General features: G+C 46.1%; 6 protein-coding genes, 3 long non-coding RNA genes, 2 other non-coding genes and 2 pseudogenes across 21 annotated transcripts; 8 read left to right on the top strand and 5 right to left on the bottom strand.

Annotated features, from left to right (window-relative positions):
- Nucleotides 1–5,093: 5,093 nt before the first annotated feature.
- LOC120645181 (magnesium/proton exchanger 1) lies at nt 5,094–9,308 on the bottom strand. 3 transcript variants are annotated; one of them, XM_039921956.1, is made up of 10 exons: nt 9,113–9,308; nt 8,695–8,892; nt 8,002–8,439; nt 7,732–7,907; nt 7,360–7,478; nt 7,111–7,253; nt 6,605–6,729; nt 5,941–6,157; nt 5,717–5,846; nt 5,094–5,614 (listed from the first exon to the last, which is right to left on the bottom strand). In XM_039921956.1, the coding sequence occupies exons 3-10, from the start codon at nt 8,354–8,356 to the stop codon at nt 5,317–5,319; spliced, it is 1,563 nt and encodes a 520-aa protein (XP_039777890.1). In that variant the 5' UTR covers nt 8,357–8,439; nt 8,695–8,892; nt 9,113–9,308; the 3' UTR covers nt 5,094–5,316. The 3 variants fall into 3 exon arrangements, with proteins under 3 accessions (XP_039777890.1, XP_039777892.1, XP_039777893.1); XM_039921958.1 differs by having other exon boundaries at nt 8,695–8,875; nt 9,113–9,306; XM_039921959.1 differs by lacking the exon at nt 8,695–8,892.
- A 4,453-nt stretch (nt 9,309–13,761) lies between these two features.
- LOC120646404 lies at nt 13,762–14,381 on the top strand. The gene is made up of 3 exons (XR_005664419.1): nt 13,762–13,850; nt 13,975–14,073; nt 14,163–14,381. It is a non-coding gene; the product is annotated as an uncharacterized LOC120646404 (long non-coding RNA).
- A 1,411-nt stretch (nt 14,382–15,792) lies between these two features.
- Nucleotides 15,793–19,284, top strand: LOC120645183 (WD repeat-containing protein VIP3-like). Its single transcript, XM_039921960.1, has 2 exons — nt 15,793–16,273; nt 18,375–19,284. Exons 1-2 carry the CDS (start codon nt 15,929–15,931, stop codon nt 18,996–18,998), a joined length of 969 nt encoding a protein of 322 aa, XP_039777894.1. The 5' UTR covers nt 15,793–15,928; the 3' UTR covers nt 18,999–19,284.
- Nucleotides 19,285–19,633: 349 nt separating this feature from the next.
- On the bottom strand, nt 19,634–19,829 carry LOC120646614. Its single transcript, XR_005664515.1, has one exon. It is a non-coding gene; the product is annotated as a U2 spliceosomal RNA (small nuclear RNA).
- A 1,940-nt stretch (nt 19,830–21,769) lies between these two features.
- LOC120646603 lies at nt 21,770–21,966 on the bottom strand. Its single transcript, XR_005664504.1, has one exon. It is a non-coding gene; the product is annotated as a U2 spliceosomal RNA (small nuclear RNA).
- A 2,386-nt stretch (nt 21,967–24,352) lies between these two features.
- On the top strand, nt 24,353–26,739 carry LOC120645184 (nitrile-specifier protein 5-like). The gene is made up of 2 exons (XM_039921961.1): nt 24,353–24,557; nt 25,289–26,739. Exons 1-2 carry the CDS (start codon nt 24,534–24,536, stop codon nt 26,261–26,263), a joined length of 999 nt encoding a protein of 332 aa, XP_039777895.1. The 5' UTR covers nt 24,353–24,533; the 3' UTR covers nt 26,264–26,739.
- A 7,795-nt stretch (nt 26,740–34,534) lies between these two features.
- On the top strand, nt 34,535–37,339 carry LOC120645186. 5 transcript variants are annotated; one of them, XR_005664170.1, is made up of 6 exons: nt 34,535–34,997; nt 35,172–35,344; nt 35,445–35,887; nt 36,009–36,176; nt 36,464–36,696; nt 36,785–37,339. It is a non-coding gene; the product is annotated as an uncharacterized LOC120645186 (long non-coding RNA). The 5 variants fall into 5 exon arrangements; XR_005664173.1 differs by lacking the exon at nt 34,535–34,997 and having other exon boundaries at nt 35,073–35,344; nt 35,445–35,557; nt 35,685–35,887; XR_005664172.1 differs by lacking the exon at nt 34,535–34,997 and having other exon boundaries at nt 35,064–35,344; nt 36,299–36,696.
- A 310-nt stretch (nt 37,340–37,649) lies between these two features.
- On the bottom strand, nt 37,650–40,306 carry LOC120645187. Of its 4 annotated transcripts, none has more exons than XR_005664178.1 (4): nt 39,726–40,306; nt 39,173–39,253; nt 38,361–38,452; nt 37,650–38,123 (listed from the first exon to the last, which is right to left on the bottom strand). It is a non-coding gene; the product is annotated as an uncharacterized LOC120645187 (long non-coding RNA). The 4 variants fall into 4 exon arrangements; XR_005664176.1 differs by having other exon boundaries at nt 37,650–38,274; XR_005664174.1 differs by having other exon boundaries at nt 37,650–38,452.
- A 2,187-nt stretch (nt 40,307–42,493) lies between these two features.
- Nucleotides 42,494–45,014, top strand: LOC120645188 (translationally-controlled tumor protein homolog). The gene is made up of 5 exons (XM_039921962.1): nt 42,494–42,652; nt 42,990–43,063; nt 43,691–43,816; nt 43,894–44,051; nt 44,744–45,014. Exons 1-5 carry the CDS (start codon nt 42,625–42,627, stop codon nt 44,859–44,861), a joined length of 504 nt encoding a protein of 167 aa, XP_039777896.1. The 5' UTR covers nt 42,494–42,624; the 3' UTR covers nt 44,862–45,014.
- Nucleotides 45,015–45,026: 12 nt separating this feature from the next.
- Nucleotides 45,027–47,272, top strand: LOC120645189 (annotated as a pseudogene).
- Nucleotides 47,273–48,288: 1,016 nt separating this feature from the next.
- LOC120645190 lies at nt 48,289–48,663 on the top strand (annotated as a pseudogene).
- Nucleotides 48,664–48,927: 264 nt separating this feature from the next.
- On the top strand, nt 48,928–49,326 carry LOC120645954 (translationally-controlled tumor protein homolog). The gene is made up of 2 exons (XM_039922654.1): nt 48,928–49,071; nt 49,162–49,326. Exons 1-2 carry the CDS (start codon nt 48,928–48,930, stop codon nt 49,324–49,326), a joined length of 309 nt encoding a protein of 102 aa, XP_039778588.1.
- A 1,143-nt stretch (nt 49,327–50,469) lies between these two features.
- On the bottom strand, nt 50,470–59,348 carry LOC120645191. Of its 2 annotated transcripts, none has more exons than XM_039921963.1 (5): nt 59,060–59,348; nt 56,662–56,872; nt 51,028–55,766; nt 50,845–50,900; nt 50,470–50,742 (listed from the first exon to the last, which is right to left on the bottom strand). In XM_039921963.1, exons 1-3 carry the CDS (start codon nt 59,240–59,242, stop codon nt 51,043–51,045), a joined length of 5,118 nt encoding a protein of 1,705 aa, XP_039777897.1. In that variant the 5' UTR covers nt 59,243–59,348; the 3' UTR covers nt 50,470–50,742; nt 50,845–50,900; nt 51,028–51,042. The 2 variants fall into 2 exon arrangements, with proteins under 2 accessions (XP_039777897.1, XP_039777898.1); XM_039921964.1 differs by having other exon boundaries at nt 50,470–50,754.
- Nucleotides 59,349–68,507: the final 9,159 nt, after the last annotated feature.

The following is a 68,507-nucleotide window of genomic DNA, read 5'->3' on the forward strand; positions in this document are numbered from 1 at the left end:
CCGCCCGGCGTCGCCGCCATCCTTCCAGTCGCCTATTACCCGTTCAGCCCTTAGCGCGATCCGTGACCATTGGAGCCGAGTCGAGCTGATGGCTGGCAGCTCAGGGTTGATGCAAGCGTTAGTGTACACTCTGACACCATCCATTGCACTCTGCTTTTTCTTTAACAAAATCGATATCTGCTGCTCTACTCTACTTTTTTGCCCCTAGATGCTTGCGTGTTGATGTATCATCATACAGTCAAGACCCCAAGTTTGGGCAGCGGACGGTCCGCCGCTGCTCTGCCTCAGCGTGCAGGGCACACATCGCGGCGTGCCGCGTGTCGGCCTCGCCGGCGTCCATCCTCATAACACGCATCGGCGATCCTCGTTCCGCACGCGCGCCCTTATCCGCAGCCGTCATCGTCGACCTTATCCCCTCTGCCGCGTTCCCCTTCTCCTCCTCTTCTTCCTCGTGCACGAGCCGAGTAGAGCTGCTCTGTCGCCGCCCTGACCAACGTCGCGCCGCCGTCCTCCGATTCCGCGGGCCAGAGCTTGCCCCGCCTTGTCCTCCACCTCCCTCGTTCCTCATCGAACTCGATTGAACCCAACCCCGATCGGAATCGACTCCGCACTGGCCGACCTCCATTGACGCCGCCGCGAGGAGCTCCGCTGCCAGCCTTGATTCGTCCTCTCCGGTGAACCTCCCCTCGATTCCTCACATGGGGAGCATCTCCTCCTTCTCCTCGCTCGATTCCCCTCCTTACCCGGCCTCCTCCCCCTCCGTGCAGGGCCGCCGACGAGCGCCTCCGCCCGCCGCCGCCCAGCGCCGTCGCGCCGCCCCCTCGTCGCCGTTCTCCGCCCGCACCGCCGCTGGTGAGCTTCGCCGCCCCCTGGGACACACCGTGCGCGCCTTCCCTGCTCCTCTCCGGCCCTGCTTCGCCGCACCGCCCGCCGCCCGCACGCCATGGCCGCGCCCACGCCACGGTCAAGGCTCGGCCTTGCCTTGACCCAGCCTGGGTGGGCCACTGACCCGTGGGGCCCGCTCATCAGCCTCTGGGCTGGCTGTTTTTGGTGGATCTAGCGTTTTCAAGTGTGTTTGTTTGAGCAGCAATTTTGCAAAATCCATAGAAATTCGTGTATAGCTCAGAAAAATGTGAAACTTGTTTTGTTGTATTCATCTAGCTTGGATCTACTTAGAAAAAATATTGTTTTTCATGTTATCTTGCCGTAGATTTATTTATAGTTTTATCTTTCAAAAGCGAGTTTAACGCTTAGTTATTCGAGTTCTGCTCTAAAAATGTCAAACAAAATTTTGCTAGACTTCTTGCGAAGTGTTCTTTCCAGTGGTGACAACTTGTTCATACATTTCCTAGCTGTGTATTAAGGTTTTAGTGTGTTTCTATTTGCTCTGTCTGAAAATGGTTTAATGTAGAACTTTTTGCTGAAAAGTGATAAAATGGTGAAACTAGTTTTGTTAGCTTTGTTTTCATTCTTAGTATCTGTGGTAAATTTCTTGGATTTGTTTAGTTAAGTTTACATACCTTTTCTGATTTATCTTGTATAGGACAGCTGAAGCTTGTTGTTTTTGTAAGTAATTCTAGGAAAATCCTTTTACTGCAAGTCCAATTTTCATGAGTTCCTTGTAATGTCCTCTACCTGCTCAATTTAATTTATGATTTATGCTTGTGGTGTAAGTCATTTCTTAATTCTCGCTCTAGTTCGTTGCTCGCATGTTCTTTGGTGATCGTTTGTCGTCGCATGTGTTTGTATTGTGTATCATCACATTTTGTGCCATTCTTTCTTCATGCCATATCCTCTTGCATAATCCATGGCATCAATCTAATGCATACGCATCACTTCATGCATTTTAGTGACCGAACCATCGGAGGTCGAACCTGTGGAGCCCACCGAGTCCGTTGAGCCTGAGCCCGAAGTCCAGTTCGTGGTCGAGCCCGAAGCTAACCAAGACAAACAGCTAAGCATGATTCCTTGCTCCTATTTAATCTGAGTTAGTTATCTCACTGGGTAAGGTTGGGTTATATAGTATGTATGTATTGCATTCTTGTACCTACTTTCATGCATTAACTTTCCTTGAATTATTATCCATGTCCTTGCCACTTGTTAGTCAATTAATTACTTAACTTGACTAGATGCTTAGCCCTGCTTAGAATACTTATATCGCTTGCTAGGAAGGAATGTCTTGGAGTATCACACTGGCCGATAATCCTTGATTGCACTGGTTCGTTGGGGTAATATTGGAGTGGTAGTACCGAGATTCGAGCGGAATGGTAGGGCCTAGAGAAAGCAGTCATATGGACATAGTCCGCTTGAATTGTTTAAGGACCGTCTGTGGATGCCATCGGCTTTGAGCAACTTTCTGTACTACCACATATCCAAATAATGGTACGGATGAGTCAATTACCTCCTTTGACTTGATCATTGAGGACCGGTCCTAAATGCGTGGCCAAGGAGCTATGTAGAGAGGCTTAGGGGTGTCCCGGTGGACCTAAGTGACTCTCCGCACAAGCTAGGCGTACCCTCAACGGTTGAGCCTTGTTGGGAACGGTTGACGTGAGTACCCCTTTGCCCGACGTGATCAGTTGGGTGAGCCGCATGGTCATCGCATCGTGTGGGTAAAGTAGTACACCATTGCAAGGTCTTAATCAATTCGAATTACCGCACTCTCGGTTATGAGCAAGCTCTTGGTTCGTCGAATTCCTCATAGAGAGTTTCGGTTATGTTGGTTTTGGTTCATGTCGCATCTATGATCATTTATATTTCATATCATGCTTTGAACCAACTAAAATTATCTGGGGTGGACAACATTAATTAATTTTGCTAGGTGATAGTCCAAAGATCTCATGCTTATACAATAATTATTTAACCTTAAAGCTTTTACTTGAGCCATTGCATGATCCTTGTTTATTTAATCGCGTAAGTCTTGCGAGTACCTTTTGTACTCAGGTTGCTTTCTAAACCTAGTTGCAGGTGAGCCGGAAGTGGTGTTCGGTCACTTCTACCCCGCTGATCCAAGTGCGGGGGAGGAGTAGGTCGTTGTGGCCGTGATGGTGTCCTTGAGCAAGACATCATCATCTTAACATGTTTTTATCGTAATTGAGTTCCGTGAGAGTATGTAAATTCAACAAACTTTAAAGTTTCTGTTTAATATGCCGTTCGTGAGCTCAAGGCTTGTAAAGGAAGGTTGAACCCACCTATATCGAACTTGTAATATTAAGTGTGTAAAATTGCTCATTGTGGATCATCGGCAATGTACGTGCTTGTATAACAGTACGTGTGCTTAATCCTGGGCATGTGGCACACACGTACCGGGACTACCGGATTTGCGATCGTTTTAGGTGAATTGTGTTGATTAAGTGCCTATAAGATGAGAATTAACACGTGGCGTGTCGAGAGACGGACACATGTTAACTCTCATCTTAATGGATTAATCAATAATTTTCACCTAAACCGAGTGCAAATTGGGCGGTTCTCACACATACGGTCATTAAACTACTGGTTCCTCGAGTAGTAATTGGGTGATAATTGATTGGAATTTGAGGCCTGTTTGGCTGTCGACTGTATTCGGTAAAAATTCTCTCTTCTGAACTCTGTTTTTTTTTTGTCTGAGCCAGAATTCAAACATAGATTTGTTGCAGTCCCGCTCTTGCAGTCCCGCTCATCAGTACTGTTCTTCTCTGCTCGTGGTACTCTTTTTTACTCTCTTGCGGCACACAATCATGCTGCGTCACATGGAAGATGTTTTTTCTCGTGATTATGAACTCGATTAATGGGTGATCTGAGAATTTTTAATTATTTTCGTAGGAACAAGAGTAGTCCATTCATTTGGCCTGCGTGTGTACCAAAGCAAGGAATAGATGATGATTATACCTCAGCTCTTTTAGGTGACTAACTAAAAGGTCATCTCAAATTTGTGAAGCAGCATCAGAATGCTATCCCTTAATAAATACCACACATGTTCTCATTTCCGCTCCTATTAGCAAAATGTGATGTTGGTTCAGCTGGCTACCACTTCCATGAGATATTGAAGGTAGACAAATCATGCCAGTGCTATCGGTTTCTTCCACATTACAATATAATGATGGAAGATCTATCCCTAAGCACACTCTTAAAATTATCTATGATCTGAATGCAGCATTTTACCTCTTACTCTCCAAAATTGTCAGCTTCAAATGTACAAAAATTGAACGAGCAACATCGCTTTGCAGTGACAACATCCAGAGTAATATTAAGATTTTCATGAATACAGGTAAAACTGTAGTATGAGCTGTTCCTTCTGGGACACAACCTTTATTTTAATGGATTTTTTCTTATCACATTTTTCCTCATGTTCATTTACAGCGTACATATACTTCTCTTTTCTAACTTACATCTTGCATATAAACAGTCTAGTACTCAGTACTCAATAAAAAATTAAGTGCTTCAGACTATTAAAGACGAATAGTAGTAATAATAGTTTATAAGACATTAAAGACTATCTATATACACTCCAACTACTAAGGCCAACATGATTGTTCATTGCAATCAATAGAAGTAATTAGAACTGGCTTGGTTGATCATAGAGGTGCTGTCTGAGAAGTGTATCAGTTTGTGTGTATGAAACTATGTTTCCCCATTCATAAATACCTACTATAAAAATCTTCATCAGTGCCAGTTCCTGACTCTCATCCGTGCCAGTTATCCAACCAGCATAACAGAGGAGACATCAACACTTGCAAATATCCATGCCAGTTGTGCAGCCAGCAAAGATGCATAGTATCCTACTATCCTATTGAGATTCTTCACGCGATGTTGGTTTCTTGTCCTTACACCATTATTAATCATGTTGCTAGATTAAGTGAAGACTATTATAGGCTTTCAACAGTACTGAAAATGTCATTAGAAAAGTTGTACTGAAAGTGAAGTTAGCATTTTAGTAAGAAAACTTGGCTTCAATCTTATTTTTCTCCTTACACAGTCATTGGTGGTATTCGCCCAAAATGTATTGTCGGCAAAGACGGCAATCGACAAAGATAGCACAACTTACATAACAACAACAACATAGCCTTTTTCCCAAGCAAGTTGGGGTAGGCTATAGCACAACTTACATAAGTCTCAATATTACATGGTGTATGATTATATACAAGTAGCACTCACAACAATTAAGATTCAACAATTGTTCAACTATACAACATATTTTTGGCTTAAATAATCATTATACAAATCAAGCATCTATACTATAATTCCTAATTTCACCTCCACGCTTTCTGTGTGGATGTGAAGACAAACAGTAACAAATATGAAAAAGAAAAAAGAAAATTAACCACCAACGTTTTCATCCTATATTATTCCAGAAACTCTCAAAGAAGAAAATACAACAAAAACAACCCAAAGGGCCATAAAGTACACTGATGTCGCCCAAGCCCATAACCTAGGGCCCCCAAGCTCAGCACCGAGTACAATGCGACGGAGAACCAAAACCATGATACAGCCGAACGATGTTGCAAAGAAGATTAGAAGGGAGAAGCTCAGGCCAGCAGCATTGTCTATGTACAGTGGTTCCTGGTAGACAAAGAAGTTGTACACTGTGTCGATCAACCAAGGGATGCCAATGCCAACATATATGTTCACCGAATTACTGCAGCAAGGGACTTTGTCAGTTTATTCAGCTCCAATTTGAGGAATCATTTTTTTTAAGAAATGTATTGAACTGATTGGAGAAGAAATGTGCAAAATAAACCTGCAAGTGATGTTGGCTATAGCAGAGTCTGCGGTGACTTGACGCTCTGCAGCTATCTTGCTAGCAACTAGATCTGGCCATGAGGTTCCAGCTGCTAGTGCTGTAAATGCTATGACATATGAACTTATTCCTGGACAGAAAAAGTAATTTTTCATGTCAACAAGTGCAGCCACATCTTGGTCAGAAGATCGAATGATGAAATTTGTGTAGGGGTATGTTCTAACCTGTGACGCAGCTTATTTGGTCTGTAAGTTTAGTAACACCATAAGCAATACCACTTATTAAAACCAGGGAGCATATAAAAGCGATCCAGCCATGCGCAATGTGATATGGGGGTACAAAAGCAAATAATAGTTTCCAAGGTACAATGAGCAAGTTGAAAAATATTCTGGTGATCCTCAGGTAGATGGAATCCATCTTCCTTGACTCGGGGCTCTCTAACTGCATAGGTTCACCAAATCAATTAGTAAATCAAAAAATATCAAATAAATGTTCGGTAAGTGTAAGTTAATATTGGTGCATTTTGAAGATTGACAAAATGGCTATTGTTTAGATGTAAGTCTTATTGAACTAGAGATAAGATGCATTTTGCCCAAGTTATCTGGAAAAACAGGGTACAAAAAATAAATAAATATCAGCTTAATAAGGTAGTGGGCAACAAATTTACCTTGGCAGCACATAAAAATTACTGTTATCAATTGTGTGCAAAATAAAAGCTTTGAGCATACTTAGTTTTTGTACAGTGATTGTTATGCTGACAGCAAAACATATATTAAAAGTTTAGCCACATTTGTCCAATAACTGAAATAAGTATTCCACAAGGAATGTTTAACCAAATGCAAACAGTAGAAAAAAAATATCAGGCAGAGCAAGTTTGAATTAAGTTACATTAAAAGCGCTGAGAAACTGTCGCCACCATATAAAAAGCCACGATGTGTCCTCTTGCGTGTTCTTCACAGCATCATTCATTGTTGATGATCCCTCCATATCCTTTTCAGGAACTTTACAATACTCTACAAGTGTCCAAATTCCAAAACGTAGAAGGAATTAGTTCCAAAATGATATTCCCCTACTGTTTCACTAAAAATAGAACGAATATTTTCAAAATGATGGTCAACAAATATTATATTAGAAAATAATGATATTTCAAACTTCCACTGGGAGGACAATAAGAGCAATAATGTAACGAATGCAAACATTGCACATAACTACTAGGGTGCCAATTCACAAGTAAATTGTAATCATAAAAATAACCTTAGATTGAAACTACAATTATACAAGATAAAGTAGCACTTCAATAAAATGCTTAATTCAATCCCTTGTACTCTAGCTAGTTGTGACGACACCACAGACTATTTGGTGATGCGCTATAAAAAAATCAGGAAGTGACATACCTGCATTATGGTAGGAGCCATATATATCCAGAATGTCCTTGTCAACGCTTATAGGGAGTGTGTCACTAATTTCATCACAGTTGTCATAATCAACTGAAGCATTTTCTTCTGGAACCCAATCTTCAGGCCTATAACTTCTGACACTGATTGCAACAAATTGAAATTACAAACATAAGCAATGTGCACACTTGTACATGATCATAAGAGAAGTTAGTGAAGGGAAGGTAGTATTTGGGATCATGATCGTACAAAGGGATTGATACATATGGCCACCGCTTATCTTGCGCATATACGTGGAGCAGAAGCAATCCATACTGCAAGACTGTCAGCAAGGCCTCCCAGAGGGTGATTACTCCAGGTGTCCACACCTTCATGCAGTGTAAAGTACTCATTGTTACTACATGTCCTTTCATAACAGAGCTATGCATTCAGTAGAAATTTTTGAAATTGCAATGCCAGTGTCTTTTGAATATCTAATTCGACATATGAAAATGATGTATGGAATCATCATGAATAAATTTTATAATCTTATTGAAACTTATAATAGAGACTGTAGGTTTGATGTGCATTTTTGGGAAGTGTGAAAACATCGCCTATTTGGAACAGAGGCATATGGCATACCTCTAAGATAAAATACAGCCAAATGTATGCCCAGAAAGACCAGAACAGCTCAACGAGCCAAACGCCCAAGTCTGAGATCTTTTTCTTAGAGCCTGCCCTTGGCATAACCACACAGACAGCATGTATTGGGAACATATCAAATGCAGCAGAACCCACGAGAGTGCCCGGACCTAGACCTGCAAATCGAAAATGCCATATTAGCTAGTGTGCTACACTCTAGTATTGTTACACTGCAAAGGTTCACCGCAATTATTAATTAATTCACAATACCTCCTGCTGTCAGTTGACCCAGATTACGGATTGCGTCGATTGTAGCCAGAGAGATCTGAGGGAAGCTGGTGCCAAAAGCAAGGAGAGCGATGTCCGCTATCGTGTAGTTCCACACCTTCTCTTGCTTCACAACAGGCATGTTGGTGTGTGGGTCCACACTGACCACCTCCCTGGAGTGCTTCATGATCTGCTCCATGGATTTGAAGAACCGGGCAGTGATCGCGGATAGCCCGATGAAGCAGTACGCAAGCGCAACCGTGTAGAGAGTGGCGCGGACACCGTTCGAAAGCAAGGTCTCGCCATGGAACAGCAGGTAGGCGCCGTCACATGCAGATGGAGGATCAGCACCCGCCATCACAATGTTTGACACCACCTGAAGAGCGCTGCAGCCGAAAGACCACAACTTTGGGAAATACTTTCCTAGCTAGCTGTCAGCCCCTGTTGCAAAACAATCGCCAACGATTAAAAAAAATGCATCAGCAATATTGGCAAGAAAGTTATGGATTGACTCATGAGCGGCACCAGCGGCATATATGTTGGCCATGGCAAAAGCTGCAGATTCAGTGGGCTGAAGGACAATGGAGGGTGACAGGAGAGGGCAAGTTTTTTTTCTTCCTTCTTAATATATTGATCCGCAGTTGTCCTGGGCGTTCGAGGAAAAAAAAATAACAGGAGAGGAGGGCAAGGGCGCACCAATGGTCCAGCCGGCGACCGGAATCCCCGCAAACCACGGCGGCGCGTGGAACCAGGCCGTCGGCTCGGTAGCCTTCGTTTCCCCCTCACCGGCGGCGCGGCCCCCGGCGCTCTGCTTCCTCTGCCCAATCCAGGCCACCCGCCGCGCAGATGTTGCGGATCGGGGAGAAGGGGGGAGGAACTATAGAGGCGAAGAGACTGCAGATATGGGAAACCGAATTGGCAGGTACTACTTCAGAAAAAAAAATTGCATCTTTTATAGACGAGACAAACCTCCCCCACCCCCAACTTCTTGGAATGGAAAAGAAAAAGGCCAAAAAACGTTGCCCAAGAAATCGGGAGTGGGAGGCGAAAGAAAAAGGGAACGGATGCCATCCATCCAGGAGATCGCAGGAGAGGAACGGGCAGGGCGTCTTACCACCAATCAGATCAGCGTCGGCCTTGCGTTTGGGCTCCCTCTCCCGTCTTGCCACCACTCAGCCTCCCCTGACTTTTATTGTTGGCTGCTAGTACTGCATTTGGACTGGTGGCGGGGGGCAATGCTGCTACTTGAGCGACACACACACACACAAAAATTGTGCCGATGACTAGTAGTGGCTGTGGGCAGCCGCAGTAGCTCGCCGTCGCCGGCGAATAATGTTGGAAGGTTTCTGTGGTGGAGCTCGCTGTGCTCATGTATGTCGCGTGGCTGCAATTGCAGATCGAGGAGAAAATTCCGGACGCCGCTTTCGCCGTCCGTCCACATCACGTGACTAACGTGACCATACCTTCTCTGTAGTCTGTACCCTGTCAGCTCTCTCCCCGCCGCTTCTCTCTACGCCCGTCTACACGTTGTCCTCGATCCGAATGCATCGTGCCCTGCAGAGGTCAATTTGGAGCTCTATCCAATCGTTTCGGCCACAGCGAGGCGGATGCTCGATTTGTGAAGGATAAGCCGTATGCGACATGTTCCATGCAATTTTGATGCCCTAATTTGTACTGGGGACAAACAAATAATAAATTATGTGCTTCCTTTGAGCTAGGCCTCGCGAAAGGGTCTCTAGCTGATTTAGTTAGATGGCTCCGGTAGCATTCTTCAGGTTCTAAGTTTGGTTTCTGATGGGAGCGAATTTCAGGTTGAGATTAAAAAAAAAATCTCCCTCGCCGGCCAGAGAAGTCAGGGTTCGAAGAATATTTTTTCGACCGTGAAACCGAGGTGGCTTCCTCTAAATGAATAACGGCGGGAGCCGTCGTACCCCGAGCGAGTACCGCGGTCGACTTTCTAATGAGGCTAAGCGTGTTTCCAGCGACATGAAGCAATGTTTTGCTGGAACATCCTGTGACGGTGCTGCTCGCGTGGTTTTAAATTAAAGGGATTAGTAGAATAATTAATCTCTTTATTCACCATATGTGCAAAGGAAATTCGGGGGGGGAAGAGCTTTTATTATGTGGCTAGTGAATAATCTTGTTGTACAAACAATAATACTAATAATTCAGTTAATTAATTTTATTCTATGTACAAGATAACCACGCTACACGTAAGGAGCTAATAAATTAAGCTTTACTGCTTTAGATATGAGGTCGGAGTGCGTCCCAATGTTTTGGTGGTGACATATATATCGACAGGTACGTACGGCAGCCAGGTAGTGGATGCTATGGACCGGAGAGAGAGGCTGTGTTCACTTCCCCGAACTCCTCCAAATTTTCCAAATTTTCCATCACATCGAAATCACATCGAAACATTAAATATAGCAAATGACTCATGCATGGAGTACTAAATATAGATAAATAAAAAAACATTAAATATAGCAAATGACCCATGCATCGAAAAATCTTTTGAGCCTAGTTAGCCTATAGTAGTATAATATTTACCACAAACAAATGAAAAGTGCTACAATATGCTACAGTGTCCGATGTAACCTTTTCTACCGGATTTTCACGGATCTAAACACACCCAGAGAGGTGGTCATGGCTGTGGTTACGTGTGCACACGTACGCCTCTCGTGCATGCATGCATCCCCTCTGCCCACAAGCATCTAGATCGGTCGAGCTGATGTGGCACATGTGGCCTCCAACTAACATTTGCGAGCTTAGCTTGCACGATTGGCCAAGAGAAGGGCCGGCACAATAATCGTGCCGCCTGCAAGTAGGCACCAATAATTCTTCTGGAAATCTCAAGAAAAGAGGAACACGGTGTAGTCAAACAATAGATGAGACATGTGCTTGCTAAAGTAGACATTATGTTCTGGTACTAACCTTGGGAGTTTCAGAAGACAATTGTCCCATTAGGGATTATGCATGTGTATATGTAGAAAGTACTCATAGGCCTTATGGGCTAAAGTATATGGACTTTGATGTACTTAACAACTACATGCGGCAGAGCAATAAAATCATATGTAATGACTTTATTATGGCTTGTCTTACGTTTGCACTATTGTACGATAGCTTAAATTAACCTTCCGTTCCGCAGGATACATTAGCACATGCAAACAATTTTAAAACTTAAAAAACTTGTAGTTCTTAAACTATCCATCAAACTCAAATTCCGATTGCACAATTGTATCTTGTTCGACGAGACCTTCAAAATAAGATCTCACTTGTATATATTTCGACAATATTTTTTAGAACATATAAATTGCTTTATGTACAATGGAAAAATGCAAAAATAAATTAGTTAAAATGCTCAACCAATATTTTAAAATTGTCTATTATTGATCATGCAATCAACATTCATCTACTTAACAAAGTTGTTTACCCTTATCCACTAATAATACTAAACAATCTATCTTCACAACATGAACACCAATATCCACTTAACTGAACTTAGGCATGCGAAGCAACATTATGTAAATTCATAAGCAATTTTTGCAAACATCGTAAGCAAATTAGAACACATGAAAAAGTATTTTTTTTCTAAAAAATGTATATTATTAAAATATAGTGGTGTGAGATCTTGTTTGAAAGCATTAATTGAAATAAATACAACTGTGCAATCGGATTTTAGTTTCGATGCTCGGTTTTGAAACTATGATTGTTTTTTATTTCAAAAATATGTGCATGCATCCTCTTTGTCCTACTCTCTTTGTTCCCCACGTGCATGCACACCCCAACTCAGATGGCGGCCGTACCAGTAGTTTAATTTACGGCCGGCCGTAAGTTAGCCGTGTCCATATATATCATATAATCCACAAAAGAAGGAACAACATGAAAGTTAACTTAAGCAAATAATAACAATAATCCAAGAAACATGGGCCGGGTGTCTTCTCTTAAATTCTTGGACAAAATAAGAGGGTGAAGCAATTCAGACTGGGAAGCGGATGGGATTGAATCATTGAAGGAGTGTTTCGTTCATATGGACCAAATTAGAATCCTCGTGAAGAAAATTAAAGGCGCACACACATCGGTCAGAATACTCAGGTCCATATTCTCACCGAGTAGAAATTAAGTAGGCAAAGACGACTAATGGTTAACTGAGCTAAACTAATTTGAATGGAGCGCACACAATAAAACCAGACGGAAGACCATAGAACAGAAGAATGATTGGCCTATCCAGCATGCCCCCCTCCCCCTCCCCCAAAGAGGGAGAAGAAGAGGAGAGAAGGGAGAGAAAAAGAAGAAAAGGGGTGGAGTATGGAGAAGGGAGATGAGCCCCTCAAAGCACAAATCGTGGAACAGCCACTGAAAACTAATGTTTCGAGTGTCAAGGTTCATCCTAATTGTAGGCAATATTTATGTTTATTCCTCTAATTAAGTTGGAAAAGAAATCGAAAACTTAAACACTATGTATGAATCAAATAGTTAAATATGACCCTGCTTTGGGGTAAAAATTCAGTAGTAGTAAGAAAAATCTACATTTCCTCAATCAGAACTAATACAAATAGAAAAAATGAATCCCTCGGCGATTAAGGCTCTCCTATACCAAGCTGAGAGTTGTATGGTCCTGTACCAAGCTTTGAAGGATTCGAGTAAATTTGATAGGCAGAATTGGAATTAATTTATGAAACGATTCAGTCAATGCCCAGCATCTTTTGCCTTTTTTTCTTATGCTTTCGTTTGATGGAAAATGGCACAGTTTCAAATCTATCTATCTCTACACTATAAAGAACCAAAACAATTGAGAACTTTTTTCACCCAAAACATATCCTCATACCCCTCACGATGGCCCCACATGGCAGGCTCGAAGTGGTAGAAAGTTTTGGCAGACAAGAAAAAACTAATGGCAGGAAAATACTTCTGCCCTTTTGGAGCTACTTTTTTCACCAACCAAAAACTTACCCGGCCGCGTATACCCACCGTACCAAAGCACGCCCATCGTCGCCGGCGTCCCATCAACCCCATCTCCGCTGGCGATCCACACACCCCATTTAAAATTTATGGATCATCGTCCTCGGCTTGCTGATATTATAAATATCCAAATTCCTTCAAAAAGATCTAGATGCGAATCATCAGGTACACTACTTAACTGACCATGCAACACCTGTTAATGGATCGTGATTTTCCCCATCTTATTGATGCATGCCTGATTGCGGGCAGGTGCCACAAACGTGAATGATGATTCCCAAGAGCGCATGCTTTAGAAGAGAAGAGAATGATACGCCGGTATGAACGATGAAGAAAAAGGAAAGAAACGTGCAAAGGCACACGAGTATTACCACCGAAAGAAATTAACATGTACCCCTCAGGCGAACCATGTTTTAGTCAAAGATGTGATATACTGTCTATCAGTTTTGTTCATTCATGTTCTTCGACAATAGTGATTCATTGTCAGAATCTTCATCACCCCCATGGACCTAATGTTGCAGATTCTGACGCCGATGGTGATGCTCTGAACAGGTGGGACTGTTGTAGCAGATAATCACGGTTCCGGCTCATGCGTACCTGTTATAAGACAAGGTATAATATTCTGACATTATGCCAGCTCACATGTGAGGATTTATGCAATGTACTAATTTTCATTTTTTTTCCATAATTTCTTGATCCATGTACTGCCCCAACTGATGTACCATCATTTGGTGGGGATGGTAAGAGTACATTCGGGTGCAAATGTTTCATGTTCAGACCCTTTTAAAAAGTTTGTAATATTCGTGTAGATTTAATGTCCGGTGCGACCGACGGTGATCCACAAGATTGGCTTCATCGAAACTACAATTATTCAAGGCAACGACCTGCATCGTCAGGTGGTTTTGAAGTTTCTTGCATAGTTTTTTTTTACTCAAACCACATCCGTAGGATGTTGGTTATATTGTTTCACCTTCGGTCAAAGACATGGCATAAGGTTCATCAAGGAAAAAATATATGCAGATCTTACTGAAGAAGAAAAGGAAAGAAGGCATGCAAAATCAAGAGAGTATTATTGTAAGAAAATGGGCCACACAGCTTTGGAGATGCATCAGACTCCGGGTAAGTAATTTTCTCATCATTTAAATTTTTAAATATTAAATATAAATATTCAATGTAGTTTCTTATACTTATTATTTGTTTCGTGCCAGATGGGACGGGGATGCAAACGCTAGATCACTGCTCGTCACAGCTCAACGCAGTTAATAGTCCTTGGGACCAGCAGCAACGTAACATCTACATCGTCCATGCTCATGATCTATTTGTTTCGAATGTACATTACTCCTATGCAGTATAATATGTTATTAAAACCATATGATCTTTTTTGTCACATTGTGATTTATATAGTACTATGTTAAACACATGCGTGTCGCACGTGCATTTTACTAGTGCTTGTAAATGTTAGATAAATTTGTCAAAGCAATCATTACCTTTTAGTTATACCTGGATGAGGGCAAAGGCCTGTTGGAACAGTTTACCAATGTGCAGGTGTATAGTAATTTGTTTATACAAATAAATAAAAAAGCTTCATTTAATGCCTTTATTTAATTCACAATTTCCGCCTTAGAAAGAACAACATTTTTTTTTTCTATTACAATCGATGGCACATTGTAGCACGGAGGGATGAGATGTTTACAAATTGGAAAGAAATTTAAGGACCGTTTGGATAAAAAGCTTACCTGCTGAAAGAGTTCATTCTGCTGGTCAACTAAAGCCTTGTTTAGTTCGCGAATTTTTTTGGGTTTTGGTACTGTAGCACTTTCGTTGTTATTTGACAATTAATATCCAATTATAGACTAATTAAGCTTAAAAGATTCGCCTCGTCGTTTATAGTTAAACTGTGTAATGAGTTATTTTTTTCAACTACATTTAATACTCCATGCATATGTCCGAAGATTCGATATGATAGATACTATACAAATTTTTTTGGAAACTAAAAATTTGTCTGCAACCCTCAAACTGCAAGCTCAGAGAAGGAAAAAAAAAAGAACTTGAATCTATCAACGAAGGCTTGCATTCGTTCCAAGACCAAACAATGGAGCGCACAGTCGCACCACCAAGTTGGGGATGGCCTGCGGCGTGCGCACCGGAGAAGCATGTTTTTGTTCATCGTGTCACACAGTCACTGACATATACCGCGCAAAATTCGAACCTACCACCATACAAGATCAACAGTAGTAATTGTGTTTCCTATCTAAACAATAGATTATTCGACCGAGGTGAAGTCTTATTAATTTATTGGCATCATATTCATCTAGGAGTGGAAATCCATGGTAATTTTTAATTATCTAAATTTTAGAAACTACTGTATTTATAAGCACTACCTGATCGACGTTTTAGAAGAGTTAACTATAAAGATCAGCGAATAAGGTTCTAATTTGGATCCTCTAGCTAATAATTAACTATTAGAGATCCAAACAGATCAGCCAATGAAGTAGTTAATTATTCTCTCAGATAATTTTTACTATAGTATTTCAGTAGCTGATTGAACCCAGCTAAAATTAGCTAATTATGTGTAAAGTCCTTTTTTTTTTACCCTGATCCACTACCAGCACTAAAAAATATAAGGGTAACATGATCCATTCATATTAAGAGAATAAAAATTAGCTGATGGATGGATCCAAACACACCTAAGTAATGGTTAGCTAGCTAAATTATTATCAATTAGCTATCTGCTAATTGATACTATTAGTTCGGAATCGGAAGGATAATAACAAGGTCTAATTCTGGTTTGCAGTATCTATCAAAAAAAAATTGCTTCATGAAAAACTCTCTAAAACCCACAAAGCCCTCCTCTTCCTCTCCTCCCCTACCCAACCAGGGACGTCCCCCAACCAGACCGCGCGCGCCGCCAATCTAGGGTTTCCCCCGCCGTCCTCCCTCCCCTCGCCGACGAGGTGCCGGTCAAGTTCGGGCGATGAAGCTCGCGGGGCTCAAGTCGGTGGACGGCGCCCACGAGGAATCCATCTGGGCGGCGGCGTGGGCGCCCGCCGCCGACCACCGCCCCACGGCGGTGCTCCTGACGGGCGCGCTCGACGAGACCATCCGCGCCTGGCGCCCCGACGACCTCGCCGCCGCGGGCCCCCCCACGAGGGGCCACGCGCTCGGGGTCGTCTCCCTCGCCACCCACCCCGCGGGCGCGCTCGCCGCCGCCGTGTCTCTCGACAGCTTCGTCCGCGTCTTCGACGTCGACTCGGGGGCCTCCGTCGCCACGCTCGAGGCGCCGCCGTCCGAGGTCTGGGGCGTCCAGTTCCACCCCAAGGTGAGCGCGGCTGGCCCAACCCCTTAGTCAGGACTCGGGATTTTCAAGGCAAAAAAAAAGGCTGCTTTCTTGCGATTTTCGCTGCAATAATGCTAGAAGGTTCGATGGGGAATGTGCCAAATGTGTGAGATTTTGGTGAGATGTGCGGTAGTTCTAGTTATTTTTAGAGTGCCAAAATGCTGCCCTGCGTTGGATTTAGTGTGTATGACTTCTATGAAGTTTAGATGTTGTTTGCTAATTATTAGTACTAGTACTACTAGTACTAGTACTAGAAGTACTAGTACTAGTACTAGAAGTACTAGTACTAGTACTAGAAAGGGAAGATTGAAGATATTGATAATTCATCGGATGGCCTGGTCGCTTTCTTAGGTTGCTGTGTAGAATGCCATGATAAAAATATGGCCTTGGATAGATTACTACTAGTATTTTGCATAGTTTAGGGAAAACAAATTACTGCATATGGATAGTCTAGTTATTTGAAGCATAGCGTGCTGTCCTGGTTTACATTTCTTTTTTGAAAATTCTGATATAGATTTTCTGAGTTGTATGATCCACTGCGTATCTGCGATTTTACTCATGGTGGAATAAAAGATTATGAGTATTCCTCTGATGGCTTAGTCATTTCTGTTGGATTCAGTGAAAATGCAACAGTAAAAATATAGCCTTGGAATGAGAACAACTAGGATTTTGCATAGTTACAGAAAAATAAAATATTACACATGGAGGTTTTCCAATCCGCCATCGATGTTTTTGCATAAGTGAGGTCTGTGGTTGCCTGGTTGGTACATTTGGAAGTGGAAGGCAAGTCTGTCCAGTTAATTGTTTTGTTGCTTCATCAACATTGAGGCATGCCAGCTTAACCCTTCACCTCATTGTTGCTTCTCGTTGTCCAAATAAATTTGTGGCACTGGGCCAATTGATACCCTCATTAGGTTTTTATGATCACCTATGCTTATTGCTTACTGCTGATTCGACATTCTTATAGGCCTATAGCTTCAGTAGAATATGGCTGTTGTTGTGAATCATTCAGTTCAATAACTAGTTTTGCACATGGTTGCAAAGCTATACGGACTTCTTCCTGACTCATGTGCGTAAATTCTTATAATAGTTGTGATTTTCATGATACTTCTGTTTGAATAAAGCAGACCTTACTATTTTACATACTGTCAGTACATTCAGTCTGTTGAAAGTCCAGTAGTTGTGGGGGTGAATTTAATTTAGGAGTTCATGTTTTGCTTTTGGACTTTCTCAAAGCCTTAATTATACTTAAGAAAGCCTTTTCCCTAGTACTTGAAACTTGTATTTGTATGAAATAAATCTACTTCTTGTCATATGTGGATAGTATGCAAGAGCTTGAGAAAGTGATTTGCCGAAGTAGTAAAGCTGTTATTAATTCGGTCAAACCAAGGTTCTAAAAAACGCTAGACGCTAGGCGAACGCTTGCCTATGGTTTAGAGTTTTTTGTGATTAGACGTAGATTGAACATGATTAAACGTGTGTTGTGATTAAACGACACTGTGATTAAACGACACTGTGATTAAACGCAATGCTTGGCCACCGTTCAGCGTTTAATCAAGATTAAACGACGTTTAAAAACGTTTTTTAGAACACTGGGTCAAACAATGTCTTCTTCATGTGGTTCACCTAGCTTTATTCTGGACCATAATTGATCCTGTGGCATAATATCTTTAATTGAATCATTGTCTAAAACTTGTTGGAACTTGAAATTGAGGCTGAGTTTCCCCATACTCAGTATGCTTGCCATCGCTGCATATTGACAGACATGTCCATGTCCAATTGAATCTAACCTGGTTCCAGTTTGCATGGTCAATGTATAGTATTTGATCTTTACACGGTTGATTTGTGTAGGCTGATCATTCAGCTTTTCTGTCCTGCACTATCTCAATCAGCATAGTTAGCCAGTTTTAGTTACCATATTTTCTTTGTCTAAAACCTTATTTGTTTCAGGCTTGTTGTACCTAGGATTTCTTTTTTAATAGAATTATCCTGCTTTCCTGACGCTTCCAGTTGTTCAAATTGGTTGTTTTTTCTTCAACTCAATTGCTATTGAGATAGGCTAACCGTATCCTTTCTTTGTCAGGGTAATGCTCTGGCTGCAGCTGGTGGTGGTAGTGGGTCAGTAAAGCTCTGGGACACAGAGAAGTGGCAGCCAATTACCAGCCTTGCCATCCCACGTCCTGAGGGAGCTCGCCCTGACAAGACAGGCAGTGGCAAGTTTGTCCTTTCAGTTGCCTGGAGCCCTGATGGAAAGCTCTTGGCCTGTGGTTCCATGGACGGCACCATCGCTGTGTACGACGCAATCCGCATGAAGTTCCTCCACCACCTTGAGGGGCACCACATGCCGGTGCGGTCCATGGTATTCCCCCCTGTAGACCCCCATGTGCTCTTCACGGCCTGTGACGACCGCCACATCCACATCTATGATGCCAAGGAGAAGGCCCTCATCGGGGCCATGTCAGGCCACGCGAGCTGGGTGCTGAGCATCGACGTGAGCCCCGACGGCTTGGCGGTGGCAACGGGATCCAGTGACCGCACAGTCCGGCTCTGGGACATCAACATGAAGAGTTCGGTGCAGACAATGAGCAACCACTCTGACCAGGTCTGGGCCGTTGCCTTCCGACCGCCTGGTGGAGCTGGAGTCCGGGCAGGCCGGCTGGCCAGCGTGTCAGATGACAAAAGCATCTCCCTGTATGATTACTCATAGTTTTTCATACCGCTGCAAGGCCTCTATTGTAGTTTGTTGAAGTCCAACAAGAGAAACTCATTTGGCTGTGAAGGTTGGAGGACCTGTTGTACAATCCTAATTGAGCTCCTATCTTGCAAGCAAAGCAAGTTTTACTTCCTGTTATTGACTTGTCTCAAAGGTCGTTGAGTTGCATACTTATCCCAAATTTCTCTGCCAGTGATCACTGTTTGTATCGATTTCAAGTACATTTATCTTAGTGGTTGTTGATTGGCGACATGGTGATTAAGATGAGATTTTATAATCCGTTCAAGCCTCACAGGTTGCATCTTCTGTTTTTCTTTTTCTCTTTTTGTGAAAGGAGGTTGCATCTTCTGTTGCTGGTGTTAAAAGATGTTTTGCATTTTCTAATCTAGATATTTGTGAAATTGCTATCATTCTGTCGCTGTGGTGGTGGGTCGGTTATTGAAGAATACTATCAATCATAGTTCTCCTGGATGGATCTGAATTTTCAGCACGCATACAAGGCCATTCTCGTCTAACGCTAACCCCATACATGATAACTAGTTCAAACATATATCATACATTCCTATTCCTATTCCTATCATATCCAATCTATAAAAATACATCTAGAGAAATTTTAAATCTTGATTTGGTTGGGGTGTGCCAGGCTCAAGCAGTAGTGCAATGCTAGAGCGACACACGATGATCCAGATAGCAAGCTATCATAGCGGATCCTTCCCCACAAAAAATAAATTTAATATCATTGTGGGCACGTGTCCGACATATCAAATATTAAACTGATAAGAACAGATACTACACTTGATCTTAGCCAAAAGGCCGAGGAAAAACGCGGCCGGGGGGTGAACGGACCCCACCGTTTTTCATTAAGAGGAAGCGACTACGGCTTCTCCCGGCCGCGGAAAAACCCCCGAACCCTGGCTCATGCCCGAGAGCAGAGGCAGAGCGCTCCATACGGCAAGGTGGGGCAGTTGCCCCAGCTACCGGGCGGCAGCAAAATCCTTCTCCCGCTCTTCCCCATGCTATGCTGTGGCCATAGCAGTGGAGCTGCGGCCGCTGGGTCTGTTAGTTCATCAGCATAGCGTCGAGAGGTTGAAGAAAGGCGAACAGGTATTTGGGCCGCGGCTTCTGGGCTTGGCTAAGTGAGCATGCAGATGGCCCAGTAGACACCATAGCAGTGCCTGCTGCTTTTCTTTTTCTTGAAAAATTTACAGCAGCTGCTGTCTCAGAAAATTACTAGAGTTTAGAGTGTTTTTAAGATACTAAGATAGAATGCTATGCTGTGGAACAAGATTTACAGCCGGTTGCAATTTAATCCGTGGTTGATGCATTCGCATCAGTTAAACTTCTGCATAACAAGCACATGCAAGGGGGGTAAAGAACGGTGGTATTTTTCTCGTAATAGGATTTGACTAAAATATTCATGTTATTTCAATGCTTTTCTATAAAATCAGGTATACATATGCAATTTTTTATATACTAGTAATGTTTGTTGCGCGAGTGTGGCCCACCTAAAATTTTAATCGAGCTCCGCCACTGCCCAAGAGGACCAAACCTTACGGCGAGCACAGCGAGAAAATTTTTTTATCCCACGGACCGAAAATTCGCTCCATATGGGAATCAAACCCGGCCGCGGGGTGCCACCGGACACCCTCAACCAACCTAGCTAGCGACCTTAGGCTTAGCCAAAAGGCCGAGAAAGGTATGAGTTGCCAAGCAGTACCCTTTTTTGTATCCTCGTCTGCCTCGCGGCTCTGGCCTAGCGATGTGGGACTAATAATGCTCCGCAAGTACTCACAATCAGAGGGACGTAATCCCAACCGGGCCGCGTTATCCTGTTAGCTTTGCAGTCGGCCCATTAAGGAGCTCAGAGCTCGAACGCTAACGAAAAGGCCTAGAGGCCCCTCCAATAAGAATCCGACACACAAAAAAAACTGATGGCAGAAGAGTTTAGCACACAACACCACATAAGCTTCTCTATCTATCTATCTATCTATCTATCTGTCTATTTATCTATATATGTTGATGTGTACTGTTTGCATATACAGTTACTCTATGTTTGTATAATAACCATTTGAAAAGCTTTGCCAGTAACATGTGAAAATTGAGTTTTATTAGTGCCGATAGCTTGTAGTAGTAACAATGCCTTGTGGCAAGAAAACTAGTTGTGATTCGTGCAATAGTTGAGACGATAACGGCGAAGTATTGTACTTCTTTGTAGTTTTTGTCTCATCATGCACTTTATAGTTAGGACATCTGATTTGATCATAATATTCCCACACCCTAGTACCCTACCGCATGCAAAGTTGTCCATATATAATTGCCATAACATCTTTAACTGAGCCCCTCCTTGTCCACTTTGCAAGGCTATTTTCATCTGAAATTATTTACTTATGCGTGGATAATCGCTGTACTCACTTCAACACAATTATGGATATCCCTCTAATCAGTACTATTAAGGGCTTAAGGCAAGTAGCGACTGTTAAAAGTGGTCTGCACTATACTCTTATGACCAAATAAATCTTACAAAATCCCAGTTTTAAACTTTAAGGTCATGCATATCACTGCCATAACTTTGAGTAAGCATTAAGCAAGGCACCTTGAGTGCATCATGGATATTTACTATCTGATTACTAGTTTACACGGACATGTGCTTTTTTATTTTTCTAACTAATGCTAATGCTTGGTAGATACTGGTTTCATTAATTAATAAGGAATTTAATTATTTATCAAAATACATCTATCTAAAAAAATTTTAAATCTTGATTTGGTTGGGGTGTGCCTGGCTCAAGCAGTAGTGCAACACTAGAGCGACACACGAGGACCCAGATAGCAAGCTATCATAGCGGATCCTCCCCCATAAAAAATAAATTTAATATCATTGTGGGCACGTGTCCCACATATCAGATATTAAACTGATAAGAACAGATACTACACTTGATCTTAGCCAAAAGGCCGAGAAAGGTATGAGTTGCCAAGTCGGGGTGCCCCTCCTTTTGTATCCTCCTCGTCAACCACGCGGCTCTGGCCAGGCGATGTGGTACTAATAGTTAATAGTGCTCCGCAAGTACTCCATGTCTCATAATCACAATCAGAGAGACGCCGTGCTATCCTGTTAAGCTTTGCAATCGGCCCAATAAGGAGCCCAGAGCTCGAACGCCAACGAAAAGAGCTACAGCCGGCCCCTCCAATCAGGATCCGACACAAAAACTGCTGCCAGGAGAGTTTAGCAATACCATGAGCTATTGAGCTTCTAACCAAGAAACGGATTAAAAGGCACTCCATAGGCTTGAGCAATCTGACAAGACAAACATAGAAGCCACAGATTACAAAGCACTCCATATCTGCAAGGTTCCTGCTCCATTTATCTGGAAGGCGTACAAATGCTCAAGAAATTAACAGATCACTAAAGAAGAAGGCACCATGCGTGCATATATACTACTGCAGCCCAATACCTATGTGTCACTGATACGCGATACGGGTACGGCGATACGTGAGTTTGAAAAACGACATAGTGGTAGTATAGAGAGAGTATCGGAGTATCCAAGTATCGAAGTATTAGATATGCAAGCATCGGATACGGGTACGGCTGGGTTAGTGAAGTATCGGTGATTCATAGCCCAATACTTCAAATGCTACTACTAACCAACTAAACGGTGCCCTTTATCCACTTCAGATGCAGCTGCCAGCAGAGGTCGCAAGACATGCATCTTGATCAAGACACTCATGAGGAGGCCGGCACGATCGAGCGGGTTTCCTTTTTCAAGTCTGCTTTATTAATTTTCAAAAAGAAAAAGTCTGCTTTTATTTTCGCGGATCGGATCAGGGACTGGTTTTGTTTCGTTTCTTGATCGGCGCGGAGCAGGACTCTTCATCACGGGCTTCCGATTGGCAGCCTGCCCGCTCCATCTCCGTCGTCTCCTTCCCCAACACGGAAATCAAATCCTCTGCACAATCTATCTGCAACGCGAGTAGAAATCGACGAACTTGCACGGATTCCTTCCAGTTCGTCGAGCAACGAATCGAATCTGTTTCTTGTTGGAGAGGGTACGGTCATGGAGGAGGAGGAGCTGCAGCAGCAGCAGCCGGAAGGAGAGAATCCTAGTCGACCGCTCCCTCCCGGAGTCCGCGCCCTCCTGGAGTCGAGCAGCAGCAGCAGCTCGGACCCATTCGAGCGCCGCTGCGCCATGAACCTGGCCAGAAGCTACCTCCCCGTTCCGCCGCCACCGGCGCCTGCTCGGTAACCATCTGCAATTTTCGAGTACATCTTTTCACACATCACGGCCGCATCAAAATGCCAGCTTTAAACTTATATCGACATTTTTCATTTTTTTTGAGTAAGTGCACCATGGATATCATATATAAACATATCTTATGCAACTTTTACTATCTGATTACTAGTTTACATGGGCAAGTTATGTGTTTATATGAGAATTTTTACAATGATTGAAAGTGGTTCATCTGATAGAATCGTGCCGATGTTCAAGGTAGGAAGTACCTAGATACAAGTACCAAAAAGTGAGACCGAATATTAATTTAATTTATTTTTTGTAAATACTTTCCATATTTCTCTAACTAATGTTGATGTTTGTTAGATACTGGTTTTACTAACCCTGTTTAATATTTATCTACCACTTTTGTACGGTGTTTCAGTTTGATACTGTTGTTGTTGGTGCAGCAAAATCACTCACACACGCAAGTACAGGTTTCACGCACCTCCAAGTGTAATTCTTGAGAAGTCCAAGAGATTTGCAAAGGGAGCCTTGGAGCACTACAACAAAAGGAGAAAGGTGTGCTTCTCATTCTGTTCAGTCCTTTTTTTCTAAAAAAAAAGTAGAATAACACATTATCTACTTTGAATTGGTAATTTGCATGTCATGACCTGCTTAACTTCTTGTGCCCGGCAGATCAAGTTTGAGCTGCTGGATGTGATGCCTGTGGCCATGATGCCTGAGTCAGGCCTTTGTACACGCATGTTAACTTCACTGCAAGGTCCAGCAAGGAGGGTTCCAAGGAGCAGCTTTTCTTTGCTGAACTTTACAATTGTGGCAAAAGGCGGGCTCCAGGTGGCTTCCTTGTGATTTGTTGTGAACCATTGGGTTCTGACTCTACTGGTGAGTTTTTCCCCCTTTCTTTCTTTTCTATTCGTTCAAGTTCATCACAGTTTCTTCATGACCTAGAATTCTGTCAAGAGTTGACTAGCTGGTGTCTAGAAGCTTTAAAAGTTTGCAGTGTTGCAGGCTTTAATCTGCCCCAAGGCTAACTGTACATGTGACGCAAATGATGCCTCTCCAGTGGACACCTGCCCCACAAAATACCAAATGCTTTGTTCAAAACATTAGAAAAAAATTGCGATTGTTTCCCAAAGGCAGTGGTTAGATTGGTCCAACATTTGATGATGCTGCCACCATGCCCAACCCCTCTCAAGTGATAGTGACTCCAAGCCAATAAACACCTTGTCAGACCAAGCACACGAACCAGAGCAGCAGCCCAGCAAAAGCAGAGGAAGCGGACGACTCCGCGCTGTGGGTGGCAATGGCTGCTGGCACCTGGGTAAAGGTGAGTGCCTCCCCTTTCCCTACTCTTGAAGCTTCATCAATTCTTCTCATTCCTTGCTTAAATTCTTATTCTTAGTGGCAACCATCTGCAAATTATTTTTCGGCTTGCCCTTTAAGACTTTTCTAAAGTCGGAATCGGATTTAGGCTTGGTTTTGATTTGGGGAAAGTTCAGGGGAGAGATTTGTTCCTTGATGCAAGATCATTTTAGTAGTGGAGTGTATTAGTCGGTTTGAAAGTGAGTTGTGATCGGTTGATGGCAGAACCGCAGAAAGTCAGAAATTGATTCTCGAATGGGTGGATCTTGTTGATGCCAACGCTGGCTGACAGGAAAGTCCTGTGATGGGGAACTTCTGCTCAAGTCAACGGCTGCGTCCTGACTATTGCTGTAACAGCAATTTCAGATGACGTTGGACCAAAAGTTCAAGTGTAAATTGGCACAATCTATAGATTTGCTTGGATTTAGGACCGAATTCCTAGTTGTAGCGTTCACTGTCAGCCGATCTACCTTATAGATTTATGGCTAGCTGTCTAGTCTGCCTGACGGAAGTCAACAGGATAATATGCATGTTTACAACGGCTTAGAGCTGTTTTGTTTTGGTCAGTTTTCAGCAGCTAATCCATGCTAAAGTCCATGCTATAGATTTCTATCAAATTTGGCATTGTAGATCAACTTGTTACTATTTCATTTCTCAGTTATCCTAAAATTCACTTGCTAATCACCCCACCCGCAGCTGGAGCAGAAGGGGACCGGGCCAGGAGCAAGGAGCTCCCACGCCATCACCCTCGTCGGCGACACGGCCTACGCGTTCGGCGGCGAGCTCACCCCGCGCGTGCCGGTGGACAACACCATGTACGCCTTCGACCTCCAGACCCAGACCTGGTCGCCGGTCGCCGCCACGGGCGACGTGCCGCCGCCGCGCGTCGGCGTGACCATGGCGGCCGTCGGCGGCACGGTGTACATGTTCGGCGGGCGCGACCAGGAGCACAAGGAGCTCAACGAGCTCTACTCCTTCGACACGGCGGCGGGCGCGTGGGCCCTCCTCTCCTCCGGCGCCGACGGCCCGCCGCACCGGAGCTACCACTCCATGGCGGCCGACGACGCCGCCGGCCGGGTGTACGTCTTCGGCGGGTGCGGCGCCGCCGGCCGCCTGAACGACCTGTGGGGGTACGACGTGGCCGCCGGGCGGTGGGAGCGGCTGCCGCCGCCGGGGGAGGCGGCGTGCCGCCCGCGCGGCGGGGCCGGGCTGGCCGTCTCCGGCGGGAAGCTGTGGGTGGTGTACGGCTTCGGCGGGGAGGAGCTCGACGACGTGCACTGCTACGACCCGGCGACCGGGCGGTGGTCGGCGGTGGAGACCGCCGGCGACAAGCCGAGCCCCCGCAGCGTGTTCTGCGCCGCCGGGATCGGGGCGAGCGTCGTCGTGTTCGGCGGCGAGGTGGACCCCAGCGACCTGGGCCACCTCGGCGCCGGCAAGTTCTCGGCCGAGGCGTTCGCGCTGGACACGGGGACCGGCGCGTGGACGCGCCTGGACGACGGCGCCGCCGGGGCCGGGGCCGAGCACCACCCGGGGCCTCGCGGGTGGTGCGCGTTCGCGGCGGGGGAGAAGGACGGCCGGCGAGGGCTGCTGGTCTACGGCGGCAACTCGCCGACCAACGACCGGCTCGATGACATCTACTTCTTCGCGCCCGCTCTAGAGGCCGCGAGCTAGGCACTGGCATGTATGTGTTCATGCAGTGGCCGGCGGCGAGCTCTCTTCTTCTCTCCGTGTGTGCATCTGCAATAATGTAGAGCAGGGCAATCTGCACGCTTGTTGTGATGGCGGCTGTGTTGTGTTGTTGTAAATCTTGCTTCCTTCGCTTCTGTCTGTGCTAATACTCCCTTAGTATGCTGTGTGATGCTCTGATTATATTGTAGAACAATGACGCTGGCTTTGCATTTGCATTGCAGCTGTAGTAGTGGTTCAGACACCGCCGCCCGGCATGATCCTGTTCTTCATGCCCGGGCTGCTCCTCCTCTTGTGGTTGAGAGTGTGAGTCCTTGGCTTGATGCTTTGCTCGGCCTCCCGGCGCCACGTCGTGAGCGCTCGGTGATTCGTTCTGTGTGGTTGGGGTCTCGGCTTGATGGCGGCCGATGTAACTTGTTTGCCTCATGTTTGTGCTGTGAACCCTGTCCTGTTTCGTGCTTCTTGTTGTGTTCCCTGCTCGGTTTCGCGGTGCCGCTGTGCGCCCTGCCTGCACATCCTTTACCTGGTGCGTTCTGTGTTCCATGAATAGGAATCTCTCCTTTTGCTCGTGGAACGTTAGCGGACTTGGACAGGCTGCCCGTCGCGACGATGTACTAGCGGAGCTTATCTCGGCACGGCCGGTCATCGCTGCGCTCCAGGAAACCAAGCTCTAGTCTCTGTCGGCACTCCGGCCGACCTCCTTCCTCCCTAGCTGGCTTCGCAACTGTGTTACACGTGACTCCATTGGGGCGTCCGGCGGAATTCTAACCGCCTGGGATGACAACCTCTGCACAATGACCACCTCGGCTAGCGAACAGTACACGCTCACCACCTGCTTCCGCCTTGCCCAAGACACGACCGAATTCACTTTTACCAACATTTATGCCCCTGCCCGCCACGAAGATAAGCAGAGCTTCTTCTCTGAACTTGCTGCCGTTGCCGCTAACATTCGTGGACCATGGATCGTTATGGGTGACTTCAACCTCACTCGCACTCCGGTGGACAAGAACAATGACCACTTCAACGCTGCGGAAGCAAATGGTTTCAACGACCTCATCAACTCGCTTTGTCTCATCGAGATCCCGCTGTCGGACAGAGCTTACACCTGGAGTAATAAGCGTGAGGAGCCCACTCTCGTGCGGCTGGACAGATGCTTTGTCAATGTGGAATGTGATGATATCTTTCCCAAAACTCTCCTCTCCTCCTTGACTCGCTTTTGCTCTGATCATGTTCCACTCTTCCTCACTGCCAGCACAAAAATCCCACGTAGCACTTGCTTCCGCTTTGAGAACTCCTGGCTCTTGAATCACAACTTCAGCTCGATGATCCGGGGTGTGCTGATGACGCCTGCGAACGGAGGCAGAAACAAGGCTTTCATGCAAAAACTTAAGCACTGCCGTGGAGCCTGCCGTTCCTGAGCAAAGCACCTCGTCCCGATTGATCAACGGGCGCACGACACGCGTATCCTGATCAACGCCATTGATCTCCTTGAGGAACACCGTGTGCTACACCCCGACGAGCGAAACCTGCGCTACTTGGCGACTCAAGGCCTGCATGACATTCACGCGGAGAAACTTGCGCGCTGGCGCCAGCGCTTCCACACTCGTGTTGCCATGGAGTGGGATGAGAACTCGCGCTTCTTCCACGCCGCGGCGTCCGGCAGACGCCGGCGCAACAACATCGCTGTCCTAGAGGGGGACAGGATTGTGGCCACAACGCATAGCGCCAAGCACACTATCCTTCACAATTTCTACTTGGATTTGCTGGGACGCTCTAGGGGCACCTCCTGGAACTTCGCTCTTGCTGATCTTTACCCCTCCCTTGATCTTGCCTCCTATGACCTCTCTGCCCTCTTTTCTGCGAACGAGATCACCGCCGCCCTCTTCGCAATGGACATGCACGCGAGCCCTGGTCCGGATGGCTTCGGCCCCTCCTTTTACAAACATTTCTGGTCACTGCTCCGGGAGGACATTCTCCTACTATTCGATGACTTTCATAGTATGCGCCTTGACCTCGACGCGCTCAATCATGCCTTACTTGTATTATTCCCTAAGAAGACCGGTGCGCGCACTGCGGACGCTTTTCGTCCCATCTCTCTTCAGAACTGTCCCATGAAGCTCTTCACCAAAGTGATGGTCAACCGGCTCAAACCGATGATTCCCCTTATCATTGACGCCGACCAAATTGGGTTCATTCATGGGAGGAGTATCGCGGAAAATTTTGTGTATGCCGCTGACCATTTGAGCTGTTGCCACAAGCGCAAAACCAGAACTGCTGTGCTCAAACTCGATTTCAAGAAAGCCTTCGATTCCGTTGAGTGGGAGAGCCTTGATCTGATTCTGGGTGCCCGGGGTTTCGACGATCGCTGGAGAAGCTGGGTTTCCCAGGTCCTAACCACTGGCAAAACCGTTGTCATGCTGAACGGGGTTCCTGGGCGCTGGATCAACTGTCGGCGCGGACTCCGTCAGGGCGATCCTCTATCCCCGTACCTCTTTATCATCGTTGCGGATGTTCTGCGGCGTCTCATCCGCCGTGCTGCTGCGCGTGGCGATGTCCAACACCCAATTGATCCGACCCTACCGTGCCCTGTCCTCCAGTACGCCGACGACACTCTGATTCTTTCGAAAGGCGATGTCGCGTCTATGGTGACCCTTAAACGCATTCTCGATGATTTCTCCGCTGCCACTAGCTTGACAATCAACTTTCACAAATCCACTTTCGTCCCAATGAACGTCGACGATGCCGTCGCATCAGAGATGGCCGAGACCCTGGGTTGCTCCGTCTCCTCCTTCCCGCAAACCTACCTTGGACTCCCTCTATCCCCCCACAAACTCAGGTTTGCTGACTACCTCCTGGACTCCTTTGACCGGTACCTTGCTGGTTGGAAGGCACATCTCTTGAGCACTGGCGGCCGTATTGTTCTGGTGAACTTAGTGCTCGGCAGCTTGCCGATTTACTACATGTCCTCCATTCTGCTGCCAAGGAACGTCAGGGAGCTTCTGGACGCCAAGCGACGCGCCTTTCTTTGGACCGGTGAAGAACATTGCCACGGCTCTAGCTGTCTGGTAGCGTGGGATGATGTGTGCCAGCCCAGAGAGCTAGGCGGCCTTGGTGTAAAAAGCCTTGAGGAAATGAACCACTGCCTTCTTCTTAAATTCGTCCACAAGCTTCACGATCCTGAACCGCTTCCCTGGAAACAATGGTTCATCTCTCATTCGGATCTTGGCTGGGGATTGTCTAGTGACTCCTACCTTGGGAATCTTATCTCGAGTGAAGTGCAACGCTATCAGCACCTGACACGGGTGCGCGTCGGCGATGGCGTACACACATCCTTCTGGCACAATCGATGGCTCTTTAACGCCCCGCTTCAAGAGGCATTCCCCGCCTTGTACTCGCACGTCCTAATCCGTGATCTCACTGTCCGTGCTACTTTGGACACCGGCTTCCAAACGCACCTGCGGCCCAGGCTGACGAACGCTGCTAGCAGTGAGGCAGCCATCCTCTTGAGCTGCCTGGAACAAGTCTAACTTGCTGGTTACCCTGACTCACGCTTCCTTCACTCGTCTGATCAGGAGCCCTTCAGCTCACGCGGCGCCTACCGTTCCATGCACGGGGAGGCTCTTCCTTCTGACGCGACGCTGCTCTGGACAACCAGACTCCCCACAAAAATCAAGTTTTTCGCCTGGCTGCTGAGCCGGGGGCGCCTTAACACTCGCTCTTACCTCCACCACAGGAATATACGTTCCTTGGATGAATCTTGGTGCGCTCACTATCCGGGTGTGCTGGAGACGGATGCTCATATCTTCTCCGGATGCCACAGGGCGCGTGGGGTTTGGGCTCGCCTTGGCATCTCGGTGCCGGATGCTATCGTGCGACGTCCATGGGACATTGGTGTCAACGTCCCCCTTCCCGATGCCGTCCGCCTTGATATCGTCCTCCTGATCCTTTGGCATCTATGGAAATGCAGGAACACCGTGGTTTTCGACCAAAACGACTCCGGCTCACTTGATGTGCTCACTCGTGTCGACAGAGATATGGATGCTTGGATGAGTAGATACTGGAAAGTCTCACCATCTGTCCAACAATGGAAAGTGTGCCTCAATCACTGTGTCTCTGCTTCTCCCATGTAACTCCCCCGCTACTTCTTCTAAACCCTCTCATGTACCTCCCTCCTGGAATGCCGGGAGTATTTTTGTAACCTAAACCGATTAAGTTAATAGTAGGTGGGGATCTCCCCCGATATTGTTCGGAAAAAAAAAAGACTCCGGATTGTTTCTTGCAGGTTCAGACTTGGGATCTACCATGCACTGCAGTTGCAGCATCGAACTGTAGGCTGCAATCTTTTTGGTTCCAGGCTGCGGTGGGGAGAGACCGAGGCCAGAAATTATCTGCAAATGGAACGCAAAAAAGATCACAGATCGGTCAGCAGGCTGCTGCAGCATTGTGTATCCACACCACACTCTTGTATAAACAACTTGCACATTTTGGAATCTTGTATAACAAATTTCCTCCGATCCTGCTGTTAACCTGAATCGAATGGCTACTGTATCCATTGTGTTGCTACTGTAATCTCAACTCTGTGCCTATCATATATAGTCATTTTGTTGCTGAAGGATTGATAGGACAGTCGTCGTGACACTACGCATCCACTGTCCGGCAAACGCAACAGAAGTGCAGAACTACCGACACCACAAATTGGCCAAAGCGAACATGATCCAATAACACCCTACATGGGCAATATGCAGTTCGTGAAATCCCATGCCATCTCTCTCAAACCAATACTAGAATGGGAAATCCAGTAGCTAGGCATCTATGCCTCAACTGTAAAACAAAAAATACAGATTGAAAACAGTTACTGGTTTAATTTACCCATAGATTGAAAACAAAAATCCCATGCCATCTAGGCATGCTTGGGGATGTGCGCGGCACGCCGCCGTCTTCGCCGCGGATGCAAAACAGCATGCTTGTTGTTGAGCAGCGGAGGCCGCCGCCGCGCGCGGCCGCGCACGGTTGCTGAAGGATTGATTGGACTCTCGTTGCCGTGCTCGCCGGAAGCCGTGCCGCGACAGAGCGCGACGGCAGTGGCAAGTCGCCGACAATTATTGCGCCGCCGCGCGCGGGGCCGTGCACGGCGCCGAGCGCCTGCTGCGGCCGCCTCCGTCCTGGCCGCTCCGTCTGCTGCCGCTGCTGAACGCCGGCATGAGCTCCACTCCTTGCTCCTTGCCTGCTGCCCGTGGCCATGGCCGCCAGCGCGATCCGAGCTGTTGTCTTCACACTGTCACGGGAGGGTGGGGGGGACCTGGACGGAAGGGGCGGCGGTCCTGGGGGCGCCACGGAGCTCCGGCGGGCAGCGGAGGCGGACGACGTCCAGGGGTGGACGGTATTTCACCCCTGGGTGCCTGAGCGCCGTTGGATCGAACACGAGTGTTCCGGATCGAGCGTTGACTCCGGTCAGCGACTCGGTCGTCCCCGTCAGGCGGGCGCGAGAGCGCGGCGCGGCGTCGCTCGGGCTCGTCGGCGAGCGCCCGGCGGCCGTGAAGGACCCCGGGAACCTCGCCGGAGCTCTCGTGATCCGTTCTGGGCGAAGGCGTCTGCTGGCCTGAGGAGAGGACGGCCCGGCGGCCGGGCAAGCTTCGACTTGGAGAGGTGCGTGGCGCCTGGCGTGTCGCCGCCGCCGCCTCCTGGGGCGGCCTCCGCAGCAAGTCGCGCCGCTCGTCTCTCCCTGCGCGCGCGGCCGGGCCGGGCGTGGTGCCGAGCGCCTGCCGCGGCCGCCTCGCCTCCCGGGGTTCCGTCCGGCGAGGCCGAGGCGAGTCGGCGCGCGGCGCTGCTGAACAGCGGCCTGGCCTGGGCTCCGTTTGTTTCTTGCTCGCTGATGCGAGCCGGTGGCGTCGCGGGCTGTGGGGCAGTGGGGGAGGAGGGAACCTAGACGAAGGGGACGGCAGCAATCGAGTCCCCGCGGCGCGTGGCGGAGCTCCGGCGTGCGGGGGTGGACGGGGCCGCGACGGCCAGGTGGACGGGGGGTGGACGGTATTTGTGGTTTCAGGCTTGGTGTCCGGTGACCTGTTCCTCTGGCATCATGGACGGATCATGCAGTAGCAGAAGACGCATCCGTTCAGAACGGGGCAACGCAACCTGTCCGATAGTCTGATCGCAAAGTCGCAACTGGAAGAACCTGATAGTTGAGTTGGTTTCAGGCTTCCACAACCTGTGACACATGCTGCCGGGCAAAGCACAGAGATGGCTATCTGCTGCGCTACCATTACCTGAAATCCTGAATCTGTGTGGCGAATGTTACCGAGTGGAAAGAGGTCGAGCTGGAGATCAGTAACAAGGCCACTTGTATGAATGCAGCAGTAATGTGCTTAAAACATGGACAAGCCAAGCTCAGAAGTTTATCGACCAAGAACTGGTGGCAGACAACCCGGTACAGATAGAAAAATAACCGATCTTGGGGCAAAAATAAAAAGAGTCGAAATAAACGAGCTTTTGATCGTTTTGCTTTTTTTTTTTAGAAAAATAGGAAAATCCCTGCTGATCGTTTTGCCAGTGCGCTGGAAGATGTAATTGAACAGGGCAGCAGCTTTACCAAATTTCCAGTCTTTGCTAGCGCCTTTGATCTGTTACTCCAAAGCAACAACGTGGCTTGGAAATTTTGAATCTTTTGTTTTTTTTATTTGTAAGCAAGCATCAGAAGTGCAGGTGGGTGCTCTTTTCAGAGTAAAGCGTCTTCAGCCTTGTGGAACTGCAGAATGCTACACCCTGCCAGTGAGCTAGCTTAAATGGGAAAGTTAATCCATGCATATCAATACAGATTCACAGATAAATACCCAAACATGTTTGAGCTGTCAAAATCTTTTTAGTATTCTGTCAATATCTGTTGACCCACCGCACCCAATTCATTTCTAGGAGTTAACACACACTGCCTCTCTTTTTCTTCCTCACTATGAGTTATAACTTTTTCCTTTTGATTCAGGGATTGGGTTCAAGAGTGTTTTCTTGATATCAAGTGAGCCGCATATATTCAGTAACGGCTATCAGATCAAGTTCAATGAGAAGCCATGCGCTGAATGCAACATTGGATACATTGTCCCTGAATGGGTGGAATCAGCACCTAGCCTTTCAGACATTGAAGCCATATATGGATGCTCCAAAATCCTACCTACAACCACCATCATCTTACCCTTAAAGAGCGAGAAAGTTGATGCGGTGAAGAAGCAACTGTCAAGCATGCATCCTGAAATGCTACTCTTCCTGTCAAAGATCAGGAAGCTTTCTGTCCGAGAGGATTACCCTGATCCAAAGAGTAGCACTGTTAGTGAGATCTCAATTTCCAAAACTGAATTACAGGACAAAACTGAATTTTTATGTCCAGTTTCTTGTGTTGTAATCTGAACTGAGTGGTTCGTATTAATCTTGCTGCTATTATATTGATAGGAGACAGCCCAAACACTACACGTCCACATGCATGTACTGATACCGTCCTGCAAAAGAACTTCAACCACAACAGGCAGCACAACTTCAACCACACACTAAAAAAGCTACCAAAAGGACGCCAAATCAAAAGAAAAAAAAATAAATTTGACTGAAGCTTCACTAAAAATTTAAATCCAAACTTCCCCAATTGAATAACATGAACCAGTTTTATTAAAAAAAAAGCATGAACCACCAGGAAAGCATGAAAGGATCAAGCGAACGAACGCTTCCAAAGTTGTCAAGCTACCCAATTAGTATTACAGGTCCCTTGGGATCCTACTAAGAAAACCTTGTGCAGATTCTGTCTGTACCAGTTTACGTTGCCTGATTGCTTCGATCGATCATTTCAAAGTTAAACAAACAGTTGAATGAATAGTGGAATAAGCTTTAACACAACATTGGTAAAAAATTCAGAGCTTGAAAACTGTTCTGATCCAAGCTTGCCTGTTTGGCTGCTTCTTCCTGATCGACCGTAGTCAATGTCAGGCAGGCTCGTCGTCCATAGATTGGGGGAGAGCGAGGCAAGCGACGGCCATCAGAACTGTCGGAGGGGCGGTCCTGGCCTCCTGGAGCGCCGCGGAGCTCCGGCGTGAAGATGGGGGGCGGACGGCGAGCGGAACAGCGTCCAGGGGGTGGACGGTATTTGAAACACCGTCCACCCTTGGGGGCCCTTCCGTCCGTTGGATCTAACACGAACGGCCGAGATCGGGCGTGGACCGCGGTCAGCGGCTCGGTCGTCCCCGTCAGGCGGACGCGGGAGCGCGGCGCGGCGTCACTCGGGCTCATCGGCAAGCGCCCGCCGGCCGTCAAGGACCCCGGAAACCTCGCCGGAGCTCTCGGGCTCCGTTCTGGGCGAAACCGTGTGCTGCCCTGGGGAAGAGATGCCCCGGGGCAGGGGGCCAGCAAGCTTCGAGATGTGCGTGCCGCCATCGTCGCCGCCGCCACTGCCATTGAGTTCTCCTTGTGTCGGCTTTGATTTGCCTGCCTGACACTTTGTGAAGAACCGCACAACTGCTACGGATCGGAGAAGAGCTGCACAGATGCCGCCTCCTGGGCTCCGTGGCCATGGCCGGTGCCACGCGAGTTGCTGTCGTCGCCAGAGAAGGGGGGTCCTGGACGAAGGGGTGGGAGGGAAGGGGATGAACCATCAACTCCCGGGCGCGGCGCAGGGCTCCGGCGAGCAGTGGCGCCGGCGGCGGCCTCCTCGCAACGAGTGTGGTTTCTCCACCTGTGCCGGCCCGGGCAGGTACGTTCACCACCGTGGATGCAGCTTCAAAATTCATGCTGCCAGATTCTCCCCCGAAGTTGGTGCCACCAGGATGGGCCGCCCATCGTCTGCCTGCCCACTGCAATGCTTTCCCAGGCACCGAGCAAGGCAAATTTGTTGGGACCCACTCCTCTCCTCGTATTCTCCTCCCAGGTCTGGCCATAGCGCCTTGACGAGCAGGCATTCTTCTCCACAAGCTCAACAATGGAGTCTTCCTCCTCTTCTTAGATCCGGATTTTCCGGAAGTTGGTGAGGAGCCCCAATGGCGGTTGGAAAAGAGGAACGGAGCCATCGGAAAGAGCTGGTTCAGCGTATTTCAATCGACGGTACATGTACTAGCCTCGATCTTGTTTTCTACTCCCCGGTTCAGTTTACTTTTGGTTGATTTCCCGGCCACACAATCTCAATCTGCCCTTCAACTTCTAGAACCAGCAACGGGCCGGGATTTGTTTCGATTGAACCAGCAACGGCCCGTTCATAGCTGCTACCATTCATGCTCCAATCACACTTCAACCATGGAGGCATGGGGAATCAAATGGGTCTGTTCTATTCCTAATCGATTTCCGAAACTAGGTTCCGAACCATCTTGCACTGCATCCACTGTTTGTTTTTACGAGTATTTTTCTGTCTACATTTCTTGTTTGTTCACAAGCAAATCAGGTGCAGGAATGACATTCCAGGATATATATGGTAATGAGAGCCGGCAGTGGAGTGTTGAACACTGCAGCTGATGAGTTGAATGAAAAAAATGGTAGTAGCAGCGTAGAAGAAGGATTAGACCTCCAATGGATATTCAGGAGTTGTTTGGATGTTGAAAGTTACCCTGTGGAACATAACTCATCTGTGGAAGCTGAATCTTCCTCCATTTGGTAAGCATTTCCTGATGGGAATAGACAGCCATTTGGAACATTGCATGCCTTTGACCATTATTATTGATACTGAACAACTGATTGTTTTTTCCTTTGCATTGATGACTTGTTCATTGATAAGCGTGGGAGATGGTGGCAGAAAGTCCATAGGACTTTCGACAGGAGAGGAGGCTGCTGGCAACCAGAATGAATCAGTGCAGTTTGTCTTAGAAATTGAACACGAAGGGAATGATTCTGCCCAACGCACAATGATCAGTACAGAAACTGTAGCTCAGCCATGGCCTAAAGGGTATGCACCTGCTGACCATTTTTTTGGTGCCTACTTAATTAGTGGAATTCAGCTTTGTGAAACAGAATTTGTGCCATCTGGCTTGCTAATGATGGCCCCCTGTTTTTGTTGTTTGGTTGTAGAATAGACATTGGGAAAACTATTGTTTATGATAAATATTCTACCATGTTCTAACAAGAGATGCACATGACTAAAAGATGCACCTGATCATTACATATAGCCCATGGGTGACAACAAAGCTTGATCAAAATGAGTTGTATCTATATCTAGTTCCCTTCCTTTTTCAGTAAGAGGCTGCCTCAAGGCACCTAAAGGGTGCCCCCAAAGCTTAATGGGTGCAATCGAGAGGGCGCTACACAATTCTTCAAATAGAAAGGGTAAATACACCTGGAATGACTTTTGATTGCGTGAGTGAAGCACAAAAGTTTTATAATATATATATTCTTGGGAGGATGGATTTGGTACAAAGGAGGAGGATAAATATGGGAAAATAATGCAAGAATTTCAAAGCCAGTACCATGTAAGAAAAGACTTCTTGATTTGGAGATTCCATAATTAGTTATTCTTTGAAAAAAAATGAGGCTAACCTTTACAACTAATTGTTTCAGGCAACCGAGTTGCTAATGTTAATGGAAGTAGTTGTGAGTATGCTGCTACCGAAACAGATTGTGAATCCATCGGAACTTGTATGGTGCAGCAGGATCTAGTGCTAGTTTGAGTGAAAATTAGGCGTGGTGTTCAAAGGATGAATCGCTACAAGACAAGGAATGAGATAATAAGGGAGAAATTGAAGCAGTTAGGGAGGAAGGTTTGCAAGAAGAAGAAGAAAACAAGAAGTGTTGCAGCACCCGCGGGCTTGATGACCAACATGTCAGAATGCGTAACAAAAAAATGTTGGTATTACTGAGACTGGGGAGTTCTGATTTCAACTGATGCTAGTATCTGGACCTGATGGTAGATGGTGTTTTGGTAGTTGGACATGCAAGATTTGTAGTGCCTACAATCCATTTTGCATGTAGGTCCCTTTGATTGATGGTTCATGTATTTGCGTGTGGATGCCAAGTTATTATCTTTTTATATCACTACTAAATGTATTGTTGAGACAATTTAATATACCACTGGCACGATTCAATGGAAAATATTTGGCACTGTTGACCAATCTATATTTGTCAGTGTTTTCCAACCTAGAAAGTTTTTTTTGCACAACTTACTACTAATCAATGAAGTTTGTTTGGTTATTCATTGTTGTTATCTGAGTTGGTGCCATGAGCTACTGTTATATATCTATGCGAATTGGTACCACCAACATGACTGAGCTATAGTATCGAAGCTGCCATGAAGAACCATTATTAAAATTTGTAATTGATGCTTTTAACGAAGCTGGCCCCAAATGGTTGCACAGATGTTCACAAGGGACCAACATTTCAAGCCTCATAACAAGGGACCAATAGTTTTAACGAAGACGCTCAAATAGTATCAACAGGTCAATGATTCAAACAGATTTGATCAAACATAGATGATGTTCAATAAAACAGACCAAACCAAACCTAACTTGAATGGTGCTCACAACAACAAACCTAAACGATGTCACTTGCATTCCACCAAAAACAAACAACCAAATAGTGATTGTGTATGGTCTGTTGTTTAGAGGTCACAACACAAAAGCATCATCCTCAAATTTACAGGTCGATCAACAATTCTGGTATGTCTCCGTAATTCCCTGCCATTCTTTACTTAGAAGTTGGTAAAGTAACTCTGCATGTTCAGTCCATGTTCAGCCTGCGGAAGCAAGAAAAAGATGTTGATAATGTGTCCCACAAAAAAGAAAGTAAAGTAAAGAATCACTGTTGTTTAGTTTGTTGGTAACCGTCTTTAGTTCCCATAGTAGCTGAAAGCCATCAAAAGCACGAGCATAGTGTGTGTGTGGCAAACAACCCTGAGTAGTTCCTGAATTAAGTTTCACAAGTTAATAGTGGTCCACAAAGTCCCAAAAGTAACAACTCATCATCATTAAAGGATCTAGAACATGTATTTTCAGTGACTCAAAGTCCCAAAAGTAACAACTGCATCTCCCTTCCGAAACAACTGGAACTATGAGCTGACATTATATGCATGGGAAAATTGTTAGATTGTGCAAGATTTTGGGAGAAAAGGGAAAGAACTGCTGGTTATTAAGCAGCATACCATGAAACAATCTTCAATGTTGTATGGTTGCCAAGAAACGAAGAACGGATCCGGTTGTCACCAAGGTAGTAATCTCCATTTAGCACTCTCTCCTGCAAGCAATAGAGAAACACTTGTCATAATCCATGACACACTGCAGCTAAATAGCTCTAGGATGAAGGACAGGGGGCTTGGAAAATTATAGCAAAAGTTGCTGGAAGGAAATGTCTCCAGCGGTTATGTCCTGGCTCATACACTTGATCATCAAGTGATTTGTAGAGCCTCATTATTGCATCACACATAGGAACATCAAAAGCACCACCCCACTCGAGTTGGTTCCACAGACTAGTTCCAGAAAACTTGATGTCATAAGGCACTTTGTGAAAAAAATGTACTCTGGAAAATAATGGAATGAGTTAAGTACATAGATCAAATAAAAGTGTCAACAAACAAAGGATGCAATGCCAGAAGAGTACCCGCTCAAGCTAACATTTCCTTTTTCATATGCTTAATAAAATTCTTTGCTTTTCTTAGGTGGTGGGGTGTAATGGTAAAAGCCAAGATCATCTGGATGCAGATCGAAATTAGAGTGGCTATGAACCACTTTAACAGGGAATTGATCAACCATTTCGATATCGCCATCCATATAGTTATGACTTAAAACACTATGATTTTGTTGCTCATTGCTGAAAGAATCTGTATCCTCAGAGCCAATAACAACAACCGCAGGAAAACACACAAGACATTCGACAACAATGAGTTAAACGGCATCAGCAATGAGTACCTTATGCTGTTACCTCAAGGAGTTAAGGAAAGCTGACAATACAAATTACCTTCTTCATTTGGTGGCAAATTCCACTAAGCACCACTACTAGAGTTGTCGACCATCAATGTTGCTTGCTGACCACCGGGCACTTCGTGGGACACATAATTCAAGTAAGAAATATGTTTAGGATAAATGTCCCAATATTATATCAAAAGTAGATCCATTATCTTAATTGGAACCAACGCATTGTGAGAAGAGAATGTGGGTCAAATATCTTGCTTCAACCAACGAAATTCAGTGAGGCAAAGTTTGATAATAAGGACAATTACTAATTGACTATGCAGAAGGAACACTTTTGTGACTTCACAGGGAATGTTGCCAGCACTTTTCAGCATTTTGAACATAAACCATTAGGTTCCTAGAATTCCTGAAATCCCAAAGCATTGAGGCCAAATTGTCTGGCGCCCACTTCAAGGTGAGTGCCGGAACTAACTTCAAATTGACACAGTGCAGTCTCTACCAATGAAGGAAATACGGTACAAAGTAAAGGAGCTACCAAGAGCGCATCGGCCTTCCAACAATAGTAACCAACATGCGGGGTCCAGGATATATGCACATACCAGGTAGGACGAACGCTGGGGACTCCCACCGTCCCACGCGCCAGCTAGTTGAGCTCCGCCCGCCACCTTGGTATTCGGGTCGAGCAACGCCCGCTTGCTGTCATTGTGCCACGAGCCCGGTCCTTGTCCCCGCACGCGGCGCCGCAGAGCCAAGGAGGAGGAGGAGCGGTGAGGCGGCGAGGCAATCCGTCGAACATGTTGAGGGCGCCAGAGCGGGCGTGACATGGCCTTGGCGCCAAGAGAGGGAAGAGGGACGCATTTGCTGGTGGAAGAACTAGATCGGCGAGAGAGTGGAGAAGGAAAATGGGCATGTATTTTTTTTTTGACTCGAAATGGGCATGGATTTGGAGATGGAGGAAAGACAGGGGAGCGAGGAGCACAAAAGGAAATCTGATGAAGGGAAAAAACTGACATGTGGGGCCACGGAGCACTGGGAATCTGCCGGAGACACGCGAGGCAAAAAAAAAATAAAGGCCGAACCAGACCGTCGGGCAGCGACACGGATCTCAATAATATAATAAAATCTGACTGCAAATAATGTACCGACTCGAGCCGGTGCTGCCGGAAATCATTCACCCCCGCGTGACGAACAGGGTGGACGGGGCCGCGACCGGGGGTGGACGGTATTTGAGATACCGTCCACCCTTGCGTCCCTGAGAGCTGTTGGATCAAAAATGGGCGGCCCAGATTGGGCGTTGGCTGCAGTCAGCGACTCGGTCCCAGTCCTCGACTCCTCGTTAGCGCGGCGGCGAGCGGCTTCCCGGGTGGGTCCTCCCGGGGATGCGGCAGCTAGCGCTCCGGCGAAGAGGCCCGAGCACGACGCGGCAGCACCTGAGTTCACGGAGGCGGCAGCGCGGCGAAGGTCGGTCACGGCGCACGCAGCGGTGAGCTGGCGAGCTGCGCCCGTCGACGGCCGTCCAGCTGCGGGGGAACAGCCGCGCGGACTCCACGCCCGCGACGGCGGCTTCGAGGCAGCGCCGCGCGCGGAGGCGAGTCGCCGGAGCTGGAGGACGCGCCGGTGCCTCGTCGCCTCTGCACGCTCAGACTTCACATTGGTTCTGGTTCTAGTGTTTTATTTTGCACCGGAGCATTGCAGGATCGGCTTTTCAACAGCAGATAGTTTCGGATGTTTTGGAGGTTCAGACTTGAGATCGGCGATGCACGAGTCTGTGATCGACATGCAGCTGCAGCTACCTCTCTGACGAATGAATCTCTGATTTATGAATCGGAAGGCACTGAAAACGAAATGTGATGAACAGCCAGCGCACTTGTGCCTGCATATTCTGCGGAGAGAACATCGATCCCCATGCAAAGGATCAGCTGACCAAGAAACCTGTGCTTGCCATGGCTACCTAGCTAGCAGCAGCTGCTAGAGAAACCACCAGTCAGAAGATTTGCAACCTGTTACTAGGGATGATGTGCCTGCCTGACACTTGGTGTTGCCAGGCAAATAAAAGAGAAGCTAGCTGAAGCTGCTGATAGCGGCATGAGCTACTTCTGATTGATTAGCCGCCGACCTCTGTCCCTGCTTTCTGCTTCCGAGTTCTTGATGGGCAGCAAAGACGCTGACTCTACCATGGAGTTTAAGTCTCTTATTTATTGTGTTTTGTTGATGTGGTAGTATATTTATGGAAAAGAGAGGGTGAGAAATCAAGTCTCCAAGTCTTATTTAGACTCCAAGTTTTTACGCAAATAAAAAATGAACGTGAGAGAGACAAGTGAGCTATATAAACCAAAGTAACACACTTTGCATTGGGAAGTATAGTTTCTTGTGATGGTGTTTTTGAGACTTAGACTCTATGAGTAGAGTCTGCATTGGGACTGCCCTAATACTAATCCTAACAAGCAACCTAGCCTCCACATTACTCCTATATTATTATATTATGGAAAAGGACGAAACCAAAAACTATAAATATTTGTAGGGAAAGATAAACTTTGCAGAAATAAAAAAAATCGGACGGCGACTATACATGATGGGCCGCGCAGCCCACTGGCTGCAGCTTTATTCCACTCGCTCGCTCGCTTTGCCGTTGCTGCATCGGGATCTGCAAGTCCATCGTCCATTGCAGCATGGAATCCCACCTGGTGTTGTCTCAGCCAGCTTTAGCGCCTCCCTTTCGGCCCGCTCCTTCTTTCTTTCCTCTCCTGTGGTAAAGACTGAGGTCGACCACATGCTGAGATTTTGCCTAGTCAAAACGTTGGCAATGCCTATAATTTGGTAGCCAACTAATCAGGCTCAAACACCCAAAATATGAGCCAATTGAAGTCATGCCAATCTTTTGGAGATTAACCAAATGAATGCCGTAATTTATGAGCACGCCCATGTTTTGGCAGAGCATATTTTGTCACTCAAGCAGGTCAGGGGTTTGTATTTGGACATGGAAGTCGACAAGGACAGGGACAGCAGCCGTGGTAGCAGTGGTCGTCGACTAGTCGGCGCACCAAGCCGGCAGATCCACCCGTGCTACACCCAGAAGCCGCTCGGTGGTAGCGTGCCGCCGACGCTGGCCCGGCCCCACCACGGCACGGCGGCGCACGTGCACGCATCCCGGCCGTCCGTGCGCGAATATCCGGCCCAGATACCCCCATCGCACGGCCCAGGCCCGCACAACCCACCCCGCCAGCCCACCCCGTCCCCGCCACGCCGAGGACTCTCCCCCAATTTCCCCAAACCACAGGGGACTCTTTCCCAAAACCGACCCCCGTCCGATCGAAATATTCCCGCGGATCGGACGGCCCAGAGCGCTCGCCGGATATTTCCCCGGGGCTATAAATCCGCAGCGGCCGCCTCCGCCCCCAAACCCTCGCGCTTTGCCCCCATCTCCGCCCCGCCGCTGCAGCGCTCCGCCTCCCTCCCCCTCGCACCCGCAGGCTAGGGTTCACCTCTAGAGACGGCACCATGTTGGTCTACCAGGATCTGCTCACCGGTGCGTGCGCCGCCTTGTTCTTGTGTCCCAAAATTTACTCTTTTTTTTTCTTCCCCCCCTTGGGGGGTCGGGGAAGAGTAGGGATTAGGGAGTCGTCGCCGCCGCCGCCATGGGCGGGGCGGATCTGCTCGGCCGTGGCCGTGCCGGGTTCCGGTGGCCGATTGCGGGTCGCCGGCGAAGAAAGATCGTGTTTTTTCTGGGCTCGGATGGTTAGATCTGCGCGCGGATTTTTTTTTCGTGCGGTCGTCTTGTGTTTTCGAGCGAATTGTGCTGTGATTTTTTTCCCCACGCGAGTGATGGCTAACCGATGCGTGTGCTTCCTTGTGTGTCGTTGCAGGCGACGAGCTGCTCTCGGACTCGTTCCCGTACAAGGAGATCGAGAACGGCGTGCTCTGGGAGGTCGAGGGCAAGGTACGTCCGCGCTCCCCTGCGCTGTCCTTCCGGTTCGATTTGATCGTCTTGCGTGTGCCGCACCAGACCGGGAGCATACTCGTCGGGCGGAATTCGTGTGGTGTTTGAGCTATGCTTCGTTAGATCCGAATTATGCGATGCTGCGGTGGTTGTTTCAGGGGGCAGCAAATTGGTCTTGTAGAATGACTGTAGTCGAGTGCTGTGCCTCCTTAAGTTCCCGTTTGGAGAGCTAATTTGTCGATCAGATTGAATCTTGATGTCATTCAGACTTTACAGTAGCTAGTTTGACTTGAGCCGTGGCCTTTGGTTACTCGGATCTGCACCACTTCTGCACCATCGTATTAGTTGCTTGATGTGGCGCACCATATTGGGCCTTTCTTGTTCATAGTTGCAAAAACATGCCCTAACAACTTGATTTTTTTCAGTTCATAGTCGCAAAAACAGGTGCTTTCCAAATCCTGGGGCATTGGTATAACTTATTCTAATGGTCTAGTTTTACAAACAATAGTCAATCTGGATGAATCTGCTTTAGTAATTGTTGATTACCTTTGTTTGTCTTACTACGCCATGGTAATGTGTTAGTCTGTTTAATCTGCTATTTACATGATGCTGGTTGGGTGTTTGCAGTGGGTCGTCCAAGGAGCAGTGGAGGTGAACATTGGTGCCAACCCGTCTGCCGAGGGTGGCGAGGATGAGGGCGTAGACGATCAGGCTGTGAAGGTTGTGGACATTGTCGACACCTTCCGTCTACAGGTTGCTCCAACATCCTATTTGCTCGACTCATGTTTGCTTTGGATGTACTGGATGCTGATTGCCCTTCCTATTTGCAGGAACAACCTGCCTTCGATAAGAAGCAGTTTGTCACATTTATTAAGCGCTACATAAAAAACCTCACCGCCAAGCTGGAGCCGGAGAAGGCTGATGAGTTCAAGAAGGGCATTGAGGGTGCCACCAAGTACCTTCTTGGCAAGTTGAAGGACCTACAGTTGTAAGTTTCATTTTCACATCTGTCAGTTTAGTAATGCTGTGGTTATCTATCATTTTGGCAACACATTAATTTTTACTAAAAACTGTACCTTTGTGAAAACATTACAGTATTAATTGTTTTTAGCAACAGTATGTTTCACATCTACTGTCAGTTTACTAGTTTAGTAATGCTATGGTTACCTATCTTTTGGCAAAATTGTACCTTTGTGGAAACATTACAGTGTATGTTAATTGTTTTTCCTCATCTTGTTACTTAACATTTGTGGTCTACTACCCTCGTTATAAATGTAGATTATTTTAGCTTTGTCCTAAGTAAAACATCACTAAGTTCGACCAAGATTATGAAAAAACGTTTGAAGAAGCTAGAACAACCTGAAAGTTAGAACTACCTTAAAGACAGCTAAAACAACCTTCAGACAGCTAAAACAACCTTATCATTGTAATCTGGGCATGCATCATATATCTTAGCCTATGTGATGTTGGATTGTTTGTTTGCAACACCATTCTTCCAGATCAAATTGTGCATTGTGTAAGCACCAATATTTATATATATTGTGTTAACATTTTTACTAATGGAATCATGTTGTCTGGTAATCACTATGGTTGTACTGTGGCCAATTATCTTTTTTGTGATGTGCATCACTGACTTCTGCTGTATCAAAAAAATTCTTAAATCTGATTTGTTTGCGGCAGCTTTGTTGGCGAGAGCATGCATGACGATGGGAGTCTCGTGTTCGCGTACTACAAGGAAGGAGCCACCGACCCGACCTTCCTCTACTTTGCGCATGGCCTGAAGGAGATCAAGTGCTAGGTGCCCCTGACCATACGGGTGTTATCGTGTTCTTAATTTGTCTGGTTTTGTTCGTATTGTGCTGAGAAACATTGTGCTGAGAAACGGTTGTCGGCTTTTACCACCAAAAGATACTCTTACTTTCTGGATGTGATCTGTTACTCTGTGTTTCTGGATGTTCTGGATGTGATCTGTTACTCCGTGTTTCTGTTACTTTGTGATCTGTTGCTCCGTGTTTCTGGATGTGGCGGGTGGATGTGATGTGTAGGGCTGTCTCCTATCTATCCAATTGCAACAGAATTCGCGCTCGCTCAGGTTACACATCACAATATGTGAGACCTTACCAACATGTGGTTTTCGCTTGCATTGCGATTCAGTGGTGGATGGTATGCTGTTATGCATTGCAAACTTGCTGAAGCTCATACAAATCACACATCATAATCAATCATGCATCAAGCGTTGCTCTCGTGCTTCATGGATATGTGGTGACCGGCCAGCGAAGTGGTGGGTAGCATGCAAATAGTGCAGGAGTGCAGACAAACAAAAGGGTTAAATATGGGTTCTACGGGCTGATCTATATGTATATACTAGGTGATTTTCCTACGCGTTGCTGCGGGATTAAAAGAGTAATTTTTTATGAATTCTCAATCAATAATAATTTGTAAAAATCAAATCGAACGCATAGAAAAATAGAACTCGATTAGATAACTCTGCAAACAAAGTGGCGAAGAATAATAAAATGGAACTCAATTAGATATCAAGATGGGCTATAAGACTTGTTGGAGGCGGATAACTGAAATAAAATTGATGATGTTTGAGTGGTGTGATTAATGTTGAGTGGTGCGATTGATGATTTTTCTAATAACTAAAGTAAAATCATTTGAGACAGAGGAAGCGCAAGACCGTTGGTATTCCAGAACGGATGGTCAGGATGTAGTTTGTACCTAAAATCGAACGTCTGAAACAAAAAAGGTGACGTGGCTCAATGTGGTTTCAGAGAAATAACAATCAATGATCGTGAGTGGGGATCATCTTTATAAGAGATATAGATAACGTCACATAAACATAGTGCTGCTATTAATGAAAACAATGACTAGATGAGTCCACAAGAAAGAGAAAGAGAGACGTAACATTTTACTCGAACTCCTCGCCATTCGATTTTGGGATGTTGGAGGAAACCAACCAAATAGGCCTACTATTTAGACACGGTGTTGGATGTGTGCTTGGGTCGTCCAAAGAGCTGTTGAGGTTGACATTGGTGCCAACCCCTCTGTCGAGTGTGGTGAGGATGAGGGCGTTGATGATCAAGCGGTGAAGATTTTGTCGACAATGTCGGCACCTTCCGTCTTTAGGTTGGTCTAATATTGTATTCATTTGACTTATGTTGTCCTGGTTGTACTGTGTGCCTCATCGGTATGCTAATCGTGCATTCCCGATTGCAGGAGCAACCTGCCTTTGACAAGAAGCAGTTTATCACCTTCATCAAGCGCTACATGTCTACATCAAGAACCTCACTGCCAAGTTGGAGCCGGAGAAGGCGGAAGAGTTCAAGAAGGGCATTGAGGGTGCCACAAAGTACCTTCTTGGCAAGCTTAAAGATCTCCGGTTGTAAGTTCTATTTTCTCTGAAGCCAAATATAGTAACAGTATGTTTGATATCTAATGTCTGTTTAGTAAAGCTATGCTATGGCCACCTATCATTTTTGCACTGTGTTTTATGTTAATAAAAAAAATGTGCCTGTATGGAAATATCATAGTGCATGCTATTGTGACCCCCATTTTGTTACTTATTTAACATGGCTTGTGGGCTGTCCCCTGTTTTAAACATAGTTCATTTTATTACTTTACAGCTCCTAATACAACCTCAAAGTTTGAGCACTATTACTTTAAGCCTGCTAAACAACCTTCATTTTGGAATTGAGTATCTTTTAAATCTGCCATGCAGCACATATCTCAGCCTATGTGATATTGGATGGTTTGTTTGCAACACCATACTTCCAAATTAATTATGCACTGCTATCCAATATTCTGTGTAAGCACCAACTGTTTACTAATGCAATCATGTCTGGTAATCACTATGGTTGTATTGTGGCCAATTATCTATTTGTGATATGCATTATTATGTCTTGTTTTTGTTGTTAACTGCTCTATCAAAAAAACCCTTAAATCTGACTGTTTGTGGCAGCTTTGTTGGCGAGAGCATGCATGATGGTGGAAGCTTGGTGTTGGCCACCGACCCAACCTTCCTCTACTTTGCACACGGGCTGAAGGAGATCAAGTGCTAGGCGACCGAGCGCCCTCCGACCCTACACTGGGTGCTACTGTTTATACTGTCCTTAATTTTTGTCTAGTTGCTTCTTTGTAAGAGTGTTTTGGAAACTATTGATGGAAAGCTGAAACTATTTCTGGAACAATTGAACACTGGTTTTTACCTGATGGTTGTTTCTGAATGATTTTATTCTTGCGGTAGCTCTATGGTTCGCAGTTGTGTTGGCTTGCCTGTTGTGGCCAGCACTTAGGCCAGGTCGAGTGGATGTGTAGGGTTGTCTCTCCTATCTATCCAATTGCAACGGAATAAGCTCTGGATTCAGGTTACCACAATGGATATGAAAGTACTGGATTGAGGTTGAACACAAGGAAATTGTACTGTATATCACCGTAGCTCAGTAACAAGCATGCTATATTTCGCTAGACGCTTGTCATCCGGTCCATCTCATATACAATGAGTTCTTTTTTTTAAAAAAATACAAATATGGTTCATCGTCAAACTGTATATAGCATTGGTAGATTACTTCATATTTATTTATCCATAAATGTAGCCATCTGACTCTGCACGCCGGCGCCCCTGGATCGGCAGCCATGCTGCTGTGCGCATCCCCCCGAAGCCGCCCTGCAGTCTCCTTCCCGCGAGATGAGCTCCGGCACCAGCAGCGCCGCGCTCCCACGCCCTGGATGATGGGGGGCTTGCAGACGATGCTCCGCTGAGCACGACAGCACAATAAATAAAAATGCCATCCATTGAACCTGCTCCGTACCTAGAAGCGCGGTACTATTTAGTTTTCTAATTACATTTTTTTTCGTTGTACCAACATGTGGTTTTCGCTTCAAGATTTAATTTGCAGGGCATCTGCATCACGATTCGTGGATGGTATGCTGTCAGGCATTGCAAACTTGCTGAAGCTCACATAAATCACACATCATAATCATGCATCAAAGGATTGCTCTCATGCTTCATGGATATGTGGTGACCGGTAAAGTGGTGGGTAGCATGCAAATAGCGCAGGAGTGCCAGACAAACAAAGGGTTAAATATGGGTTCTATGGCTGATCTATATGTATATATATAACGGCACATAAACTCAAATAGTGCTGCTATTAATGAAAACAATGACTAGATGAGTCCACAAGAAAGAGAAAGAGAGAGGCAACTTTTTTACTGGGACTCCTCGCCATTCGATTTGGGATGTTGGAGGAAACCAACCAAATAGGCCTACTATTTAGACGTGGTGTTGGATGGGTGCTTGGGTTGTCCAAAGAGCTGTTGAGGTTGACATTGGTGCCAACCCCTCTGCCGAGTTTGGTGAGGATGAGGGCGTTGATGATCAAGCGGTGAAGATTTTGTTGACAATGTCGACACCTTCCCTCTTCAGGTTGGTCCAATATTCTATTCATTTGATAATGGAAGCTTTGTTGGTGAGAGCATGCATGATGATGGAAGCTTGGTGTTCGCCTACTACAAGGAGGGAGCCACCGTCCCAGCCTTCCTCTGCTTTGCGCACAGGCTGAAGGAGATCAAGTGCTAAGCAGCCGAGCGCCCTCCGACCTGCTTCTTTGTAAGAGTGTTTTGTAAACGACCGATGGAAGGCTGAAACTATTTCTGGAACAATTGAACAATTGGTGTTTTACCTGATGTTCGTTTTTATCCTTGCGGTAGCTCTATGGTTGAACAATTGAACACATGTTAAATATGGGTTCTACGGGCTGATCTATATTGTATATAACCGCACATAAACTCAAATAGCGACCAGATGAGTCCACAAGAAAGAGAGACCTAACTTTTTTACCGGGACTCCACACCATTCGTTTGGGATGCCGGAGGAAACCAACCAAATAGTGCTAGGAGCTGTTGAGGTTGACACTGGCGCCAACCCCTCTGCCCAGGGTGGTGAGGATGAGGGTGTCGATGATCACGCAGTGAAGGTTGTTGACATTGTCGACACCTTCCGTCTTCATGTTGGTCCAATATTCTATTCATTTGACTTATGTTGTCCTAGTTGTTCTGTGTGCCTCATCGGTATGCTAATCGCGCATTCCCGATTGCAGGAGCAACCTGTCTTTGACAATAAGCAGTTTGTCACCTTCATCGTCAAGCGCTACATCAAGAACCTCACTGCCAAGTTGGAGCCGGAGAAGGCGGAGGAGTTCAAGAAGGACATTGAGGCTGCCACCAAGTACCTTCGTGGCAAGCTCAAGGACCTCCAGTTGTAAGTTCCATTTTCTCTGAACCCAAATATAGCAATAGTATGTTTCATATCTAATGTTAGTTTAGTAATGCTACGGTTACCCATCATTTTTACATTCCGTTATATATGTGTTAATGGAAAATGTATATTTATATAAATATTACAGTGTATGTTATTTTTATTTCGTCACTTAGTTAACATCGCTTCTCCCTCTGTTTAAGATGTTGGTCATTTTAGCTGTGCCGTTAAGTAAACCTTCTTTGAGTTTAAGTTTATAAAGAGAAGATGTTTATAAAGAGAACCCGCAAAAAAAGTTTATAAAGAGAAGATGCTTTTATATGAACCTGGTCAAACTTATACATTGAAAACAGCCTGCATTTTGGAATGGAGGGAGTATCATTTGCACTGTGCTATCTGAATATTATCATTGGAATCATGTTGCCTGCTAATCTTTTAGTCTTTCAATCCAGTAGCAGGAGATACGAACCACAGATTACGCATCTCCATGGGTATGGAACCACCCGATTCGGACTAGGATGCAAGGATTCAGTTTTGTCCTGTGAACAATATTGTTCGAGGCCCCTTGTCGGTGATTTATTTCGGACCATTGCATTATACGCATTACTCTTGCAGAGATTTGTGTCCTCAGATCTCGACCGCAGCCCACAACCAAAACGATTACAGTTTCATGCATGGCCGACCTCAAGTCTGAACCTGCCTATGGTCTGGTTTCTATTCAGAAAAGGAATGCCTATTCAGGTGCTGCTGCATCGTGCTCTGGAATGCCTATTCAGAAAAGGAGCATGAAACAAAACAGTATCAAGTCTGAACATGAACAACTCTCTGATCCGTCGGCCCTGCGTTTCCGGCAGGACAAGGAGGCCCGTCGACTTGCCTTGGCGACGCGAGCTACCTCGTCGCCGGCGTCGCGGTCGAGCGCTGCCGCACGTCTTTGATCCCCTCTTGTTTTTATCAAAAACAGAAAAGTGATGTGACCCAATTTCATCAGCAAGATACGCCTATCACAAAGACTGACTGAAACATCCTTATTTGGCCACCTATACAAGCTAAACCCCCATGCAATTAACTGGCCACCGCAACAAATTTCCTCAAAAGCCAAACAAATCATCCACCATTCATCTCATACAAAACTCTGCAACTCACAGAATGGGTTCAGAAATCAACAAAGCCCACACACAAGGCACTGATGATAATATTAGTACTTTAGTTGCACCACACTCAAGTGTCATATCAGACATACATAAGCAAATGCAGTGAAACAATGACATGTTTTGTTCCAACAGGTTCAACATCCATGTTCAAACTAGCAGTAACTGTTTAGCATTAACATTAATATATTGAGCCTAACAGAACACAGCCAGGCAGTCACATTCATGAGCCTCCAGATGCAACACCAGATATTTTATAAACCATCAGGAACCTGCCAAGATAACTTACATTATACCATGTCACAGTGTGAGCATAGCTGATGAATACAAACGATTTATGCTCATAAGTGGGGAAAAGTGAACAATTTACTCACCACGACCATGTCCAAAAGACCATATTCCGCAGAACATTACTGGTGCTTGCTTCCACCTGTGTACAGAGATAAGAAATTGGAGTTGGGGACAGTACTGGTCACTACTTCAGTAGGTTATATGATTATGACATTCTGGTCAAGTTTAAAACCACATTGAGAGGATTTAGTTTTCAGGGCACATACCTTGCATTGAAGACTTCAGCAAATCCTCATCTTTTTTCTTGAAAACAGAAAATTCTCATCTTCAGGGAACAGCTGCAGATTCTTGGACCTTAGCAAGAACCCAACAGCACCATCCTGGAAGTCCATTAAGCTTCCAAATTTTATGAGTTCAGTGAGCGAAGGGATCTGATCCGCCATCTCAAAGAGCACTCCTTTAGATATCTCGTCTGCAAAGTAGGTTGCGAACTTAATCTTCTCTTCGTAGCTGGATTCACCATCGCTACGCTGCATGTACAGCTTGGAATTTTCCCTTTCCCACCGAATCATTTGGCAGGCCTTCACATCCACAACCTCACCAGATGACAAGCTTACACTATAGCTCACCGTGATAGGTTCATCAGTCTCTTGGACAGTCACATTCAGAAGGCAAGAAACCATCCTCTGCCTCTCTTCAGCAGGAATGTCGAGAGCAGGATCAGCAAGGCGCGCAGTAATAATCTGGAGCAAGCCAACCTTAATCACCTTCCTTGAATCAACTGTTCTGAAACGGCCATTCTCTAAGGTCAAAGATTCATTCTTCATGACTGCTTTGGATATTCTCTGAACACCAATGCTATCATAGATTCTGCTAAGTCTTGCTCGAGACATGGATTGTAAGGTGGAAGAAGGATACCAGATGAAAAGCGATTGACGAGGAAGCTTGTTGAACAAATCTGCAAGCAGTAGATCATCAGGAATGAACACATTCTCCTTGTTTCGTAAAATAATCTTGCCATCGGTACATACTGGAACCTTGACACAACCAGATAGAAGTTCCTCTGTTTTTTTGGTCCAGTTAGTTGCAATGAACTTCCAGAAAGCGAAGCAATCAGATATAGCGAGCATGTGGACTGAATTCTCCCATGTGGCCCATAATTTGCAATAGTCTTCAGAACAAGGTCCATGCCTCACACGGAAAGTAATTGAAAAGAAGTCAAGCAACTTCCTGTCATAATATTTGTCCAGAATATGTAGCTGCAGGCTAAAAAGATTGTTCTTATCATAAAGAACACAGCTTCTTGAGCTCACCCATTCTCCGCCCTCTGTTTCGTTTGGTATCCAAATCCAATCACTGGTGTTGTTGTCAGGCTTCCATTTATGCTTCATCAGGTACATGTAGATCCGAGAAATAGTAGTTCTATCCTTGTGGCTTCTCAAATGCTGAGCAATAAGATCTTGTCCACAATTAACATCAATGATCACTCCAATCTTTGCAAGGGCATCTTTGAATGAGGCTATCTCCAAACCATAGAATGCTTCATCAATGAAAGGGCCATCTTCCATGCACAGAGAAGACTGACTCGCATCGAATAGGATACATTCATCAGGATATTTGTAGCCCATGGATGTCTTCAACCACTCCTTGCAAATCTTGTCCTGGAAGTCATTAGGAGGTGCAGTTGCAGAGGCGAAGTAGTTCTTGATGCACTCAAGCAATGACAAGACGACAGCTTTGGACATGATGGAAGGATCATCAGGAATGCTGAGGCCAGCAATGACAAATCTAGCACCAAATTTCACTTCAACAGTAACACCCAACTCCCTAAGCTCATCTTTATAACCATAAATATCCTTTCCCAAACCATGACAAGAGTCACCATCATCAATGAATGGTAATAATGCCACATGAGATAAATATTGCCATGCATTATCAAATAGGATTGCATCTGAGGGAGATTTGAACCCTAGTGATGTGTGTAGCCACTTCTCACTTCGCATGCAGTTGAAAAGCTCAACAGGAAGTGGGTTGTGTGTTCTCAGCTGCCGATAAGATTTTAGTAGAGCAAGGACATTAGCCTTTGTAAGTGATGTCTTCAATACCATGTTCTTGAAAACCTGAGCTACGGCCTTTGATACCTCCTCAAATTGTGTTATCAAACCAGTCTTCTTCAACTCCACTTGGTATGAACTCATGACACTCCCATAAAATCCTAAATCAATTATGGGAACTTCTTTGAAAATATTCATAAGGCACTCCCATTCAGGATCAACAAGAAAAGACGCATTAGGAGCACAAAATCCCACATTAGTCTTCACCCATTTCAAAACTTTGAGCTTCCTTATGAAATCTTCACATGAACCCACATAACGAATGCATTCGAGGATTAATACAGTAGCCTCAGAGGTAATAGCAGCAGAATTGAACTTAAAGTTGTCAATAACAAGCTGGTAATTTTGTTTGAACCCAACAATAACACCAAGCAACTCCAGCTCCAGTTTGTACGCATGGATTGCCTCACCATAGAACTGGACATCAAGGAATGGTTGGTTACTAATACATGATGCCACTTTCCAATCTGAGTCATAGATGATACAATCAGAAGGACGCCTATAGCCAAGAGTGCTCTTCATCCAACATCCACCTTTAACACTGTCAATCAGTTCACTTGGAGATAGAACCTTCTCTCGTAGGAACCGAATGAGCCGAAGAAGCGAGTACACATTCTCTCTTGTCAATGCATTGATTGCAGCCATAGACATGAGGCGGCTTCCAATGTAAGCTGATGCCTCCTGAAATTCAAATCTCACCCCAATCGCCTTGAGTTCTTGTTTGTACATATGCAGCTTGTTTCGGTAGAATTGTTGGTCAACCATTGGTATATCAACAAAGGAAGACACACTTGGCAAAAGGCTTCCCCAGTTAGCACTAGACAAAAATGATTCATTTGGTGGCTTGTACCCTATTGATGTATTTAGCCAACTCCCTTCTTTTACACAAGCGAGAAACTGATCTGGTAATTTCACACCATTTGACTTGATCTTCCGTATCCATTCCAGTAGCAAGAAAGCATTGTCCACTGTGAGAGGCGACGATACAGTACGGAAGCTGGCATTTGGCGGGTTTATGAATGGGACATCTGAGGCATGCAGATGTGTCTTGAGGAATTCCAATAGCTGATCCTTAGATGTGTAATTCCCCGCAAAACGGCCTGCTGACTTGTAATCTGCTGACAATTCAATATAACCATCATTCCTCCATGGGTTTGTACCCAGCAAACCAACCCATTTGCTCCCCTTGGCGGGAACTATAATGCTATTTCTTTTCTTGACAACATGGCCATAGCTGTCAATTACCGGCATGACACGGCATAGTTCTGATAAGTAGTAGCTCTCTATGTGTTTCATCTTCAATGAGTGGTACAAAAAGTGTGCGAAAGCAATAACAGGTCTGCGATCATTGCCCAAGGAACCAACAACAGTCAATCCATAACTATAGACAGAGACAACCTCCACTTTTGCAAAGTTCCGAAGCCAGTTTTCCACTATTGCCTTCTGTGAGAAACCTTCCAGAGCAATCTGCGTGTTGGGATGGATGAAGAACCGATTAGCGGATGGAAACTCCTTGTTCCACCTGAGTAACCATGATCTGTATGTCCTGTCAGATGCAATACACACCCTATCATTCTGCTGACTAGCTCTTGATATGCTCCAAAACAAAAGAACACCATTCCTATCAACATATCTCAGTAGGGGAATTGACATCATGTTTGTACCAGAAAAACAGTTGTTCCAATTATTGGCAACAAAATATATAATTTCAAGGTAAAGCTGTTCATTTGCCTCCTTGACAAGATTAGACCCTTCAATGCATTTTGCATACCATTCAGTGTTAACACTTTTGACACCCAGAAATTCAAGCACACTGTTGTATGTACTCTTGTCAAAATGAGAACTAAGAATGTAGGTTCCATGAGTCGACAGATTCTTCAAGTCCATTCCATATTCCCGTGCTTTGCCAAGGATAGTCCAAAAGGCTGGCTTCAGCCGTGCAACTTCACTGGGCTTGCAGAATATCTTTTGTGAAGCATAAGACTCACAAGGAACTATATCCTCAGCAAGAATCTTGTTCTTGATGCCAGACCTAACAGGCTCAAGCAGTGAGATCAGTGCGGAATTGACAGGCAGGAAGTTGAACATATACGGCAGAGACATTGCGGGTGCGTCAGCTCCTGACTTCACAAGTGCTACAAAAGCATTCATGAAAGCACTAGGGACACACTCTAGGATTCCCTTGTTCCATGGACTATCAAACAGTATTGCCTCCCTTGATGAGGCAAGGAGGAAGTCTGCCTGGATGATGAAGGGGAAGTTTGTTACCATCTCAGTAGGGAGAAAAGCATAAATTCCAGGTGATAGCTGCTTCCCACGGGACAAACGCTGACCATGTGGGAAGGCCAGGGTTATCACCCATTCGTCGATTTCAGCACGTTTGTCAACTCTGTTCTCTGGCTTGACTGGGAATTTCTGCCTCCACATATAGTAACCACATTCTTCTTCTCCTTTACCACTCTCTTCAGCTGACAAGTGGAGTGTATAAGACTCTGCATGCATGTTCTTCCTGGATTGGTAATTCCTTTCACTGGAAATTGAGATCTCACTAACAGTGCTACTCTTTGGATCAGGGTAATCCTCTCGGACAGAAAGCTTCCTGATCTTTGACAGGAAGAGTAGCATTTCAGGATGCATGCTTGACAGTTGCTTCTTCACCGCATCAACTTTCTCGCTCTTTAAGGGTAAGATGATGGTGGTTGTAGGTAGGATTTTGGAGCATCCATATATGGCTTCAATGTCTGAAAGGCTAGGTGCTGATTCCACCCATTCAGGGACAATGTATCCAATGTTGCAATCAGCGCATGGTTTCTCATTGAACTTGATCTGATAGCCGTTACTGAATATATGCGGCTCACTTGATATCAAGAAAACACTCTTGAACCCAATCCCTGAATCAAAAGGAAAAAAGTTATAACTCATAGTGAGGAAGAAAAAAAAGAGAGGCAGTGTGTGTTGTAACTCTTAGAAATGAATTGGGTGAGGTGGGTCAAAAGATATTGACAGAATACTAAAAAGATTTTGGCAGCTCAAACATGTTTGGGCATTTATCTGTGAATCTGTATTGATATGCACGGATTAACTTTCTCATTTAAGCTAGCTCACTGGCAGGGTTAAACTAGTTCATCTAAACATGAAGTATAATATGAGCATACAATCTTTTAAAAGGTAAGGAATAATTTCTTAAATTCATTTAAAAAAATTATATACCAACTTACTGCAGTAATCTGTTCCAAATATATAAGTTAAGAATATTAAATGCTAGGACCTTAAAACAAAATACTTGCCAGTATTGTCCTATTCCATTATAACCCCATACTGAAATCTTTATTAAAAGAACCTGCTTCAGTTAAACCAGATTCAAAATTCTAATGTGTCAGCTTATATACCAACAAGGAGCCCTTCGCCTCCACACAATACAGGGCACCAAAACAATATTTAAGAAAAATGAATAATCAGCACTCAACAAAAATTCCAACAATTTGAAATTAAAATTTTGTTTGATACTGATCTGTTATCATATTGAAAAGTGACACAAAAAGTTATAAACTAAATTTGCCTCTGGGAAAAAGCAGTTTTTTTCATATTCATGAATAGAGAAAAGATTTATCTAGTTATAGCAGTACACATAGTTCCTGCCATTTGGCAATATCATTTCATCTATATCATATCTCATAATTTTTGACAATGCTGCAGAAGAGTTCCAACTAATTTTGCCTCTAAAAAAAGTTAAATAGTTCAATTTGGTGAGAAAAACAAAAGATTGAACCAGCTGCTGATATTTACCTTTCTCTCCAATGTAACCCTGATGTCTATTTCCCTTCTTTGTTGATTTCCCAACACGACAGATGGAATCTATATTGGTTGATGAGAATCCCCTCTCATTGTTAAAGATGAGCAAAGTTGAGCATGCACCTGATCCGGTAATGTCTTTCGATGTAATTAGAAATTCCAACGAAGGTGCTACTCCAGAAGGGTATTCATTATCTTCAGCGTTCTATTTTTTAGAAAGAAAACATTAATATGAGAAGTAATAGTAAGATTCATCCAGTAAGAAAGTGATGTGATAATAGTAAGATATATCCACTAACAACTGCAAATATGAACAAGTCAGGTAGACTGATCACGGAAAATGGCACATTAAACGAATTATTTTTTATTGGCTTCAGAACTTTAATGGAAATAAGCAGACCATGCCAACACACAAGTGCATGCATTTTTTTTTCTAGGGGCTTCGGTTGTCATTGAAGAAGAGGAATACATGATTTTGAAATATTATTAAGGGACAGATAATCTGTGAAGCAATAAATTGGGATCATAAGTCAGTAGTTAATGATAATGTGGGAAAAAAATCTGAAGAAAAAATAGCAAGGGCAATCCAGCTGAAATTGAACTCTGCAAAAGGGAACATCATTTGAACAAACAATATGCATTCTTCTCGCAAAATACACAAGATCCATGCCTGTTACATGCGCAAATGACAACAATAATACAGACAAAAAGAATATGACAAAATAAGTAATAGTCACTGTTATCACCTATAGGCACACCTAAACTAACTAATCAATTAATAACAGTTCAGATTCAATCTATCATCCATGTAAACACTCTGTTCCATTTTACTCTACTTTTCTGCTATTTGGTTCCTAATCCTGACTGATGAAGAAGCATGCGTAAGCGTAGTACATCACACATCATATTATTTATCCAATTAGACAGTGACTTCCTGTGCCCCCCCCCCCCCTGTAGTAGAGGGAATGTGGCTCACCAAATTGAAACCTTTTTACTTTTGTTTCCCTGAATTAATAATGAGAGAACTTAATTGCAAGTACAACCCCTATTTATGATACATGAAGAACATGTAAGAATATTATGAATAATTTAGTTACACAAAAATGTCACCCATCAAAACATTCTAAAATTTTCTTTAGGTAAGGATGCTATTAGAACTTACACATCCTAGGAATGATTTCTTAGATTTCCCGTATGTGTATGCTCCAAAGAAATGGGTTAAAAGTGAAAAGAAGTAATGCAGGAAGACGATCTGTAATTATGTATGCATCTAGTTTATCTAATCAGGAATTGATGAGATATTTAGGTCGCAGAGCCAAGGAATATGTAGGTCTGAAAGAGAGGAATTTCAATCTCCATCTTACAAAAATGATAGTACCAGCGAAAGGCTAAGCAGCTTCTTACTGCAACAGGACATATGTGATAACAAAGAGCATGCAAATAAACCGTCTGAACTTCAGTGTTTTGTTGAACAATGGAAGTATTCCAAAAATTAAGAAGAAAATTTTCAGTTGCAGTGCAGCAGAAATACTGAACTTGTGTTATAAATTATCATCTTATGGAGTACAGATTAAATCTGGAGAATAGGAATATCTCCCAATCACGCAATGAACAGTGAAGATGCTCGTGCTGCCAGTAAAGACATTGCTCCATCCCTAGGAGAAAGCTCTACAGCAGGGACAAGGCTAGCTCTGTTAATACTAGGTCACCGACAGGTGGGCCCTGGAGTTGAGGGGCCAACAGGTCAGCCAGAGATCTCACAACACTGCTAATAGCACGTCGGCACGCTTAGTGGATTACGACGAGCAGAGACCCAAAGGAAGCAGTCACTTCACATTAACACCGTACATAGATGAACTCTAGGAGCACAAAATAAATGGCCAAAAAGTATTTTTCTTTTCTTGGAAAATCTGTAACAAGAGTAATAATGATGATGCCAATGCACTTCAGGGCGGAAATAAAAGGAAAAATTAGTACCAACACGAACACATACAAATCGATTTTTTTTTTCATTTCGCGATGGATGATCACTTGATCAGAGTTATCAGTCAAACAGTCATACAAGAACAACAAGAGTACGAGAGAATCGTAGGTAGAATAGAATGCGGTGCCGGAAATTAGGGTCTAGTTGGTTGGAAGTAGGGATGCAAGTAGGTACCCATTGGTGTTTTTTGGGTTTATTGTCACATGTTAGCATGGCAAAATGTGCCCACAAATTTCAGCACTCGTTTGGTTCAAGGCTAAAAAAGCAATCCATCTAGTCAAATGTTATTCTAAATTTGCCAAAATTTTGGTAAACACCCACGATTTGGCGTGCTGATATTTTGACATCCAACCAAGCACGCCATTAAAGAAGGGCAAATTAAGACGCCAAGAAACAAGATGTGCTGACCTGCACGAGCTCCGTGAGGAAGTGGACGTCCTTGGAGTAGAGCTCCTGGCTGAGGTAGTTGACGGCCTGGTGCATGTCCTCCGCCAGCGGGTTCTGCTCGCCGCGCCCGATGAAGTAGCGCTCGCGCCGGATCCTCTCCACGTGCTCCCGCGGCGCCGGCGCCGGCGCCGGGGACGACGACATTTCGGCGGATTCCACTGGGCTGAGGAGAAGGGCAAGAGACGGCGTGCTGCCTGGAGAGGAGGGTCTACTGTTGCTTTGTTTCCGGGCCAATCTTAGGCCCTGTTTGGGGTAGCGGCAGCTTTTGCAAAAGCTGCTTTTTAGAAAAGCTCCACCGGCTAGTCCAAAAGGCTGTTTTTCAGAGAATCTAGCAGGTCTGTTTGGGGAGCTTTTGCCCATTAGCTTCTTGCTCATCAGGCCGGCGAGGAGCAGAGTTGCCGGCCTCGACCGCGCGAAGAGAAGGGCAGCGCGGAGCAGGGCCGCCGGCGGGGGCCGCGTGGAGGCAAGGCGACGCGGAGCAGAGCCGCCGGCGGGGGGTGCGCGGAGGGGAGGAGATCCACTGGCGGCAGGTGGCCGTGCGGGGGGAAGGTGGCGACGAGCAGAGCCGCCAGCGAGGCCGCGCGGAGGGGAGGCCGGCAGGGAGGAGATCCGCCGGTGGGTGGGCCATGCGGAGAGGAAGGTGGCGAGAAGAAGAGCCGCCGGAGGGGCCGCGCGAAGGGAGGGCGGCGGGTGGCGACGGATCTGGGGCGGCGACCTCGAGGGAGGGGGAGCGGAGGCCACTGGCGGCCGATTTCCCCGGCTGCGCGGGTCGCCGGCGGTTGGCCGAGACGGATCTGGGGCCGGCGGAGACGGGCGGCGCGGACAGGCGGAGGAGCGGCAAGACGGGCGGTGCAGAGGGGAGGAGGGACGCGCGGAAGGGAGGAAGGACGTCAAAAGCTCGGGAAGCTGCTCCGATGGAGCTTTTCCGCTTGTAGTGTGAAGAAGAGCTTTTGGAGCTTCCGCGGTTTGGAGAATCTGACCCCGTTTGGGGGAGCTTGTGGTTTTTGGAACTTCCTGGAGAAGCAAAAGCTCCAGGAAGCTCCCCCAAATAGGGCCTTAATAGCGGCGGCGGTGGTGTGCCGAATACGGCGGCTCTTCTAATTCTGTTGTTCATTCTTGCAAAGAAGCCCTTAGCGTGTCGTTAATTTAGAAAGGTATGCTTGACCATTTGTGTTCCTTCGTGGTGGAATCCTGGTAAGCAGGGGCTGGCCCCAACTTTCTGGGTAATAATTTTGTGTTGTGTTCAACTCCAATAATAGTCTTTACTTGTAGCCTCTTCTTTTACTATAACACGTCGGCAAGAGTCAGGGCGCCCGTCAAAGGTCCCCTCACAAGCTGCGAGCGGCGGAGCGCTGGCAGCAGCTAGGGAGTTGCTTCGCAACTCTCCGGCTGCTGCAGCCTCGCCAGACGCCCTGAGGCAGTGGCGGGACGACGTTGACCATCTCCTCCATCTGGCTCAGGCCCCCCCAGTTCTGCAAGGACTGGGCAACGACATCCGCCTGGCAATGCGGTGGTACCCTACCACCGGCGCCAGGGCGGTGCGTCGGTGTCCGTGCACTACCCCACGGTGAGGGGTGCACGAACAGAAGACCTGCGGGCAGAGCTCAACCGCAGGCGCGCGGGCGAGGACGCCCGCATCTCTGTGGAAAGGGCACGAGAACGCCGCATCAACATTGAGGGCCGCAACCTCAACGCCGACTTGGATGTAGCGGCACCCAAGCCTCCGGGAAACGCCCAGATATAGGCGGGCACCCCGGTGGCTGGGGTGGGCTGCGCTGCGCTGGCGGATCACCTCCGCGCGGTGGCATGGCCGTCCAAGTTCCGCCCACACCTGCCGGAGAAGTACGACGGTACCACTAATCCGTCGGAATTCCTGCAAGTGTACGTTACCGTCATCACCGCGGTTGGTGGTAACGACGCCGTCATGGCGAGCTACTTTCATGTAGTCTTGACTGGGACAGCCCTGACTTGGCTCATGAACCTCACTCCTGGGACGATTCAGTCCTGGGAGAAGCTCTGTGCGAGGTTCATAGCGAACTTCGCCAGTGCGTACCAGTAGCATGGTGTGGAGGCTCACCTCCACGCCGTGAGGCAGAAACCCGGAGAGACGCTCCGGGCATTCATCTCGCGCTTCACCAAGGTACGGGGTACCATTCCTCGTATCTCTGATGCATCTATCATTACTGCTTTCCGTCAGGGGGCACATGATGAGAAGATGCTTGAGAAACTGGTGATGCACGAGGTGGAAAGTGTTACCACGCTTTTCTCCCTGGCTGACAAGTGTGCCAGGGCCGCTGAGGGCCGTGCATGGCACTCAGCCCCCCCAAGACGGAGACGCCAAGGCTGGTGGCTCCGGGGCTACCACCCAGGGCGGTGGCAAGAAAAAGAAGAACAAGAATCGGGGTCGCGGGGAGCCACATCCCGGCGCTCCAGTCGCTGCAGCAACAGCACCAGCTGCAGCGGCAGCGGCTGAGGGCCAGAATGCGCATGGCAAACGGCCGCGCCCGCAAGGTGGCAGCGGAGGTTCATGTCCAGTGCATCCCACAGCTCGCCACAGTGCCGCTGACTGCCGCGAGATCCAGAAATTCACGAAGCGGGTCAGTGGACGGCTTGAGCAGTCCTCCAAGGATGGCTCACCCCCACCTCGCCAGCGGTCTGGCAAGGAGAAAGACTTCGACAGCGAGACCGCTGCTGGGGAGAAGGAGCTGGGGTACCAATCCCCCACTCGGAAGCTGAAGGGCGTTTACAGCCACGACAACTCCGGTTCTGACAATGAGGAGCGCCGCAAGAAGCTGTACATAATGTACGATGGAAGCTGAGAGCTTGTCTCCCGGCGGGACGTGAAGACCCTTCGCCGAGAGTTCCTTTCGGCGAAGCCGGGGGTCCCGAAGGCGGCGCCGCACCACAGGTGAGAAACACCACCATCTCTTTCGGGCCATCTGACTGCCCGGAGAACATGACCGGGGCTGGTGTACTACCTCTAGTCACCGCCCCTGTCATAGCCAACATCAAGCTCTATCACGTGCTGATTGACAGTGGGGCTGGCCTCAACATCATCAGTTATGCAGCGTTCAAGCAGCTGCAGATCCCAGAGTCTAAGCTGACTCCCTCTCGCCCATTCTCCGGAGTGGGCCCACATCCGGTGTTCCCTCTGGGGAGCATCACTCTACCGGTCACGTTCGGGACCGAGGAGAACTTCCGCACAGAGAGCGTTCAGTTCGATGTTGCGGAGGTGAACCTCCCGTTCAATGCCATCATAGGCAGGCCGGCTCTCTACCGCTTCATGGCCATTGCCCATTACGGGTATTTGGTCCGGAAGATGCCTTCCCCTGCTGGTGTCCTCACCGTGCAGGGTGACCGCACCGCTGCCGTCGCTGTAGTTGAGAAACTGCATGCTCTGGCGACAGAGGCTGCACGTTCTGAGGAGGACCCGTCCACCTCGCGAGCCAGGGCGCCCGCAAAGGTACCTAAGGTTTAGCCGTCTGATCCGAACGATGTGCCCGTGAAGACTGTGCAGATCGGAGCAGACTCCTCCAGGACCACCCGCATCGCGGGAAACCTGGAGGAGAAATAGGAAGACACGCTCATCACTTTCCTCCGGGCAAATGTGGACGTGTTCGCCTGGGAACCGTCATAGATGCCCGGGATCCCCAGGGAAGTGATCGAGCACCATCTGAGGATCTACCCCGACGCCATGCCGGTACGCCAGAAACCTTGAAAGCAGTCTGTGGAGCGGCAGAACTTCATCCGTGAAGAAGTCCGCAAGCTGCTACACGCTAGCTTCATCGAGGAGGTCTACCACCCCGGGTGGTTGGCCAACCCGGTCGTCGTCCCAACGGCCAACGGGAAGCTTCGGATGTGCATCGACTACACCAGCCTCAACAAGGCATGTCCTAGAGACCCCTATTCTCTTCCACGTATTGATCTGATCATGGACTCCACCTCCGGGTGCGACCTTTTGTCTTTCCTAGATGCATATTCTGGTTTCCACCTGATTCAGATGTCTAGAGAGGATAGGAAGCATACTGCTTTTGTAACAGTGGATGTACTTTATTGCTATATTGTCATGCCATATGGTCTGCGGAATGCCTTACCCACGTTTGTACGAGCTATGAACAAAACTTTCTGTAATCTAATTAGAAATATTGTTGAGGTGTATGTTGATGACATTGTGGTCAAGACTAAGGTAGGGTCAACACTAATTGAGTACCTGTCCCTCGTCTTCGACCGGCTACGCACTACGCGCACGAAGCTAAATCCCGAGAAGTGTGTTTTCGATGTCTCGGCGGGGAAGCTACTGGGTTTCCTGGTCTGGCATCGAGGCATCGAGGCAAACCCAGCCAAGATCAAGGTGATCGAGGCAATGAGGCCCCCGGGCTGCATCAAGGACGTCCAGAAGCTTACTGGATCTCTGGCCGCTCTTAGCCGCTTCATTTCGAGGCTGGCTGAGAGGGCCCTCCCCTTCTTCAAGCTATTGAGGAGGTCCGGTCCATTCTCTTGGACTGAAGAGGCTGAACAAGCCTTCCAGGAACTGAAGCATCACCTCACCTCACTGCCAGTATTGGTGGCTCAGAGCCAGGTGAGACGTTGTTTTTGTATCTTGCTGCGTCTGCAGAGGCGGTCAGCATGGTGTTGGTCGCCGAGAGGACGGAGCAAGCCCGCCAAGGGGACACCAGGGTCCCTCCGGCCAAGGATGGTGAGCCGGGCCACAAACATGGGCGTCCGGCAACCACTCCTCTGTCTGAAGGTCGAGACCCCGCACATGGTGATCCAAAGGAGCCTCGACTCAGTGGAAACCCAGAACCGGACGTGGTGGACAAGGGCGAGCCGGACCCGGTGGCCAGGATCCGGACCATCCAGAAGCCAGTCTACTACGTCAGCGAAGTCCTCCACGAGGTAAAGGCCAAGTATCTTGAGACACACAAGCTTATCTATGCCATACTTATTGCATCCAGGAAACTGCGCCACTACTTTCAGGAAACCTCATTGCAATTTGCTCATGGAAACTCTCAGCTCATCTTGTCTCTCAAACTTGCTAGAACTTTCTCCTTTCTTTCTCTCATATGTATGTGTGAGGCTTTATCTGGAGCTCTGGAAAGGTTAGTCCTAACAAAAAATATTATAATCAAGATATTATCAAAATAAGAAATACTTCTTATGGATTTACCGAGACTCGTCAAAAAGACCATTGGAAAATAATTTTTATTATGGAGAGGGAGAGAATGGAACACACACTTTAGATGGTGGACATGTGCAAATGGCAACGGTTGATCCCAAAGCACAACTGAAGTCCTTGTTATCGGATTGCACATGGTTGGAATAATTGAGTATAGAATAATCTTCAAAGTACCTGGAGTTTAATGAAGCTAAAGGAACCGAGGAGCTTTTCATCATCATTCATTTTTTTCTTTTCTCTCTTCTTTTTTTTTCTTTCTTTCTTTTTGCTCCTCAGAACCGTCGGCAACACAATGCACTTACTCCACCTCCCCCCATGCTTGAACGTTTACTTGTCCTCAAGCAATGAAGTGATGATAACTCGATGGAGTGAGTGCACAAAACTTTTATCAATTCTCTGAACTCAACTTTGGAATTCAAGGGAGCATGTCCTCGTGAAAGATTGAAGCCAACAGCGGAGGAAAAGGGGCAGGCCAGCCGGCCTAGGGGTGTTGGGCCGGCCGGCCTACTGCCTGTAGGCCTCCACTTCTTTGGATTTTTCTTCTGCGAACTCTTTGATGCTTCCCAAGCTTATGTTTTATTGAATTTTGCTCTTGATTCCACTGTTTTGCCGTCGAAATAAAAAAATATATACTCAATATATAGGTTGTGGTCAAGGAGGTGTTTCGCAAAAAAGATATTTTTGGTTAAGGGTGGATATCCAGCGAGGTTTGCGATGTTCCCGGTATAGAAACTCACAATGCATGGATAGAATGGCTAGCAAAAGAGAGGTACACAAAAATACGGAATGGTCAGCTTCTTAGTCTCGTACCAAAGAAGATAAATCCTGAATTAATTCATCTGAAAATAATTCTTGCTTTATGGTTTGTTATGATATATCATTTAGGCTTGTAGAAGGGTAGAACAATTGCAAAAGATATTATTGACAAGGTTAGATCAAAATTAAATCCAAATTAAATTTTCCTTGACAAGCTTAAGTAAGAGAGCAAGAATAAAAGATATGGGTCTTAATTTATCATAACCTCCACAATTGAATTAGCTGGCATTTAATTAATTTTCAGATCATGTTAGAGAGAGCATTAGTTTAATCATGCATAAACCAAGCACAAGAAAGTAGACAAGGCGGCAACGATCATCATATTTTATCATGGCACAAACTTTCTATCATTATTACTAACCATAACATTAAAACTTGGGGGATGCATTTATTTATCATGGTGATGAAAACAAAAGAAAGCAAATTGCACACATGCTGAAATAAATAAAACAGAAAATTACTACGCACACACAAGCTTGCACACATGCTGAAAATAAATGAAAAGAAATAGAAAAATCCAAACCACACGTGCGAGCTTTTTATTCATGGTCTTGTCGTCGATCACTCTCCTTGATTGCCTCTTGCGTTGTATCCTTGGTCATAATACTGCTGAAATGCTCCTCCATTAAATTGTTCCGGTGGCGCCAGGCCTAGAAGTCTCATTTGATATGCAATTCCTGCGGTTCCATCTTCTAGTTGGCTTGTGTGCCTCCGGATGGCATCTATGTCTTCCATATTTCTTCTTGCATAGGCACCCATGATTCTCATTCCTTGTTCCGGTTGAGGGAGGTCAAAAAATTGTGCTCCAAATGACGGGTTGGGCATCTGTCCTTAGTATGATGGGGGTGGGTAGCCGTAGTTGCTAAATGGTGGGGGCGCCGCCGCAGCATGCCCCCATGCTTGATCTTGGTTCCCTTCCCATTGACTCATCCATCCTTGCGGGTATCCTTGTCCACTTGATGCACTTTGAAATTCATTCCTCCAATAAGCGGAACTTGGCGGTGGAAGGTCTACTTCCAAGTCTTCTTGTTGTGCCGATGCCGATGTTCCTTCAATTAACCTTCCTCTTTTTGATTTCTTCACCTTTTTTCCAATATTTTCAACTCGCCAATCAGTCCTTCCTCTTGCGAATAATTTCAGCCTTTGATCGGGGAGGGAAATATCCATCTCAGAAATAGTGAATCCCTTCTTTTCATCCCCTCCAATATAATGGCCTTGCCTCAAATGTTCAATCCCAATATCTCTTCCCGGGACATAATATTTTTGGATCACTCGTAACCCTGGATTCATGGCTCGGGCTATCATTGTGAGATAACACCCCGAACCAACTTCTCCCGTACCGGATGATGCTTCACAAATCCACCTTTCAACCATGATGTATGTGGGATCAATCACTTGCTTCTTCACCAATGCAGCATACATCCAATTTAATTCTTGGTCGGTGACCTTCGATTCTCTCATCCACCCGAGAATTCTTTTGCTCAACCAAGAGTGGAATATTTGGAGGGTCACATTACTTATATTCTTCCTTTGGCGGTTGACATCTTTTGCTATCTTTGTCCAAAATTCATCAAGCTCTCTATCTTCAACTTGCACCATTTCATATGCATTACTTTTGAATCCGAGCAAACTCCCTATTTCTCCATAGGTGATGACTTTTTTTCATTCTTGAGCCGAAATTTCAGATATGGAACTTCTTCATCATCCACAACTTCTGTTGTTTTCTTCAGTGTCATGAACATCTCCAAAGCCACTTCTTCTTGCATGTCTACCGTGACACCGTCGGAAAATAACTTCCAACCGATGTTCTCCAAGAGTTGGTAGATGTCATGATTAAATCCTAACTTCTCCAATGCTTCATCATCAAAATCATAATTTGCTCGCAACCTTCCCTTCATGAACTTGAGCCTTTCTTCTTCTTCCTTCGACAAGATAATAAACCCATATTCTGAATTCTTGGGCTTGTATGGTGGCGGTGCGGATGACCTTGTCGAACGCCATGGAGGAGGTGGCATCCCTTCGGTGAATCTCATGGAGGAGCTTCTCGGGTCTCTCATCCCACCAAGGAGCAATATGTCACTCCTCGGTGCGGGGTTGTCTTCCTCCATGCTCCGCGGAGACTCGGAGACCGAGTGCCTCCGCGAAGAACTTGCCGATGCGTCGGATGTTGATGAACGCGTCCTTCTCCTCCCGGTGACGAACCTCATGATGCCACTCATGGGGACTCCTTACTGCACACACTAAAAAACAAACACACCGGGGGTTTCTTGTCGGCGGGAGAACAATATATCGAAGAGTGGAGCAAACTAGGATTTGTGGCGAATTTTTGGAGATTTTTGGAGTAGATTTTGGTGGACGAATTTTTCAGGGCTCTAACTGATGTTTCTGGGTGAAGAACTTGAAGAACATAAGCAATGAACTGAGTGAGGAGTGTACCTATCAAAGGGGAGCACCAGAGCACTTAAAAAGGGGCCAGGCCGGCCTAGGGCATTTTTGGCTCTCCTCCACTTCAATTTTCTCTGGTGGCTTGCTGGTGCAATTATTTGCTTCTGTCCAGTACATCTTTCATGCTTTGCACCGTCCAAATCCTGTGAACCACTCCTTCTTTGCCTTTGATGTCCACTTGCAACATTATTTCTTCACTTTGTGTCATTCACCTTGTCCCATGCTTAATCATTCATCACATGGTGCCATCTTTGCTGAAAATCACATGTCTTTTCCATGCATGGCTGCTCCCTCCTTTGGATTATTTGCATGTGGTGGTAGGTAGAGAGCACAATTCCTTCTCGTGAATTCACTTTGATCAATGGATGTTAATCAAGCACATAAACCCTTTCCAAATCATGCTTAGATGTTTAATCCTCCTCCAACTTCGAAATTTCAGAATTGACTCAAAGCATGCAATGAGTTTAAATGAATAATCAGAGGGGAATTGAAACATCTTTACATTTGTAAGTCGAAAAATATTTCCCGACTACATTAATTTTGGTTGCACCGGAATCGTTCGCTTTCATGAATTGATAGCGAACAATCTCGAATTCAACCATGGGTCTTGGGTTTAGGTTCTAATTTTTTCCAAAATGAGAGAGAGATTTTTTGAAAAAGAGAATAACTAGTGTTAGGAAAATTCTAGTGCAAGTGGATCAAGCAGCAGGGGCTTGTGAAGGGCTTCGACTTCGACGTAACCAAAGCAGAGCAGATATTCGACCTGCTCCTCAAAGAAAAACAGCTGAAGCTCCCAGAAAATCACAAGCTGCCGACCGCACAAGAGTTGCAGGGAAGGCTGTACTGCAAATGGCACCACTCGTTTACTCATGCCACTGGTGAATGCAAGCAGCTGCGTCACCAGATCCAATCGGCTATCGAGCAAGGCCGATTGATCCTGGCTCAACACACCATGAAGGTTGACACGAAGCC

The sequence above is a fragment of the Panicum virgatum genome, chromosome 8K (assembly GCF_016808335.1).
Source record: "Panicum virgatum strain AP13 chromosome 8K, P.virgatum_v5, whole genome shotgun sequence".
Classification (NCBI taxonomy): Eukaryota; Viridiplantae; Streptophyta; class Magnoliopsida; order Poales; family Poaceae; genus Panicum; species Panicum virgatum.

Excerpts from the sequence above, each read along its gene's own strand:
- LOC120645183 (XM_039921960.1), top strand. The coding sequence starts at position 15,929 with ATGAAGCTCGCGGGGCTCAAGTCGGTGGACGGCGCCCACGAGGAATCC. Across the intron at positions 16,274-18,374 it reads GCGTCCAGTTCCACCCCAAG|GGTAATGCTCTGGCTGCAGC; the intron begins GTGAGCGCGGCT and ends TTTCTTTGTCAG.
- LOC120645188 (XM_039921962.1), top strand. The coding sequence starts at position 42,625 with ATGTTGGTCTACCAGGATCTGCTCACCG. Across the intron at positions 43,064-43,690 it reads TCTGGGAGGTCGAGGGCAAG|TGGGTCGTCCAAGGAGCAGT; the intron begins GTACGTCCGCGC and ends GGGTGTTTGCAG. Across the intron at positions 43,817-43,893 it reads TCGACACCTTCCGTCTACAG|GAACAACCTGCCTTCGATAA; the intron begins GTTGCTCCAACA and ends TCCTATTTGCAG.
- LOC120645191 (XM_039921963.1), bottom strand. The coding sequence starts at position 59,242 with ATGTCGTCGTCCCCGGCGCCGGCGCCGGCGCCGCGGGAGCACGTGGAG. Across the intron at positions 56,873-59,059 it reads TCCTCACGGAGCTCGTGCAG|AACGCTGAAGATAATGAATA; the intron begins GTCAGCACATCT and ends TCTAAAAAATAG. Across the intron at positions 55,767-56,661 it reads GGGTTACATTGGAGAGAAAG|GGATTGGGTTCAAGAGTGTT; the intron begins GTAAATATCAGC and ends CTTTTGATTCAG.
- LOC120645184 (XM_039921961.1), top strand. The coding sequence starts at position 24,534 with ATGGCTGCTGGCACCTGGGTAAAG. Across the intron at positions 24,558-25,288 it reads CTGCTGGCACCTGGGTAAAG|CTGGAGCAGAAGGGGACCGG; the intron begins GTGAGTGCCTCC and ends CCCCACCCGCAG.
- LOC120645181 (XM_039921959.1), bottom strand. The coding sequence starts at position 8,356 with ATGGCGGGTGCTGATCCTCCATCTGCATGTGACGGCGCCTACCTGCTG. Across the intron at positions 6,158-6,604 it reads AGTTTCTCAGCGCTTTTAAT|TTAGAGAGCCCCGAGTCAAG; the intron begins GTAACTTAATTC and ends GAACCTATGCAG. Across the intron at positions 5,615-5,716 it reads ATAGCCAACATCACTTGCAG|TAATTCGGTGAACATATATG; the intron begins GTTTATTTTGCA and ends CCCTTGCTGCAG.
- LOC120645954 (XM_039922654.1), top strand. The coding sequence starts at position 48,928 with ATGCCGGAGGAAACCAACCAAATAGTGCTAGGAGCTGTTGAGGTTGAC. Across the intron at positions 49,072-49,161 it reads TCGACACCTTCCGTCTTCAT|GAGCAACCTGTCTTTGACAA; the intron begins GTTGGTCCAATA and ends TCCCGATTGCAG.